Genomic DNA, 72,089 nt, shown 5'->3' with positions numbered 1-72,089 from the left:
CAAAAAGCATCCCAGAATGAAAAAACAAAAAACAACAACCAAAAATAACTAATTTTTCAAGTAGGGAAAAATCTAAACTAAATGAAAGTGGCCTTATAGTCAAATGATAGTATTTTCCTAACAGAAAAGAACACAAGATTCCAAAGGCAAATCTGCAGGGGGAAAAAAAAATGCCTTTTCTCTGAGCCTTTACCGTTCAGATCAAAGCCTTCAGCTTGTTCGGCCATGAGGGGAGCACACCATCCAAGTTTTTAGAGCAGTCAGCAAGCTGAATCACTGCAGATTAAATAAACATGCTGAGCTGAACCCAAAAGTAAATAAAAGGCCTCTTCTGACATAAGTTTGTGTTTACAGAAATCCTGTGACTAAAGGCAACTTAATTTTGGATCATTAAAAACAACACAAAACAAAACAAAGTTCCTCAAGTTTATGTTAATTATACATTGTATCCAGAAACCCAGGGCCCAACAAAAGTCTTAAGAATCAGTTGATTAAGCAAAATGTATTTTTAGCAAAAATGAAACTTTTTAAGATTTAAGTTTATTTTTCACACTACTTCTAACTATTGAAAAAAATTACCCTTATCATCATTATGGCACAAGTGATTATCACAAAAGTTAGTGAAAATATTACAGATGCTATTTTTTTAAGAAATTCAGCATTGCCTAAATGAAACATTTCTGACTACTTTGCAATCAAACACTGTAGTGGAACTAAATAATCTACACCTCTGAATAAAATTGATTTGTGGAATATTCCAATATTTAGGGAACAATTTGATCTGAATCCTCAATCTTCGACTACATTTTTTTTTTTAGGCTCACAAAAAAAGAAATAGAAAACAAAGCCAACCCTTGAACAGAACCTTCTGAGAAGTCTGTTGAGAGTCTCAGATCAGGACTACTGCCCTCGGATGGGTCTGCCCTCAGGTGCTGGGGGCAACTTGCTGCCCCCTAGAGACACAAATATGATAAATACGACATAATCAACTGGACTCTATAGGATTTAGAAAGCGAGAGAATAGAAAACCCTGGTCCCCACTGTGACGGAACACACAGATTCTGAAGTTATAAACACCTCTTTGAGTGTAGCTGAGCTCTACATCATTGAGGAGTTGTACCGAGGAAGGGACATTGTCAGACGGTCAGGTTAAATGACTGGGGATAGCAAGGGAGACAAAACAGGGGGTTCAAAACGAGTGCGAGAGGGTAAAGATCTGATCTAGACATTGGCAGTTAGTACGGAAAGGAAGGGATACGTTCAGGAGAAACATGGACATGCCCAAGTTGGTGGTTTTGGTGCCATATCAGTCGCAGGCACATATAGAGCCAGCCCCAGATACTGTCAACTGGCCTTCTTGTTTTCTTCAGGACAAATAGATTGTGTTGCTCCACATAGCCAGCCTTTAGAAGCATCAATCGCAGAGACGTTAATGGGTCAATCTCCAGACCTGAGAGCTGTCCCAGGAGCATAGGAAGCACTGGGCAAACATTTACGAGCATATTTGGGTGCCAACACTCAGAGGAACGGTAACCTTAAAGCAATCTTGAAAGTGTTCAGATGTAATTGTACATATTTACCAATCTGTATCCTCACACAAGTTCCTGCACCCTTTGGAAAGCTTTGAGGATTTCAAGACCCAATCCCTCGAGCTGTTTGAACACCATTTCCAAGCCAACAACAACCCAAGTGACGTTTTAAATAGTTCCCAACTATTAGCACAGCACCGCCATCTTCTAATTACACAATTTAGATAATAGCAATGAGAAAACTTATACATTCTTGCATGAAGGTAAGGAGAATCTTATGCCCACAGAATAATCTAATACAACTTTCAACTCAAAGTATCCCGGAGCGGTCCTTTGAGTTTTCTTTTCCTTTGTTTGGCATAATCTAAATCAAGCATTTTTTGGAAAATGCAGTTTCCTTTTTGTCTGTGGGCATTTTGCAAATGTAATGCTTACCATTCCTATGAAATGAGGAGTGTGATGATATTGACAGTGCCAGGGACGCCTTTTCAAGCTACAGGTAACCTGCAGGGGAAGGGACAGACTTCCCTGGTCCTCACTTGGAGGAGGGATAAGATAGACCTCTCTGGCTTCCACCTCTGCTCCTGGGGTTTGCTCCTTCAGAAGAGAGGACCAGTAACTAATCTGATCACCCAGAGCTTGACTTTCACGGCCCCGTTTTACTGGTGGAGGCTTGCAGCAGCTCAAGAGCTGGAATCAGTGCAGGCCTGCCCCTTACTCTTCTCACCCTGAGGCACAGCGTGGCCTGTTTCTCCTACTATTGTTTCCAGTCTCAAGCAGTTGAGCAAACCTGAACTGAGCTTTCTCCACAGTCTGGGAAGAGGGTGCCATTCACCCCCCTTCCAGTCTCCAAAAGCAGCTATAAGACTGGTCTCTGGGCTTGTTCCAGCTGGACCTGAACTCTGCTCTGCCCACAGAGCTTAACCCACTCTCCAGCAGGCATCCCTGGGCATCTTTTGTTCTGATTTAGATTCAGTGCGGGAGGAAAAACACTCACCTTATCCTCAAGCCTAGGCCACAGTTTCTTTAACCAAAAAGCCAGTCATTGGACAGTTTTCAGTCCTTGCCACGATATTTTGTTGAAGAAAGTCAGTCATCATTCATTTGTGTGTGTTCTCCATATGAAAAACCTCACAGGAGGGAATGTGCATGGCAAGCCAAGCCTACTCAGAATATATATGTTCTCAAAAATAATTATTTATGAGAATGTTTGATGATTAAACAGAAAAGTGATTTGTAAAATGAAACTAAAGGACAAGTTTATTTATGGTGTTCAATTTCTACTCCGTATTATAATCTGAGTTAACTAGACTCCAGGTAACTTAGAAGCAGAAAACTTAAATGTTTAACTTTAAAAATATTGTGTGTATGGGTGAACAAAAAAACAGGGCTTCTATGGAAAGTAACCTCACAGGTCTACTTGATCATAAATTCCTAACTGGGAACGTCATGGTGGGTAGTCACGCCCCAGGCATGTAACTTTTTAGTAAAAGGTTTATCTTTGCGGTAAGCGAGCCCGGTCCATTGTTCTTGTGCAACTAGGTTAACACGCCTTTGAAATAAACCATAACCACCTAGAAGAGAGCACATAATCTTGTTAACTCTCCTGTAACCCAATCCTTGCCTTGCCTTGCCTTGTTTTCTCCCACATCCACATAATCTTCCTTTCAAATGCATAAAAAAATAACTGCAAAACTATTACTTCCTGAAGCATTTGAGATGTTGCTCCCCATATATGTTGATGGTCTGGCTCAAATAAACTTTTATAAAAATTCTCTACAGCTTGGGCATTTCTTATGTTAACAGATGTCATATATTTTTCGATAAATACAGAAATAAGGGATTTATATACCGAGGGAGGTTTTTAATGTAGTATTTTTTCTCCATAGTTCTTTCTTTCCTCCCTCTTATACCCATCTAGTCTCTTCCTCCAACTAGCTATCCCATTTTAACAACCTAGTAAGTATCCTTTATTTTTCTCTGTGATAATATCATTATATGCAATTCAAAGTATACACATTACAGATTTTACAAAAACAGGATGTCCTACCTACTTCAAAAACCCACATTTGCACATTTCCCTATTGCTGGGCATCCACTTTTCTTTCAGTTCTTTGCCATTTCAAGCAACTTTGCAACAAATATTCTATTCCCATATTAAATGTACTGATCTTTTTGTTGTTGTTTTTTGTTTGTTTGTTTTTCATTTCTATGGATTACATGCACAGTAGAATTGAGGAAATGAAGAGTGTGTGTGTTTATCATTTTAAGAATTCTGCCAGATATATTGCCCAATATGCTCTAACAATTCAAACATCTACCAGCATTTCAGGAGAGTACCCATTTCTCTACATTCCAGGTAACAGAGTTTATTTTTCTTTTCCATATTTGTCAGTCTGTTGGATGTGAAGTGATATCTCACTGTTAGTTTGCACTTCTCTTACTAGCAAACAGGTTATTTTGAATATGTATCTTGATGCCTGAACTTACACACCTAAAAAATTTTAAATCTTTGCCCTTTTTTCTATTGGATAGTATTTTTCTAATTGTCAGTTTGTTTTGCTTGTGATATTGTCTTTTCACCCAAGAATATGGTATATGTTTCCATTTATTCAGATCTTTTATGTCCTTCATAAATCAATAAGACTTAATTGTCATCTATATCCTGTACTTTTCTTGTTAAATTTATTATACATAGTTTAGTATTTGTCAATGTTTTAATGGAATATTTTTACGTTGCACTTCTAGGTGCATACTGCTAAAAGAGAAAATCTATGGATTTCTGTATGTTTATATTGCACCCATACACCTTCTCACATTTTTGTATTCTTAAGTTTTAAATATAAAACCTTAGGGTTTTATCATCAGCAAAAAAATCTTTTAAAAATATGTGCTTATTGATTTCAGAGAGAGGAAGGGAGAGGGAGAGAGAGAAAGAAACATCAATGATGAGAGAGTCATTGATCGGCTGCCTCCTGCACACCCCCCACTGGGGATGGAGCCCGCAACCCGGGCATGTGTCCTGACGGGAATCAAACCATGATCTCCTGAATCATAGGTGGATGCTCAACCACTGAGCCATGCCAGCTGGGCAGCAAAATTTTTTATCACTTTCTTTTCTATGTTTATATCCTATATTTCTAGTATTTGTCATAAATGACTTGATATTATCAACACCGGATCTTTGGCAAATCACCTAACTTACATTTCCAAGTCAATTCCTGATGATTAAAAAAATAAAATCATGTTCGAATGCGAGATGTGATTAAATCTGTATAAACCAATATAGTCATCCCAGGCTCAGACCCATTTGAGGACAAAAGCATCTCCACCATTCCCTAGGGTTCAGAAATTCAACCTGCACCCCTGCCATGTTGACCAGCCCCAGTTGCTCCCTTCTCCCCCTAATCTCTTTCCTGCCATCAGGCCTATTATTGGTTGAATTGTCTCCCCCAAGATACATTGAAGTCCTAACTTCTAGAACCTCATAACTTGACCTTATTCATAAATAGGGTCATTGCAGATCAGCGAAGATGAGGTTATACTGGAGGAAGGTGGGCCTTAATCCAACACGGCTGGTGTCCCTACAAGAAGGTGGCTGTGTGAAGACACAGACACACGGGAGAATGCCATGTGGACATGGAGGCCGAGACTGCAGTGATGTGTCCCTGTGTCCAAGGGATGCCTAGGAATGCCAGATGCTACGAAAGAGGCATGGAACAGATTCTCCCACACAGTCCCCAGAAGGAACCAACATGCTGATTTTGGACTCTAGCCTCCAGAACTGGAAGAGTGTAAACTTTTAATGTCTTAAGCCACAGAGCTTGTAGTACTTGGTTATGGCAGCCCTATAAAAGTAATATAGTAGCTACACCCCCTTATCCCCAGGGGATAAGACCCCAGTGCATGCCTGAAACCTCAGGTAGTACTAAGCCTTACATAGACTATGTTTTTTCCTATACATACATACCTATGATAAGGTTTAATTTATCAATTAGGCACAGTAAGAGACCAAAACAATGACTAACATAGAGCAATTATAACAATATACTGTAGTAGAAGTTATGTAAGTGTGGAAAAAAGAAATAAATGTCTTGACATTAAATTTATTAGGGAAATTTCCAACTTTTTTCTATGACCTGGAGGAGTTTAAATAATGATGAAAATATATGGTGTTTTAAATTGTTTAACTTTATAGATAACAGTAAGTGGTAAAACCATCCAATGGTGGTGAAGATTTTCATGATAAATATTTAGTCATCTTTCTTATGTTTTCTATGCAATTGCCTTGTTTGATTTTTCTATTATTTTATTGGGTCAATGTTGGATAGTTTATATTTTGATAGAAAGCAGGTGTTAAATCCAGATTTTTTAATTGTGGCCATGGAGTTGCATGTATCCTCTTATGCTTTTACATTTTCTCCTTTATTTCGTTATCAAATTATTTACAGGTAAAATAATATGATGTCTGGGATTAGCTATAAAATAATCCAAAAAAGTGGGTAAGGTATAGATAAAACAAGGTTGGCTTTGTGTTCATAATTGTTGAAGCTAAGTGATAGATTAATGGAGGCTGATTATTCTATTTTTATATTTTTCTGAAAAAATTTTCCATCATAAAAACTTTTTTAAAATCTGGGAGTGAGTTCTAATGTTTGTGTGTGGTAATAAAGTTACTGTCTGGACTTATGCACATCACTTAATCTTTTCATATGTTACTGTCAGGATGGGCCCACCATCAAATGCTTTGGCGGGCACCTTCTTCTATTAAGAAGATGAAGACCATCAACTGTGAATTTCTCATGCCTCTCCCTCTCCCTCATGTACTTTAAATACTTCGTCCAAGTGAATCCCCTTTGCTGTTTTGGATAAAGAAGAATCTCTCCTCCTCTCCAAAACTAACTCCCCTGACATCTTCCAAGAACCTACCTAATTATTCTTTCAGCACTTTATATGCATCCCACGCTTCACACATTCAAGTAGGCACAGGCTCACCTAACCTTGAACAGAATTGCACAACACAGCTGCCTCGCAAGCTCAGAAGGGTAAATTACAAAAGGTAATCTGTGTTTCTCTCTTCTCTACCAAAAGAGGTATCAGAACATCCACTGGAGATGACTGAAGGTGGTGTCTCCTCCTGGGAATGTGTGCATCTTAGATTCACTTAGGGAACCACCCTCAGAAGGGGAAGGAGAGGCATGTGAGGTCACTGAGGGTGACTTCCTTCAGAAAGTGGAGCAAGCAGTCGCCCTGTCTATGGAGAGTGTGGGATTCTGTACCCGCTGGCCTGCACCATACTTTATTCCAGGACCAGATGTCTTAGGGGATCTTTCCATGTGCTCAGCTTAATCATCTATTTTCTTTTTCTTTGCAGATGCAAACAATTCCTTTGGATGACTGAACTGTAGTTTCTTTAACCATATATCTTGAGTCAGAAGCTTTAAAATAGAAACCCGTTGTATCTTTGGGGGAGAAAAAAACAGGGAAACAGAAATGGACCAGCAAAGCAGCATCCCACCACCGAGCCAGTTCTGAGAGGGACACTGGTCGGGACTTAGCTTCCACCCTTGACCCGTGCGTGGGTCAGCAGTTAGTGTTGATCCTGCTTGGCATGGGAGTAGACTGACACCCTGCATTTGATAGTGTAATCCTTTGATATTTCTGTACAATTAAAGAGGATGGCAAAGCCCAGAAAGGAGATGCCAAAGTGTCTGCTGAAAAGGCAAATGGATGCTTAAATTACTTAGGGGAAAGGCCAAAATATGTGCTCATATAAAACCTAAAGCTTGAAGAGAGTATTCAAGGGACTACTCTCTCCACAGCTAAATTTAATAAATAATACACCTAATTTATTAGTGATAATAAAATACCTGCTGTTGCTATTTTATCACTAATGATATTTTTAAGCGTGCTTTGCTTTATCTACTACAAAATAACTCCAACAAACCATTAGTGAGCATATAACTACCAAATCTAATGATCTTTCATAATCTCTCCTTGCCTTTGTGTCTCCACGTACAGGTGCTTCTGTGACAGCAACAGAGCAACTGAATTTCCCATCCTGCTTGAGAGTCTTTTTCCATGTCCCTAATTCCTTGCCGGCCTTATCTTCCTCCTCTGATTACTCCTCTCATCAACCTTAATTGTCCCTCATCTTTAAACTTTGGTTTCCATAATATGACCAACTATGATCTAATATATGCATTAAATATATATCTAACATATACCAATACACATCCTTATGTATGAAGAGACAGAAAGATTAAAAGTAAAAGGAGAGAAAAATCTGAATCACAAAAATGCCAAGCTAAAGAAATTTTGTAGCTATCATGATATTAAACAAAATAGGCTTTGCGATAAGAAATAGTACTAGGCCAAATTGGTAGTTACAGAGTAGTGGCAGGGATGTAAAGCACAGCATAGGAAATACAGTCAATAATATTGTAATAACTGTGTATGGCGCCAGGTGGGTACAGAAAATATCAGGGGAAATAGTCTGTAAAGTGTATGACTATCTAACCACTATGCTGTATATCTGAAAGTAATTCAAAATAATACTGAAAGTAAACTGTAGTTGAAAAATTTTTTAAATAAATTTAAAATGGTAAAAAAAGAAACAGTACCAGACACAAGTAGATACATTTCAGAGTGATAAAATATTATTTTAACAGAAGGCTATAACAAGCCTAAATCCATCTGTACCTTAGAAGAAGGCTTAAATCTATAAAGAGAGACAGAACTAAATAAATTCATGATGATGGTGGGAAAATGTGACATACTTCTCTCAGTAATTAATAGGACAGGCAAACAAGAAAGCATTAAAATGTAGAAGGTTCAAACACTGTGATTAACAAACTTGACCCAATTGACATTTATAGACCACTGCACTCAACATTTCAGAGTACACGTTCTTACACATATATTCTTTTCCAATGCAATGGAACATTTACCAAAACAGAAAATTTGCTAGACCATAAAGCAAGCCTTAACAAATTTCAAAGGATTGAAATACTACCAAGAATGTTTTCTGACTTCAGTGGAATTAAGCTAAAATCAATAACAGAAAGAAAACTAAAAGACTTCCAAATTTGTTAAAATTAAGCAATACATTTCTGAGTAACCCCTGGGTCAAATTAGAGAAGATACATCTCAAAGCCATTATGTTGATCAAAAGAAGCCAGACACAAAAGAGTATATACCATACTGTATGGTTTCAATTATACAATGTTCCCAAACCTCTCGAGTGATAGAGATCGAAACAATAGCTATCTATTGGAGGGGGAGAATTATGAGAGAGGCTTCTAGGATGGAGATAATATTCTAGATTGTGATCTTCACATGTTACATAGGTGTATCCCATTGTAAAATTTCACTGAGCTGTACACTTTAAATGTCCACATCTTATTATTTATAGTTCAACACCAATGTTTACCAAAAAGAAGTAATCAATCTTTGTTTTTACTCATCAACGACCATGGCTCCAGTTATTTCCTCTATGTCTGTGCTCTATAACTCTATTCTGTTCCTGACTTCTAGCTTGAGGACCAGTCCTGAATATTTAAATTCCTTCTAATTGAATGTGTAGTTCAGAATCTCAATTTAAAACTGAATTCTGCGAAAAAAGAAAAGAAAGAGCCCAGCTGGGCTTGGCTCAGCGGTTGAGCTTCAACCTAGGATACAGGCAATTAGGGTTCGATTCCCGGTCAGGGCACACGCCCGGGTTGTGGGCTCGATCAATGACTCTCTTATCGTTGATGTTTCTATCTCTCTCTCTCCCTCTCCTTTCCTCTCTCGGAAATCAATAAAGATATATTTTTTTAAAAAAAGGAAGGAAAGAAAAGAAAAGAAAAGAAAAGAAAAGAAAAGAAAAGAAAAGAAAAGAAAAGAAAAGAAAAGAAAAGAAAAGAAAAGAAAAGAAAAGAAAAGAAAAGAAAAGAAAAGAAAAGAAAAGAAAAGAAAAGATTATTCTGCCTTCCCAAGGGTACAGTCATTTGCCCAGTTGCCCAGGCTCGCCATATAGTTGTCTTTAAACGTTTCCTCTTTTTAAGTGCCCTTCCCTTATTATGAATACCTGATGATAGCTCCTTTAGGTTATCTCTTGAGTACCCCACGATTTCCGCTTCCACGGGGCTGATACAGGACCTGTATGTATATGGAGAACTCCAGCTACCCTGCTAAGGCCGTTGGAACAGTCTCCTCAGTGGCCTCAGCTTGCAGCCTCTCCTTCCAAAACTTCCTTTGCACAGCTGCTGCATGGATTTTCTTAAAGCACTGTTTTGATCGTTGCTTCTCTTATTAAAAATACCTTTTATTATTTTCCACTAACTCAAAGAAAAATGAGAAATTTTCAGCCTGATATTATATAGTTTTCCAGAATCTGACCCCAACCTGTTTTTCCAGTTTGCCTTTTACTACCCCAGGTAAATTGGCCCATTAGTTATGCCTCTAGGGTCTTTCTCCTGTTCATGCTCTCCCCCTGGTATGTCCGTCTCATTTTTCTCCAACTCTTTAAACCATGTTCATCACTGAAGAACATTACACCACAATGGACCTTAGGCTTTGCAATCCATAGACTAATGCAAATCCCAGCTTTGCCACTTACTGGCGTCGTGAGTGTGAGCAAATTACTTACCCTTGGATTCTGCTTCCTCATCTGTAGTCCACCCATAGTTATTGGGTACTTTGCATCTGCCTGAAACTGAAGGGACCTAAAGATACAAAGATTCCCTCATTCTAGCCCTGGCTGGCGTGGCTCCGTTGGTTGAGCACCACCCCATGCACCAGGAGCTTGCAAGTTCAATTCCTGGTAAGGGCACGTGTCGGGGTTGTTCACTCGATCCCTGGTAGGAGGCACGCAGGTGGCAGCTGATCAATGTTTCGCTCTCACATCAATATTTCTCTCTTTCTCTTCCTCTCCCCTCCTCTCTTTCTAAAAATGAATTTTAAAAAATAACAAAAAGTTCCCCTCATTTTCTGAACTCCTCTTTTTCTATCCCTACCATGCATTTGGAAACTGGGCTCTTTCAAGCTATCTTTATCTGTCATATTGCCATTAAATGTTGCAAACATTTCATCTCCATATATCTGAGCACTTTAAGAATATGCAGTAAGATTTTTTTTTTTAAGTTCTGTGTTGACTAAGGCTCCTCGCACATGCTAAATATTTGTTGATACAATGAGTCCAGCCCTCTGAGTCTGGATCTCAGTGGAGCACTTGAAATGCTTCCAGAGTTTTCTCCTCCCACACAGAAAACCGACCTGGCCAAGAATATTAGGAAGTGGAAACATCATTTCTCACCCTCTCTGTGAGTTTCTCCCACCCATTTTCCTCTTTCGCCGGCCAAAATGTTTCAAATCCCTAGGAGCCCAGGGAAAGGCTGGTTTTGGCAGCTGACAAGAGAGGGATGAGATGTGGATGAAGAGGAGAAGAAATTTAAAAGACTCAGAGCCAGAATTGCTGGAGAGAAAAAAAAATCTTTTTAATTGAATTTCTAAAAGGATCCTTGATTCTTGAAGAATGTTTATTTCCCCCTCCAGCCTGGGAGATTTTCCAGAACCAAAATGCTCCCCACTAGGAATAGTAGAAGTTGGCTTGCCAAGTGTAGAATCTGCTAACTCACTGGGTCCTAGATTTTGAAAAGTAGTCACCAAGAATACCATTTCACTTTTATTTATTTATTTTTTTTTTATTGAATTTATTGGGGTGATGTTGGTTAATAAAATTGTATAGGTTTCAGGGGTATGATTCTATAATATATCACTTGTATTTTGTATCATGTGTTCACTACCCCAAGTCATATCTCCTTCCATTTCACTTTTCCCCTGGGAAATAATTTTCAGTTTCAAAGCCTTAAAGTGTCCTAAGATATTGTTATACTCAAGTAATATTTTATGAATGTTATTTTAAATAATTAAAAACCCAAAGATTTTGTTTCCTGTCAATATATTTATGTTTGAAAACTGATGAGAAGGCTATTTTTAAGAATTTGAATCTTTTCATATCTATAATACTAAGAGAAAAAGAGAGGAGGTGATATTAAATCTTAAAACTATATGGTTATAAGCATCAATATTTATAGTATTCTCTTTCACTGTACTCCCCTCGAAACATCTGAAACCAACATTCTAAAATATTGTTAAAAAATAGCCCCCATACCTATCCATGCGCCCAGTGCTCACCAACTGTCTGTTAATATCAACCATCAAATCTGATGGATCAGCCATATTTTGTTCCCTGTTTCTATTAAATTTCACTGATATTTTCTGAATGACAGTGGCCTACAAGGCACTATGTTAGGCTCTGTGGAGATACAAAAATAAATGACAGCCTCAGCCCTTCAGAATCCTAACTTGGTCAGGGGAACGGACATCTATAGCCATAAAACAAACAGAGAACATACAATGCAGTGTTTCAATTACAGATATACATACACTGTGCCATAGGAGAAAGAAATCACAGATGGGTGGATGATGAATACAAAGTCTTAATTCATCTGGGAAAGCGTCATAGAAAGGTAGCATTCGGTTAGCTAATAAATATCAGTGCTTTGGGGATAGGGGTGGGGAGGAAGCTTTTCAGATAGAAGGAGCAGTGCGTGAAAAAGTTTACAAAAAGAATATTTTTTTAAATGGATGTGGGTGTATTGGTTGCTGGCGACCGTGCACAAGGAAGAGTGTAGGGGACGCTGAGATGAGGAAGGTCAGTGAATGGCTGATATGAATGTGAAACACTCAGAAATTCTAACAGCAGGAATATATTGATGCTTACCAGACTTAGGGGCTCCGCTGAACCCAGCACAACAACAGAATCTAAAGGGGCAAGTACAGATTCTGACTCAGAAAAGAAAATGAGATGCAGTCCTAGAAGAGTATTGGCAGTTGTCACAGTCAAGGGGCAAGCGTAAGAAAACAGCAGAAGAACTCAGGACCACAGACCCAGAGTATGTTCACTGGAATGGGTGATGGATTAAAATGTAGACCCTGGAAAGGCCTGGCCATGTCCTTGTGTAGGAGGTGACCATAGAGGTGATGTAGCCAATTTTGTGATCCAGGGCCAAGATGCAAGGACTCTAATGTCACCTACAGGACCACTTGGAGAAGCAGATGGCCCTCTTGTCTACATAATGCAAAACAACTGGTCACATAAATTTTCTGAGTTTGACTTGGCTGAATTTTTCAGAATTTATAAAGCCGGCCTTCCTTTTATATGAACTCAGAGATGACTTAGCAGATGTGATAGCGCACACATTTTGGTTTTAACAACATACTTTTTTAGGGATGGATCACTAGCACATATTTTAGATTCTACAGATTATATCTTAAGCCTTTTTCATATTAGGATTTTGGAAACTGACCATATTTCTCATAAATCCTATAATTAATGAGCCATTTAATAATCATTTTCATACACTTGGGGAAAAACAGGGGATGTTATAGCTCTTAAATATAGTAAGAGGCCGAAGGTAGTGTAACAAGTTAGAAAATCAACACTTGTATTTTTTTTTACCCAATTCTATTTTGTATCTATATTTTAAAAGAATTTAGTAACTCATTTTAAACAGTGTTGACGTAAAATTTCTGCTAATGCGCAACTCCTCGTACCCTTTTAACACATCCCAACTTTCTTTCATCTTGCTTCCAAACTCCTAATTCATTTCTACCATTTCTTTTTCCTCCAAAAACTAAAATATATTTTCGTGCATGATTTTATGACGCAATCAGCAATGTACACAAACCAGTCTACACCCTTGTGAACATACGAGGAAAGGGGCTGGGATTGTCGTATGGAGGGTGGTCTCCTTTTCTCGTAATTCTTTCCCTGCAAGAATTCCCTGATGAAGAGGGAAAAAATACAAATAAAAGAGTGGAGATGAGAAAGCAAGAGAAGGCTCAGAAAGACCGACGATGCTTCAGAAAGCATCAAGGTAAGTCCAAGAAACGGCAAGAGACATAAATAACTGAACTTAAGACAATAAATATGAAGAGCAGTGGCAATAGGCTGTGATTGCTAGAATAAGGCCCTGTCCAAAGACTGCTAGTTCCTACTAAAAGATTTTAACCATTTTCCCTAGTTTTATTGAAATATAATTGAATATAACACTGTGTAAGTTTTAAAGTGTATGACATGATCATCTGATACACATATATTGTAAAATGATCACCACAATAAGGTTAGAAAATGGATAATAAATGATGTTATTGGTGTATACCAACAATACATTATCAATCCTTAAAAGTAAATTTTACAAACAGATGTTCACACTTCAATGTGTTCATCGTAACAAAATAATTGAATAAAGCAGTACTCAGAACGAAAAGAAAGATTTTAAGCCAGGAGGCAAAAAATGCAGTATGTCTAAGGTGATCCTTACGTTCCTGACCTAAACAACCACTGAGATAAGAAACTCTGGGAGAGATCAAGGCTTGGGGAGCAGAAGTGGGTGTGGAGAGGAAAACATCTGAAGAGGAATCAGTTAGAGTATGTGCAGAGATCATGAGTTTTAATTCTCTGCTCCAAATCTGGGTACAATGCCTCTGCTCTGTGAGTCATAATTCTCTACCATGGCAGATATCACACCACATCAGAATTGTTTTCATTTATTCGTTTGCTTGCTTCCTTTATTTTATTTTGTTTTGTTTACGGGGTTATTTACTTAAGAACATTATAACCACTAGCATTTTTGAGCCTTGAAAATGTGTCTGTTATACTGGGCCTGATACTATACTTGTACCAACTCATCTAATGATCAACAAATGGGACAGGTGCCTTGATTACCCAGGAATAAAAGATTAAGAAAGTTGCCAAAGGCCGCCAAGCTTGGAAGTCACAGAACCAAGACTTCAACCCCAGGAGGTACAGTTCCAAAGTCCATGCCCTTAACCTCTCCACACTGTTTCCACACATCAATGATTATACAATACCCAGTGATAAATATTTATTAGAGTATATTCACTAACTCTAGGAAATTGGCAATGAAGCCATAACAAATCCTTGTTTCCACGTTGATACGTAATAATAGAGGTGTTTCATATCTCTCTGGTCATCTTTTCCTCTTTTTACAAAAACAACCATGTAGTTCAACAGAGATCATTCGAGTCTTAGCCCCAGCTGTGCCATTTGCAGAATGATCTTGCTATTTCAGGCTTCGCTTGGACCGAGGCATTTGGACTAGAATCTCTGACGTCCTCTAGCTCTATAATTCTGGTATTTTACCCTGCTCACATTACTTTCATCCTCATAAAATGTCTCTATGATGTAGGAAACATTAAATCCAAATTTCTTGCATGAACATACTTACGAATCCACACATTAAAATCTCACTGTTTCAAAAAGGAGTAATAAGACAGCTTGCCCATTAAATTCTTACTGTTCTGGGGGGGGGGGGGGGGGGCTGTGGGGGAAGACCCAGGTATCCACCAGGCCTTGCTAATTCCAATTCTGTGATTTAATTGCCTTTATTGGCCATCCAAAAGCCTGTGATTCACTACAGAGCTTAGCATTTGCTTTGTAGGCTCCAAAGAGAGCACTGCCAGGCCCCTCTCTGCAGCTTTCATGTGCCCTAAATCCAGCCCATCCCTGGGATAGCTGTTAGCACGGCCATCTGTTTTTAAGTGCTGATGCCCACCCCTCCCCAAGCCGTATCTCTGGAGAGAAACAAATGTTTGTAAAAAGGCAGAAGCAACTGCTTACATTTCACTTCTTCAAAGCCCTGCCTGCAAAACTTTTTCTCCCACATAGTTATGCTTCCTCAAAATACCTTCTCTGTGCTACAGTTGTGGGCTTTTTAAGAAGCAATACTTTTCCAAGTCTTTTCACTTCCTGTAAGAATACATCCCTTACATTCAGATTTAGGACCTTCCCAACCCCTCATGCCAAATGGGGCTCATGGTTGAAACCTAGTTTCTTACTATTTAAAACAAGAAGCATGCAGTTTTATAAAAATGTTATGGCGAGTATCCTCCATTCACGGTGACTATTCAGTCTCCAAGACCCCAAATACATTTTATTCTTGTATGAAAGTGCATATGTTTACAACTTAAAAGCACCCAGTTATTAAAATTTTATAACTGAGCTAAGAGTTTCTGGCCAATTTAATCCCATCATTTTAATTTAGAAACAAGAGAAATGAGAAGCTAGTGGCAAGTTCAAAGAATAAACAGAATTTTCAGGCTGTAAAAGAAGTTCAAGGTGATTCAGTACATCATTTTCTTTCTCTACATGGGGATTTTAGATGCCCAGAAGAAATATTAAATAAGTATATGTGATATATAAGTAAATAATGTATAAATACAAAAATATAAGCATAATACAAATTTAAATGTGTGAATTATTTAAAAATTGAGAAGGAGTTGCTAATGAGATTGGTCAGAAATAGAGTTCTACTTTGCAATATGGACTTGTCTGCGGCTATTAATAAAGGAATCACTTTATAGCCCTTTTAGCCTACATGGAAGAAAAGAGATTGATAGGCAAGATTTATTTATGTGCATCAAATGTGTCAACATCTTCTGCCCTCAACTCTCATGATGCCATAATAATTTTGTTAATTCTGAAGAATGTAAAAATCTCCATGAGAATAATTTAAATAAGTACCCTGGGACTACATGATCACAGCAGAACATTTTTATATCACAAACCTGTATCAAATTCTTTACCCCCTTCTCTCCCAATACAATATTGTGAATAGTAAAGTGACCTCTTGATGTCCTCTGCCAAGAGAAATTCTCCAGTGTGAATTTATAATATTCATGCCTCTGCCGGAAGGAATCCATTAACATGATTTCCTCAGATGGCTTAGGAGCCAGGCTCCCACCTGTCACTGCATATCCACTACACATCTCAAATATACCTGTATTATGTAAATCTTTCCAGTGTGTGTGTGTGTGTGTGTGTGTGTGTTGATCATGCAATGTTAAAACAGTCATCCATCTCGTTTGCTGTTTGCACGTATCCAAAATATGTCTATGCTTCTGTATTTTCTTAAAAAAAATCGACAGTTAAGCAATATTTAATGAAATACTTCAATGTATCCATTGCTGCTCTAATTTCCTAGTGTTGCCCATTGAATTAGGCATTCAGGTACTGAAGAGCTACTATGCAACTATTGTTAAATATCATGGAGATACAAATGTGATGCCTACAAAGTTTTTTAAGATAATTTTCAAGAGTTGCTTAGGAAACATGGTGATTGCACCACACTGAGTCACAGGAAACCCTGCTGTGATTGTTTGGCAGATTGATATATATGAGGACACAGAGCTTGTGATCTATCTCCACTTGGATTTTCAGTGTGGTTTCTGGAGGTTATTCTTCAACCATTCCAGATATTGGAAGGGGCATGTGTGGCAGATCCAAGACCAGGTGCCACTTGGTTTAAGATGGAGAGAGATGCCTGGAGTCCCCGAGCCTACTACTGGCTACCTGTCATTGCTGACCTATCCCCAAAATGGATCTCTCATGCCTTATAATTGTGTGTGTTTTTGTGCTCACGTGCACACACATGGGCATGCACACGTGTGCACACAAAGGACATCCAAAAGCTAAAGTAGAGGCTTTGACCCAAACACATATGAAACTCCTGGCCATGGAAGTTTGTTGGGCTGCAAAAGCCAAGTGCTCCTTTCAGCTGAAGACAGTCCTCAGGCCACCTGCCTCCCTCCCACTCCAGGTGGAGGCGGAGCAGCTCTCTCAGCCCCGTTCTCCTCAGCTCCCATCCTAACCTGGGCCTAAGAGTCCAACAGGGAAAAGAACCCAGAAAAGATGGATTTAAGCAAAAGCCTGTTGAGGAAAAGAGGTCGTTTTTCTCTCAGGCCATGAATAGCACTCAAAACAGCTCAATCCAGTCTCCTTTCTGCTGGGCTTTCCATGAGCTCACTGGGCCGTCTGTGAGGGGGGTGGTTATAATATTGGGGGGCAAGAAGGTTGTCTCTTCCCGGACAGGAGCAAGCCCCCTGGTCCTCTTCAGCTCAATGGCAGAGAAATAGAAAATGAATCCCAAATCAGAGCTAATCAAAAGAGAAAGGCATAACTCCAAAAAGACAAAATCTAATTAACAAGTTATGTATAAACACGTGCACTTTTAACCTTCTCGATCTTTACATTAAGATGCCTGTGCCTGGCCCAGCCCATGTGGCTCAGTGGTTGAGCGTTGACCTATAACCAGGAGGTCACGGTTCAATTCCCGGTCAGGGCACGTGCCCAGATTGCGGGCTCAATCCCCAGCGGGGGGCGTGTAGGAGACAATCAATGGCTCTCTCATCATTGATGTGTCTATCTCTCCCTTCCTCTCTCTGAAATCAATAAAAATGTATTTAAAATAAAATAAAATGCTGGTGCCTCGCGCTGTTGCTCCGTAAGGACTCTGAGGAATCCACTCTGTCCCTGACCCAGGTCACTATCACTCCCCTCCTCTTCCTGACTCAGAAATGAGAGAAAGAACAGATGAAAAGAGTCTTGATTTCCCATTAGAGGAACACACAGAGCATTGAATGAGATACTTAACCCCTGTTGGAATCCCTCACGTCTTACAATTGTTTCCTTTGTGCATTTTTTTTCTCCCTCTTACAGGACATTAAAAAGAAAAGTCTTCAGGGCGATCACTCTTTCTGACCTAACTCAGAATCTGCACTGCAATTCAGCTCTATGCACTTTTCAGTTTAACACACACATTATTTTCTCTATGTGCGAGAGTGAGCCAGTGTCAACACTCAGTGATCCACGACTGCCTCTGAAAGGCGCAGAGCCGTCCCAGTGCACTTACTGTGCAGGCTCGCTGCAGTAGCATCAGTGTATGAAGTGAAGTCATCTATTTTCAATTACTCCATTCATGGAAATGCCTTTTCAAGCACAGCTTCTTATTGTGAGCCCAGCTGTTTGTTTCAAATTACAGTTCAAGAGCCAAGTTTTAAGGGCAATAAAATGTGGCTATACATCACTGTCTACAAGACAATGACTTACCAGATAAGCAAAAGAACTGGGGTTTTACAGCTTTCCATAGTATAAAATCTCCCACAGGTCAAGGGCCACAGTTTTCAACATGGATTAGGATTACCAAAAAAGTACCACACCAAAGAAAATTCCTGAATGTAGGCTGAAGGTGGGTTTTTGTTGTTTGGTTGGTTGGCTTTTGTTGTTTGGCTATAAAATCATGCCGTTGGGAAGCTATACCTACCCAAAAAACACAATGAAGTATAATAGATTACGCTGCAGGTGTTGGTCAGCCCAGACAATGAGATTCAATTGTCTAGTTTAGCCAAAAATTTGAAACAGAATAATTCACATTCCTGTTGAGGGAATATACAAGGATGAGGAATCCATTTCTGTCTTAAGCTTACCGCACACAATCTGCCTGCCACTGGTACTTTGGAACAGAGACAATGAGCGTGAGTGGCAACCTATTTAATCTTTGGGCTGCTACAATTACAGAGGCTGTTTCTACTCCCACTAGAGAAAATCACCTAAAGTTGCATTTACTTAGCTAGAACTTGGTATTCATGAGACAAGAATAGATGGAGAAAGCAGGAGATAAGTAGAACTTCCATAACCTAAATTTAACAGCTTACACTGAGCTAGAGCATCACACTGTCCATAGGAACCCTCATCTTCTCCCCAACACATGTATTCAAGTTTGTTTTAATTCCCACCTGAAGATATGGTTTTTTATTGATTTTAGAGAGAGGAAGGGGGAGTGGGGAAAAAGAGAGAGAGAAACATCGATGAGAGGAAAACATCTATTGGTTGCCTCCCATACGTGCCCTGATTGGGGATCCAACCCCCAACCTTCTGGTGTACAGGATGACACCCCAACCAACTGAGCCACCCAGCCAGGGCCATGTATTGAATTTAATGAAATAAAGAATATGTTGAGTGCCTTTAGGGAAAGTATTAGAAAGGCTCCCCAGGATGAAAGAGTAACCTAATTCCTATATAACTTCATAAAAACCACATACACAGCTACATGAGTAGGTTAAAATAATATGCATTGGCATCCAAGGTCACAGGTAACCATCGAACGCTTTATTGATAAAATATTTGTTATATAGCCACAGTCAGTATCTCTGATTTTATCCAATAACATTAACATTGAATACCAGATTCTGTTGGTTGCATCAAAGTACATAACACCTAGAACAATCGTCACTCATAGGACGATGAACAATGAGCAAGCCACCTCCAGTCAGTAACAACATTTTTTGTAATTACACACACAAGCAATTCAGCAATTAACAACAGCCATGGTTGGACAGTTTACTATCACTGATGGCCTGAGACTTAAACCTTGCTGACTGGTCACAAGTACACATGTGTTCCCGTGTCCAAACATTGCAGACCAGTCACGGGATAACTTGTGTCTACACTTACTTTAAGTAATTTTAAACACCTTGATGACTGGTCACCATGGAAAAGTAGTCGGCCACATGGTCAAGTTCTGGCTCGAAATAGCTGGTCAGCAAGGTGTTTTAACATCTTATCCAAGTACAAGAACTCTAAAAAGTAAAGTGACTATGCTCACCCTAACAAAACAGCCTTGTGAATTTTGCCTTCTTGACCCTGACCCTGCAGGAAATCTATGCTGTTTGCTTTAGTCAAGTAAATGTGTGGTTTTATCTCCTTGACTCTTACTTGTCTCCAGAGACAAGCATTCAATTCCATTCTACACCTGTAGCCTAAAAGGATGTTTTTTGATGATGTATGTTGTTCAGTTTTTATCTTCTTGCGTGGTCATCAGGGAAAAACTGAGGAAAATAAAACTAAAGGTCTTTCTGGCAAATACACACACACTCTAATGTTTTCTTTTACAATCTAAGACTGTAACTGTCTAGTAGGTCTAACCCTTAGTCTGGCTAACCTCCTTTGATTCTTCCTGTTTATATACAAGTTAGTATGTTTAGAATGCTAAGGATTTCACTTTACCTAATCTTAGCTAAGGAACTAAAACTACATAAACAGGAAGACGGAAAAAAATTAATTTATTAAATAGGCCCAGGTTAGAGCTGAGGTTAGCCTCAGATTTGAAAAAGAAAGTGACTAACTTTTGTACAAATATGTCTGTTCTTTTTTCTCTTTAGGCTACTTTAATAAAACAATACATGTGTCATTGAACTATTTTTATATAGAATAAGTGCAGTGATTTCTCATACGAATATTATTATACACATAAGAAAGTCTAAACATCATTCATCAGTTAAAAAAAAAAACACAAAACATTACTATAAATATAAAATATAAAATTAAAATGTTGACATACGTCAAGTGCTTTCTAAAAATGATGAGAGCTTTTGAAAAGAGAATCTCCTTTAGACACGCCCATGACTTAGTTGCTGTTGTCACAGTTACTAATTTCCTGCAATGCCTGATACAGTCCATGATGACTACAAATTCAAAGAATACTTGATCTATTCTTGACAGTTACAATCTATCAGATCATTCCAAATAACATCTTCCAGGAATGGCAGTGCATGGGCAGACCTTTGGAGGATGTGAAAGATAATATCTTTATAATGTTATTTCATATTTTGATAAGATTATTTAAAATTCACTATGTAATAAAACCCATGGTTACTGGAGTGGATAAAGATATACATGTTTAAATTCTTCTAAGCAACAGTTTTGCAAGAGTGATAGTATCTCAAAGAGTAGGTTTTTTTTCATAAAAAATTTTTTCATCCAAATTATTTTGTTTTTTAATGCTTGAATAATGATGCCATACCTTCACATAAATTTTTGGTAGATTTGAGAAATTGAGAAAAATAGTGACATATAAATAAAAAGGCAAACTAATAAATGTATTCCTAGTAGTAATGTGTTAATTTCATATTCAGTTATAACACAGAAATTTAACTCATCCAAGTGAAATTTATAATTATTCATTTATTTCTAAAAATCATTCTGTCAGTGAAGGTCTATAGTTTAAACTTCTTGTCATTCTTAGTCATTTTATGTTTTTGGATGGTGTTTTCCACCCCACAATATTTCCCATGGATTGCTTATAAATTGAGGGGCTTTCCATTTCCGCTAATTGTCTTGTTAAGCAGTCTTTTCACATGTTTGTTTGTTTGAGTTCAGTTTTTCAAAGAAGGAAAACATAGTTGCAACTGTTGATATTTTTTTCTTCTGGATCTATTTTGTTTTATTTCACAGTTCTTACTGCACTGATTAGAATTTCTCAAATGACATCACATAACAGGGGTGATGAAAACAGCACCTTTGATGTTACACTACGAGGTATGTCGTTGGCTCTTCTTTTACACTAAATACTCCACATTATGTTGAAAACCTCTCTCCTTAGTCCTAATTTACTAACTTTTCACCCACAGTTATGTTGAATTTAATTCAATGCTTTTTTATTATTTATTGAGATAACTGTTTTTCTCGTGTGAATTTTTAATGCGATCAATTTCACATATTCTCTTAATATTGACTTATCCTTGAGTTAATGGGCTTTGCACTACTTTGTTCACCTTCTTATGTTTGGGGGAGTTTATCCATTATCCAATCTGAGTCCCCAAGTTAGAAGCCAGAAACTCATTTCTTCAGTCTCCCTGACAAAGAGAAGTCCCCAACACATAACCTAGATCTACGCCTAGTAGCTTTATTTCTACTAAAAGCCAGAGTGGAGTATGTCTTACAACTGATTGAATTAATAATCTCTGATTAAATTAATTTACTGAGGAATACAGTTTGCTAGTATTTTTTTAAATTTATTGTTGATACTATTACAGATGTCCCCTATTTCCCCTCCTTTACCCACCTCTACCAAGCCCTCTACCTATTTTATTAAGAATATTTTTACAAAGTATAAACAAGAAAAGTTGCTCTACAATTTCCTTTGCTGAGGGGAAACAGAGTGAATGTTCTTTTTGTTAAACATCTATATTGAACATTGGTAAAATGAAGTGATATGTGACTTTGGTAAAATTTGAGACACTATTTTTTTCTACCCTGGTGGATTTTGTTCCTTAAATATTTGAAAGTCTTATATATTTCTTTAATTCTTACACCATAGGTATACATCTATTTAGGTTTTTTAAATTTCTTCTTGAAACAGCTTAGACAATTTTTTTCCAAAAGCATTAATTTCATTATTTTATGTTAGCAAAAAAAATCTCAATTTTTAATCTTCTCTATATCTGATTATATCTACTACAGAGCACTTATCAATTTACCTCCTTTTCAACAAATTTTTCATGAACTTTTTATACTTTATTGTCCTTTCCCATTTTTAAATTGAGGTTCCAATAAGCAGTGAAATGGTAGAGAATGGCAATGGCAACAAAGTCCTCCCCTTGCAAAATTGCTTCTCACATATATAATCTTATTTCATTATTATTCCAAAAGAACAGCCTCAGCAATGGGAGGGATATTATATATATATATATATATAATATATGTGGTATAATATATATATGGTATAATTTTATAAATATATATAATATATATGTGGCATAATTTTATAAATAAATAAATTTTTAAAACTAAGCTTCAGAAAGGTTGGAACTGCCCAAAGTGACCTAGAGAAACATGTTTTCATTTCTGACCCAGATTCTTCTTACTTCTTCTTTTTGCACAAAGATTAAAATAATATAAGAACTACTACCATTGGTTGATATTTCTATATAACAGGCACTGTTCTAAAATCATTTGAGTCTCATTTAATGAAAAAACACACACTATAAAAGTACAATTATTTTCCCTATAATTGAAACACTAAAAATAGTTCATTCACCTCAGGCAAGGGAAGCCTGGAACAGAGGCCCCATTATTCCTCCAGATGTAAGGAATGGGATAATGTTCCATGTCTCCTTCAGCAAAAACAATCTCAGAGTTAATGTCTCAGTAAATTATCCAGAAGGAGGGAGAGGGAGGGAGGGAGGGAGGGAGGGAGGGAGGGAAGGAAGGAAGGAAGGAAGGAAGGAAGGAAGGAAGGAAGGAAGGAAGGAAGGAAGGAAGGAAGGAAGGAAGGAAGGAAGGAGGGAGGAAGAGAAAGATTGTATTCTATATAATATGCTGCTTCAAATAATGTTGCATTTTTTTGTTAAAGAGAAAAACTGCACCTGATACTTGCTAAAAATAGCATGAAAGACTTTATTCAAAACTATTAGAACAGTGGTCAATAGGGAAGACTAAACTCAACCCCACTGAAACAAAATGGAACTGGACGCTGTAACTAGGTGACTCTACTTGCTAATTGGTGCTGATGGAAGCTAGATTCCGACCCTCACACAGAGATTGAGAGATAGGGGCCTTGTTTCTTCATGATTAAATTCCCAGGTCCTTGAGAAAGACATCCCTGGATTGCAGAAAATTTACATGTCAAAGAGACAGAGAAGAATTTACACTGGCAAATCAGGGGCCTCCCATCTGGACAAAACCTGTCTAAAGCTTTGCCAAGGTGAGAGAGACATTAAGGCTGTGTCAGCTTGATGAGGTATGTCATTGTCTAACCACTACGTACATCTGAAAGTAATGCAAAATAACTTTGAATATCAACTGCAACTGAAAAATAAAAATTAAAAAAGTAAAAATGAGGCTGTGTTGGTCATCTTTGACTCTCTAAATCAGATAAATCTGCCCCAAACCTCATCTCCTAGCTGTCAAGATCTTCTAAATCATATGTGGTTAAGGAGAGGACATCTCTCTCTTCAGTGTTTTGGACAAATTTCAAATGCTTAACAAAACTTAGAACATTTGTGGGGCAGGGCTCTATCTTCAGTCCACGCTAGACACCACTGACACTCTCTGCCCAAGTTCTCATGGTCACTCACCAGAAAGCCAGAGCTCTGGGCTTCCTTGCCAATCTGTCACCTAGGGATTCTTCACTGACCTCCCAAGATCACAGCTCAGGGCAATCTCCAGATAGCACAGGCCACCCCACTGTCCTTCATGATCTGCCCCATGACCCACAGTCCTCGGGGGGGGGGGGGGAATCCAAGTATCAGCAAAAACTAGAACGTTTTTTCTCTGAAGAATGGCTTGCTTTTGCCTTTCTCAGCCTAGGTTTTTTTTAAAAAACAGAAGTATAAGTGGAGATTATTTTCTGAGTACCTGGCAACTTTTGCCTTTGGTCAGCCAACACAAAACTCATAAATAAGCATCTTGGAGCACAACATATGGCTACCTTCATAAGACGAAAAAAGGTACTTCTTTACACTTCCAGATTCCTACAGCAGCAAATAAAATAGAAAATAGTAACAAAGTGTCCTGCCATATACATATATGTACTGTATATATGAGTTTATTTAGAAATAAAGAAAATTTGAGAATGAAGATACCAAAGATTAACAATGTTGCCTTATTCTAACTAGATACTAAATTAATGAGTAATACTTTAATTTTTATGTTTCTTTGTCATTTGTTGTGATTTTTCTGCATTTTCTAAGATAGCCAACAAAATATCATGGATTTCTTTTGAAATGAAGAAATAACAGAAGTTAAGAAAATAGTTAAATATTTAATGTTGGTGAAACTCATAAAGAAAAATAGAAAGAAAATCATTAAAGGAAAAAAATAGAGCTTTATATCAACAATTTTATCACTCACAGAAAATGTATTTTTTAGGCGAAAACTTGAAATGAAGGGCTAATATGTGATTTAGCAATCCAATTTTTTTTCCTTAATAGTCTCCTCTACAATTGTCTTAAAAGAAATTAAATGGTGAAAAGTCATATATTGATAGAAACTGGGACATTCTAAGTCTACTAATAACCTTGTGTGTGTTTTACAACAGAGTATCTGTTACAAACAGGTTTCCATCTTCTATTCCCCACACAATACCAAGCCACCACGATAGCCTCAACCACTGAAATGGTTCAGTAAACATTAGTCTAGTAGGCTATTCTCTTCAAAATTGTGCTTCAAATAGTAAAGAAAGCTCTGCATTCTATGGGGAATTAGTTACATAAAAAAGCTGCTACTGAAAATAGAACAAAGGTACAGTATCGCAAAGAGGTTGCTTACTTTCATATTTTCATTGTATATCTTTTTTTTCCCAGGGTTTTCCCCTGAGTTCCTCAAACAAAGCTTCCAATTAACTAAAAGGAAGTCCTGTCTAGACTAGATAACATCGAGTTTTTCTTATCTAACGGATAACATTTCTTTTATTTCTTGTTAGTGTTATGGATATATTTGCCTACTTCAGCTAGAATTTTACGCTTCTTACAATCTTGTATCTGAAATCAGTGACCAAGGAAAGCAGCTTTAGAATAACTAGTGATACTACAAATGGCTACTTTTTATTTTTAAAAATCAGGAGTTATTTTTAACAAATGGCTTAAGGAAAACTGGACAGATACCTGCAAAAAAATTTGAAACTGAACCACTTTCTTACACCATATACAAAAAAGAAACTCAAAATACATTAAGGATTTAAATGTGAGACCTGAAACTAGGTCTCACATTTAATTACATTATATTAATTTTTATAAATTCATACATGTTCACTGTAAAACAATTCAGGCACAGATATTTCATTAACCTAATGATTAACGAATCATTAATCATTCCTGATTAAACTTCCTCTGCAGATACCTTCAGAAATCTGATCTAGCTTGGTTGGGTACATTCGCACCCTGGTCCTACAGCCCTTTGCTTGAAACGGGGGTTTGTGAATGAGGCAGGCAATGTGCATTTCTAAAAACAAATGGCAGGGGAGGTGGAGCTCAGCAACGGTGCATCACTGTCAGTAACACACCTGTAGCAGGCGAGGGGCCAAATACAGTACAACAAAAGGTAATAGAGTAACCAACTGGAATCATGTGTAATACTAAAAAAATGAAAAGAAATCTGGTCACTTTGATACGACTAATGCAAAGTAGTTTCACTAATCCAGCAAAGCAGGAATATCATCACAGGGGTAAGTTTCCTTAAACATATTTTTTTCAAGCATTACCTTTATCTGACGATGCTAAGAAGAAGAAGAGCCTTTCATATTTTACTTTTTATTAAAGCAACAGGTGTCTATGTTTTTAAATAAACTATTAAAAAGCACTATAAAAGGATCTTAAAATGAAAAGCAAAAGTCTCCAGCCCCACCCCTACCCACCCAACCCCATATACCACTTCCTACTTCTGTTTCTGTTTTTAATTCTTGTCATGGTTCCCTTCCCACTCAAAATAATATGCATATTGCACAATTTTTTAAATTTAAGACATTATCTATTTACTTCAGCTCTCAGAATGAGACTTTATTTTGTTATGTTTATTTTAGTTCTATTAGTTACACTTTAATCTGTTAAGGGTATATATCTTTTGTTATTCTGTTTACCTTAAACATTGATAGTATTTACGTTCTGTGCTACAGCTATTTTTTTTTTTTACCTCTTCCATATTTTGTCTATAGATTGAATCTAAAATTTGGAAACATATGAACTCGTATTACCCTTAATTGGGGATTTTGCTTATTGGTAACCCACATGCATTCCCGATCTGCTCTAAACGCTCTCTTTTTCTGCAGGGGTGGGACACATTTCCCTCACACTCCCTCATAAGAGGCTTCTAGGTTCAATTTAGAGTGTCCAGTGCAGTGCATCTGGAGAAATGTTGGTTGACAGAAAGGAGGGAGAAGCCATTCTCTCCCCGGCAGAGGTCATGGCTGGCACATCCAGACCTGCAGTGATGTGAATGTTTGCAGCAGCTGGCTAGATTCCCTGTGACCTGCCAGTCCCCTGCTCTGGGGCCAGCAGAGTGCCCGTAACTTCTGAGACGATTCCCTGTAGCATTCACTCCTCTGGGGCAGACCCAGCTTCCAGACCTCTAGATCCAACTTGTACAGGCGGGACCCAAACGTCTACTCGTGGTGGCTTACTTTTCACACCTCCAGGCCTTTCAATGATCATGCGAGCACCTGATTCCCTGCCTTAAACCCCAATCTCTTCGTAAGACTTTTCGGTGTTTTTGTGCAACATGCCGATGATGTGTTATAGAACTGAAATCTTATTAACCAGCGTCAGCCCAATGAAGTTAATTTTAAAAGCTGTATTTTCTAGGTCCCTGTGCTTTGAGACATTTTAGTCTGCTTTCCCACTTGATTAATAGTTTGCTGAGGGTAAAATTCTAGGTCGAGACCATTTTTTTCTCAGACCTCTTATGGCATCGATGCTGTTCTCTGCGACCCAGGGTTCCTCTGCTGTTCTGATTCTTCCTGATACGTGTGAGCGTTTCCCCCCCACCCGCCCAGAAGCCTCTTTATCGTTCTCTTTAGCGTCAGGTGGGAACCCAGGTGCGTCTTCATTTCCCCTGCAGGCTCCGTTCTCTTTAGCTGTGGGAGGTTCCTTTCTCACATTTCTTTGAAAATCCCCCCCACACACACACTTTTCTTTGTTCCCCATTTCTGGGCCTCCTCTAACACTTAGGTTGATTTTTTCTCTGTTTTTTTCTTTCGAGTTTCCTAGATTTTTTTTGCCCTTTTTTAGGCAATTTCTTTAGGGTTCGAACACTTGTAAGGGAGGATCTTTACTTTAGTAAAGACAAGTTTAATTTCTAAGACGTCTTTCTTATTCTCTAATTTTTCATAGATTCTAGGACTTTTTGTTACATTACCTTCTGTTCACTGAATTGTCTGCTTCTGTCGGAACCTGATCCATTTCTGCGTGTTGGCTTTTCTCTCTCGTGCTGTTGGTTCTCTGCACGTACCTGGATGTTTCCCGAGCGTGAGCATGAGGGCCTGGATTGTATTTTCCAAGTAGTTGGTAGGTTTCCTCTGCCCGGTGTGTGTTGACTTCCTTCACTTGGATATATAAACATACGCATTTATGTTTTAATTCTAGCTCTTTTCAGCGTGTAGGGATGTGTGTACGTGAGCAGGGCCTGGGCTCGCTGCCTTTGCCCGGGCCCCCCGATATAAAGCCAGCTTCAGGCGAGGAAGCCGCCAGGCGCCAGGATGGGGCAGAGGCGCCCGCCCCGGGAGCCTCACATTTTAGAGCAGAAACTCCATATTTTTTGCCTGCTCTGAACACAAAGACGGGAATAGGGGGGTTGGGGAGGAGGTGGGGAACCTAAGAAGGAGTCGGTGGTAGAAATAAATGGAGCTCTACTCGGCGAGGATGTTTGGAGGAAAGTTGGCGTAGAGGCAAGACCACAGCAAGAGCGCCTCCCGAGGAAGCGTCAGACATCCTCGGTATTGTAAATGAGAAGAAGTGTAAAGAGCAAAGCACTGCCCCCGTGGAATAAAATATACTAAAGTGCTCAACCATTTAAAGATTCAATAAATTATAACCGAGCACTCGCTCTGTGCTTAGCTTTGTCCAGCTCTCATCTACTTTTTTTTTAACTTGGTTGTGTCACTGCCTGTAGGTCAGTGATTCTTCTTACCCCTGACTTCACCTATCTGAATAGAGTTTTTGTCCTGCTCCCCGCCTCTCAGAAGACTGCGGCTCAGGCAAGCACAGCCGACGCATGTCCTTACCTGCGGGCACGACCCTGGCACCTGGGAGAGGCAGAATCTTGGCTCGGTTACCATGTGTAACCGAGGCCTTAGGAAGCTGAACTCCAGAGATGTTGCAAAAATCAGAGTCAGGCTGGGAGCTGCTCCTAATCCTGGCCTTGTTATCCGTGCCTCCAATTACATACGCTAGGCACACGGTATTGTTTGGAGTTATTGTAACAGTACGTAAATTTGTCACTTGATTTTTACAAGCTCTTACATATATAGGATGGCTCATGTTGTATATGTATTATAAACATGTGTCTTCATCATTTGCCTACTCTTTAGTCCCTGGAAAATCTGATGGGTTTTGTGGGGTTTTTCACTTTTTGAATATTTTTCCTAAGTCAAGATTTCACAAAGTGTGGTCTGTGACTCAAACAGCCAGACGTGCTTGATAACAAAGGAGTCTTCTGGAAAGTTACTCTAAATGCAGGCTATTAAAATGGGCCTCCCAGGGATCTAGATTTTTATCTTGTGCCCCGCCCCGGTCCCCACCCCTGTACACTGACTCCTGAATCTTTATGTGCATAATTAAGTACTGTGGTGGATGCAAAAGAAATGCCTCAAGCAACCCTCGTGTTGCCAAGACTGGACGCTGGCAGGAGAAGGGCACAACTTTTCATTGTCAAGTGCAAAGGGAGTGACTATGGCAGCTGTACCCCAATGGCTCCAAAGCCCTGAGGCCTCGTGAGTCGAGTTGCCAGCGTGGGAGTGTAAACTCGGAAAAGCCCATGGGATTGAGTGTTGTGTCCAGGCTTTGTCAAGGATAAGCCTGGACAGAAATAAGAAAAGGTATTTGTTCGGCATTAGCAGTGGCAGTTTCTTAATTAGTAATCCACTGTTTCCCTTTATAATTTTACCTTAGTATAAACTTCATACACAAAAAGGCAACACCCATTCCCCCTGCTTCCCAGGTGAGTTAGCATCTCACTAACATTTTCTAGAAGGGCCAGGACTGCAAGTGTACATAATAAAGAGAATTAATTAGTGAGGCACAGGGTGGGAAAATACTCCAAGGGAGAGTGAACACTGGCATTTTTTGTTTATACAAAAATGTTGATTTTCTTCCTTAAAGAGGAGAAAAGAGGTTTGTTTTGGTTGAGACCTTACGGCTGCTGAGACGTAAATATGCATAAACAGTGCGCAAACAGCCCCACCCTCACAGCCAGATGTGCAATCATATTACCTCCCATGTTCCAAAAAGTATCCACAAAAGTGCCGGGTGATTTTAAGGTGGAAGCTCATGGACCCGAGAGGGCCCTTTAATATCCTGACAACAGCCTTATAATAACTTCAGTGCTCTTTTGAAAGCAATGGATTCCGATGAAACAAAACACAAATTTTTTTCAAGTTAACTGAAGGATGAGTCAGTATACTGTCACAAGCGTTATGGATCACATACACTCAGGCGAAGCCAGAGGGAAAGGGGAAGCTGGGTATCGAAAAGAGAAACAGCTCGGAAGGACTAGAAAGATGCAGGAAGAGGGAGTCCAGCGGAGGAAGTAGCTGGGCCTGCGCCCAACCCACAGCCACGGGCCCAGAGACAGACATGCCCTCAGCCCACGGATCCGTGTTTTAAGACACAGATGCTGAGAAGGGCCCCCCCTTTTCCACGGCTCAGCTCACAACATCTGAAACAGCTGTTCTCTGCGCTTTGGTTTAAAATCTAAAAAAAAAAAAAAAGGCACCCTAAAAACGCCTACTATTTTGACAATGTTTTCTAACGCAGATGAAAACGTTGCTCTTTATAAGGGGCTGGGTGTAAAAGATTTTAGGCCTTCTTTGCGTTGTGGGTCCCTTTTACTGTTGGCAGGACCCAAGCAAACACACTGGAGGCATCGCTTACTCCGGTCTCCGTCTTGGTCTCATCACAATGGTCCTCAAAGTTGAGAAGCAAGAGAAAAGCAACACGGGGACAGGAAATTGGATATAAAAAGCCCCCTGGCTCCTAGTACTGAAGAGTCATTTTTTTATTTGATCTCGCCATCCTAAGTTTTCGTTAATTCTTTTAAGAGAGGACTTCATTAGCATGACTCTACCGCATTCTCATCCACTGAGGGGTTTGTACAGCTGTTTTTGTTGTTCTTCTAAGGTAGAAGCCATATGTCTTTTTCTTTCTCACATTTGCTTAGAGAAAAACCAATTCATTCTGTCCTATTTGAGATATACCAGCCACATTCCTCCTGAGACAAGTAACAAAGAAATGCTTCTTTATTTTTAGTTCCCATCTTGAAAAGAAATCAGAGTAAGGCAGGACTGTTGGGAGAAAGAGACAATAAGTTGTATCAAGCAAAAAGGAGCTCACAACCGATCCCAGGCTGCTACCTTGTCCCCCCATTTGAGACACCTGTCTCCGGGGACAGTCTTCATAAACCCACAGCGACAGCAGTGCCCTTGCCCCCAGGAGTTCACCCAGCTCCGCCTGGTAACAGTGCAGGGAAATACCCTCTCCTGGGGAAGAGTGAGGCAGTGGCAAAAAATACCCGGAGGCGTGCAGAGCTCTGCCTGAGAGCAAGTCCGCCCGAAGTGCCCCAAGCACTCTGCACTGAGTGTTCCTACTGAAATAAGACAAGAAATGAGTCTTCATTTCCTTTCAAGCTTTTTTTTTAAAAAAAAAAAATATATCTTTATTGATTTCAGAGAGAGGAAAGGAGAGGGAGAGAGAGAGATGGAAACATCAATGATGAGAGAGTCATTGATCGAGCCCACAACCCGGGCATGTGCCCTGACCGCGAATCGAACCCTGATCACCTGGGTCCTAGGTCGATGCTCAACCGCTGAGCCACGCCCGGCCGGGCTCCTTTCAAGCTTTATACGCACTTATAAACTCAGAAATGCCTATCATCTCTGAGGTTAAAAAAGTAAACTCAACGAAAGAAGAAGACGAATGCATTTGCCATCTCAACCTATACCTGAAAAAATGTTGACACTATTATTGAAATGTTAGATATACATGCTTATTGTAGGAAATTTTAGAAAACATTTTAATTTTATGTAAAAGATTTTTTTGCTTCTGTCATATCGCCGGATAGTTCCGTTTTTAAATTCAAAAAATCCTGCACGTGGCAAATACCAAGCATTCTGAAGGTAATGTTAAAATATGAAAACAATAATCACTACATGCTGAAATTTCTAAATGAACTGAAAGTTTTGGGGGAGAGGAAAAATAAACCCCTAAAACCTTTCTCTTACCTCTTCATGCACCCGCCTTCATAAGAGCGTCAAGATGATTTCTCTTAACCGTTAGAATTTTATAGGAAAATGGCTAAATTTTTTATGTTTCTTTCTAGTAAGAGGAAAATGAGTTATGTCAGGTAGACCAAGATGTTTAGGAAAAAAGGAAAGATGGGATTTGTAATAAAACACTTCAAGTAAGGAAATTAGAAGTAAACGATAGTGACCCCCCATGGGCCCCCCTTTACCTTCTATCTTACACAGCTGAAGGGAGTCGGGGAGGAAGACTTCTGAACTTCTGACATAGTAGCCACACTGTTTCATTCCTCTTTTTGTCACTTGACTTTTAAAATCAAAGTTTGGGGATGGGTGGGAATAGCTAATGGTTGAATATCTACTTTGCCAAACATCTGAAGGGAAATAAAATTATTCAAAAATGAAGCAACATTTAATATTGGCCAGACCAAAAAAAAATTTAAAAAGTGAACTCATATTTTAGGACTATAAAAGAGGGCTTGGAATGAAGATGAAAGGGAACTGGGAAATAAAGCACAGGAACGTTTCTGTGACATTGTCAGCTGTATGACATAGTGGGAACCAAAGAGGAAAACCACATGGGGAAAGAATATTAAAAAGAGTGGGTAGGGAATTCATAAATAAGACCTCAATTAGCCTGGACAATCGAGATGCTATCCACAGCAAAGTTAGGAAAAGCGTTAATTTGTTTAAGGCATTTAAATAGTGGATTAGGAAAGCAGTACCACCTCATTTATGAAAAAGTGGCCTTGTAACTTGTAGACTCAGACAGGAAAACAGAAACACAGATGCTGGCATACTGTGGTTGGCACCCTGTGGTCCATAGAACTGGTTGGCCTTTTCTGGACCGTACAGCTCCTACTTTCTCTGCCAACTTTTAGCCCCTAAGTGTTCTGCTTAATTTATTTAACTCTCTTTGGACAGGTATCTGAACTTCCACCAACAGACCTGGAGACTCTAGGGTTGCAGAGAATGTCTTCCATTTCTGAACGACCAGCCTTTGCAACAGGGAAACAGGGTTTGTTTGGTGTTAGTGGAATCCCTTAAAATATTAATGGATAATATTATATTTACCTGTAAAGACATCTCTAAGAGGAAAAATGCTTGATGTTTAATAGATATACAATGACTGGATTTAAAATGGAATCTAGTTGTGAGATTTGAAGAAACTAAGGAAAAAAATAAGGTGATAGGCATGTGCCTTATACCTAATTCTTGGTGAGCCTGATGTGATTGGGACATGACAGGGTTTAAGTACCATATTTATAGTATCATCCTCTCTTCCCAAGTGTGGAAGAAAGAAAACAGACAGGGAATGCCTCTCTATGTATACAAATTGGACTGAGAGGGAATGTGAGAACGTGGAATTCAGGTGATAGGATTTTAAAAACTGATATAGTTCTTTATAAAACAGAATTCACCAGAAAACATCCCAGTTACCACCAATAAATGAAAAGGTGATAATCACTGATGTATTTATTGCTAAGATTTCCTGGGACTACAATCTTGGCAATGTCTCAAAATACTGTTTTCACATTTTTAAATTTAGTCTTTTAATAAACATTTACAGAACACCTTTTCTAGGTATATACACGTAAGCAAAGCAGACATAACCCCTGCTAACTTTTCAGAGAGGGAGACAAATGATGACCATGAGGATTTCTCAGTTACTCACTCATGCAACAGATAGTCATTAAGTGACTCCTACCTGCCTCTACTGGACCCACAAAATATACCAGTGAACAGAACACACAAACTCTTTGTTTTCGTGGAATTTAAATTACAGTGATGAAGAGATGTCATCCATAAGAAGTTAAATATATGAAAAGTTTTAAAATGCAACGGAGATCAATAAAACTGGGCCATGGGACAGGACACACAACCCTGGGGGGGAAAGGAGATCTGGGGTAAGTTTATATTGATGGTCAGGGTTGCCTTCCCTGAAGGAAGGGAAAGAGGGAAAGGTGGGTCAGCAGGGGAAGAAGGTTCCATCACCCAGAGACGGTGTTAACAGCACTAATAATGGTGGACAGGCACTGAGGCCTTGTTCTATGCCAGGTCGAGTTCCACACACTTTGCATGTATTAACATGTTTCATGACAACCCGAAGTGGTAAATATTATGCTCCCTTTACAGATGAGGAAACTAAGTATGGAGAAGTCACATGATTTGTCAAGGTGCACAATTCAAAATATGTACAGCCACAGTTTGAACCCAGGTAAACCCAGAAAAATTTTGTTTTGAAAATAAGTAAACAACAAAAACAATGGAAAGCTTTGGTAAGTGGATGAATGCTGTGAATAAAGCACGAGTCTGCTTAAGATAAGGTCAAAAGGGAAGGACCACATTTCACCTGAAGACTGCAGAATGGAAAGGAGTCATCTAAAGGGGGGTTCCAGGGAGAGGGAAGGGCACGTGCCTATGTCCTGTGGTCAGAGGATCTGGGCTGGTTGGAGGAGCTTGGGGAAAACCAGTAAAGCTGGAGCCCAAGAATAAAGGGAAACGTCTTGAGAGATGAGGTAGGAGAAATAGGCAGAGGCTGTGTTATGTTGGCCTGATAGGGAGTTTGGATTTTATTGAAAGTTGCTGGGAAGCCATCAGAGTTTTATTTGGTTTTGCTTTTAATGAATGTCACTTCGTTTCTATGTGAGAAAGAAATCAGGTTTAATGGACAGTTGATAGAAATTGTATTGGGGTAGGAGGTGGTGACGGCTCATATGGTCTTTAACTATATAATATAAAGAGTACAGGCAAACAGCCACTATGGGCGTGTATAGATGCGCACATAATACATGAATCCTTGTGTCCAATATTTACTTACAAACCAATCAAAACTGTTTTAAGACAACAGCATGGTGATTACCAGAGGGAAAGGGGGTGGGGAGGTAGAACAGGGTAAAGGTAACATAAATGGTGATGGAGGGAGACTTGACTTGAGGTGGTGAACACACGATTCAATACACAGATGATGCATATAGAATTGTACACCTGAAACCTATAGAATTTTATTAACCGATGCCACCCCAATAAGTTCAATAAAAAAGGTAAAAGAAAATGTTTTTAGAGAAACTGTCCAGGCTGTGCTCACTTTGTTTTTCTAAAACTGACCTCACGCAAGAGGGATATTCTGCCTGGGATTTCTGAACCCTGGCCGTCACTGGATTTACTGAGTGAGGAAGGGGATATGTTCCCTGTTGCTCACGAACTTCATTCTTTAACTTCTTGACCATGTCTCTACCTACAGAAAGTCGTCGGAATGCTAGTTATGGTTTGCTCAGACGTGAGGTGTTCAAGTACCTCTAGCCGCACATTAACTTTATAATTCTCTCTGTGGGAAGAGGCTGTTGACAGAAGACTGCTGGAGCCCCACAAGCTTCACCTTCCTCTGCTCTCACAGCAATGTCCAGTGTTTTGTAGAGCACTGTGGTTTTGAATTGAGGATCAGATCTGGAACTGAACCGCTTTCTGTTCAGTGAAGCAGAACTAAAATGTCACAGCTGTGAAGAGATTTTTTTTTTTTTTTAAGAGAGTTGTCCTGTCATGAGCACCACCATGTGGCCCATGTAGATGCTACAAGTCTCCCAAGATGTCACTTGACTGCAGGCTCCCACCCGTAGACCTGACTGGCTGTTCACATGGAAAGCATCAAATGTTAAGTATACATTTTGGCAAATGAAGTCAATGACTCAGAGAACCCATTTGTGAAGCTTCTTCAAAATTTAGCCAAAGGATAAAAGTCACAGCTGAAGTTTGAAGTCCCAGATGTGTCACTAAAATAGACTGTGTGATGTCTTCATTATATTATCATAAGTAGGTACAATGACGGAAGGGGGCTAACGTTGAGCCCAAAACTTGGGAATCTCTCTCTGCCTACTAGTGTGGGCTGGCCCCCTTTCACTCAGCCCTGGAAACACATTCCCGTCTGGTCCTGACATGTAACCCTCCTTCACTGAGGAACAGGAAGGAGACCAATTGCCATATTTCCAGTTTCATGTTGTAACGCTTCTCATCCCATATATGCATTAAAGATGTTCACATTGACACCTTGTCTCATTTTTTTTTTTTAACTATTAAAAATCTTGGTTTAGAAGCACTAGAAAATGTGGCGTCTGTCCCAATATTGTCATCCCCTTGTCTGGTTACAAATGCAAATTGTACCCTGTGGGAAAGAGGAGGGGCATGCTGGGTGGCCTTAGGTAAGGAGAGTTGACTCGAATGCAGTACCTCAAAGAATGCCTCCTAGAACCTCAATCCTCAGCCCTGCCCATTCAATTTATGCCTCACTTTCTTTTCGACAAACAAAATTAAAACAAATTTTAATTGATCAGAATTTTTCAATATTTTAGGAATTTTCATTTCTTTTGGGGTCCAAGAATGTTGTCTGGAAATCATTTCTGTAAGTAACAAAAGATGAAGATTTCATGAAGCAATTAAAACAAATGTCATTATTGTTGAAGAAAAGCTTGTCATACGCACAGGCACAGTATTTAAGAGTCTGAAGTATTGCTATTATTAAGAAAAATACACATCAAGGTTACAGGTATGGCCCTCAGTCAGGGTACTATCAAGAATCCACCAATGAATGCCTAAAAAAAATGGAACAAAAAATCGATGTTTCTCTCTCTCTCTCCCTTCCTCTCTCTCTAAAATCAATCAATCAACCAATCAATAAAAAAGAGAGATGTATCATCTAATTTAGAGTTAAGAAGACTGGTCCTTTCAGAGAAAATAAACGATTAGTTGGTGGCTGAAAGCTTCCAGCTAGAACAGGCCAGGCTTGCTTTGCTCAGCAACAATCTGCACGGACTTGATAATTTTCAAAGCACTACAGTGTTTCATTTATTTCTCCCAGGAATCCTGCAAGATGAGTAAAGAAGACACTGTTGCTAATTAACAAGTAAAAAACTGGCATTAAAGGGGGAAATGATTTACCTAAGGTGAGGCAGAGCTGGAGCTGGGAGTAAAACTCTAACCCAGTTTCCTTCCCCACTATTCTTTTCTGCTGCAGTCTATATTTTAAGTCATCTACTGTAAGAATGAAAGCTGAAGTGACTAAGAGACCCAGAGAAACAGGGAGATATAATTAGATAGACTTTTTCCAGAGAAAAAGTGGGCCCAGAAATGGAGATTGTTTACATTTTAAGATTTGCATACAATCATCAGGAGTGAAAAAGGCACCAAATGCACAAAAGCCATACTTTAAAGTCCTACGTTAAAGAAAAATGAAGTGAATTGGGGGAGGTCTGTAACTATGTCAGTGAAGTTAGACTTCGATCACCACACATCATCTATCTGCAGTTACTAACCTGAGAAAAATATCCTGGTCTGTGAAAAGGCCACTTGCCTGGAGATTTTGTATTTAGTAGCAAAAGGATTCAAGAGAGATGAAAATTCCAGAGCTGCCGACTCCCAGTCTGGCGACTAATCAGGTGTGAAAGTTAGATTTGCACTTCCATCTTCCATGTGAGGTGGGATCATGACAGGCGGCTCTGGACAGTGAGTGGAAAGAGCCTCAGTGTGAAGCTCCCTGCTGAGACCCAGGTCTATGTAGCTCTTTCGGAAACAGCGTTGGAAATCCTGGCTCCAGCTCTGCTCTGCCACTCGGGAGTTAGTCAAGTGCCCTCAAACTGTTTCCTCAGTTGTAAAATGAGGTAATGAGGTGACCCCATTGTGCCAACTGAACATTTTGCCTGCATTCTCTCAATCATTCTGCACACAACCCCATGATGTATGCATAGTAGTCCCTCGATATTCAAGGGGAATTGGTTCTGGGACACCCCCCCCCCCGCCCCCGATACCAAAATCTAAGGATGCTGAAGTCTCCTATACTGTATAAAATTGCATAGCTTTTGCATATAACCCATATTTGCCTATAGGCTACAGCAGGGTATGTCTATATCGCTTCAGTCACATAGATTCGGCTTTGTGCTCAGCACATGGGAAATCTGAGTTTTGCTTTTGGGAACTTTCTGGAATTTTTTTTTCAAAATTTTTTCAATCTGCAGTTCATTGACTCCGTGGATACAAAACCCAAGGATACGGAGAGCTGACTGTACTCACATATTCCCATTTGACTCAACTAAGGTCTAGAGAAGCTGTTAATGTGCTGCTCAGAGGCACCACTGGTCTCCTAACCTGCTTTATTGGATACTAATTATTTTTTCACGGTCAGGTAGTAAACTGGCGTTCTGGTTTTACATGTGAGTCTCTCATGAGCTCTGTTTAGGAATTAGTCCCTGCAAGTCCAGCTCTCAGAGTGATGTCAAATGTTTGACCTTTCAAAGCTGAAGACTGGATCTCAAACTGTGGTAACAGGGAAGCTTTTGTGCTAATTGGCCAGGGAGCCAGTCACTGGATACAACCCTCTAGGTCTAGGTCCAGTAGAAATTCTGGCAACTTCCACCATGTTGCCTTCACCTCTTATAAACTGTAATGGGAGATGAAAAAACGGCAGGATCCCAGCTGAGGTCTCATTCCCAGGCTGAGTGTGTTAGAACCACGTTTATCCTACAAAAACAGCAGGAGGGAAGAAAGCCAGCACCTTGACCTTATGCTCTGACTAAACAAAGACCACAAAAGAGAGAGCATGAAGAATAGAAGCTGGAAGAGGTATTTACCAGGAATGGGGATTTGAACTCGGCCTTGGGACGGACCTGTACTTCCATACCAGTGTCTGCATAAACCGAGACTCCAGTGTCGGGGGAAAGCTAAGAGGCGGGTTGAGGGTTCTCGGAGGGGGAGTTGTGTTGCTTGGGGAAATGGACCTTAGCTGAGGAAAACAGCAAAATATTGATTTTACAATAAAATATGCTCAGGCGATTGGCAGGCTGACACCACCGGTTCCCATTTGCTTGCAACAGAGACCAAACCAAGCTTTCAACAATGAGAGCAGAGAGAAAGGAAAGTTTTGCTTGTACAGGTTTGGGGTTAGGTAGGTGGAGGTGTGGAGAGGACAAATGTGACCGACCTGAAATGAAAAGTTGTATAGGTGTGTATGTCTGTGTTGAAAAAGCATGCACATTCGGGCTAGAAGCCCTCCAGTTCGGGGAGTGGAGGTGGGGTGATACATAAGCAGAATCAAAAATCAGTCTTTCACTAGAGAAACACTTTGAACTTATAAGATATTTCAATAAAATACATTTCCTGCCTACTCCCTGGGCAAATATTTAAAACAAACAGAAAGAAAGAAATCTCCCCTGTGTAGATAACACTCCACCCCATTTCTCTAAGACAGGTTGGCTCTAGAAAACGTCTAACTGGTCAAATGCCTGTAAGACTGCTGCACAATTTGTATAATTTGACACCATCTCTTCATGGTTTGGGGACTTGGACTATTAGCTGAAAAGAGGTAAATCACGTGGGAAACGATTTGGTTGAGAAACCAACCTCAGCGCAACAGTAACTTCTGAGAACAGGGACTCCTGAGCCCTTTCAGAGAGAGGCAGGTGCTCCATTTGTATGCTGGCCCGGGGTAAGCCGCTGGGCCTCCTGCAGGGTCTGTTAAATATTAATGAACCCACAAGCTACAAAGAACCCCTGAGACGGCGTAATTGCTTTTAGAACTGCTTCATTCCTGCCAGTAATCCACTTCATTAATTTTGCCAAGCAACACTTAGTCTGTGTTAGACCTTCCATGGCTCATTTCCAAAATGTTAACATTAAGGCAACAACCCTGTTTGCAAACCGCAGTACGGCAAATAAAACATTAAAAGAAACACCAGAAACTCTGAATTGCATTCGCTTTCCTGAATTGGTCCACGGAATGCTTTAAAGAGTAAAAGCCCTTGATCTCAGCTGCAAAAGACACGACTCTGTGGTAGATTAAACAATAAGTCTCCAAAGACATTGACCACCTAATTCCATGGATGTTACCTTAAATGGATTAGGGATTTTGTGGATATAATTAAGTCAAGGGTTTTGTGTCAGGGAGATTGTGCTGGATTATCCAGGTGGACCAATATGATCACAAGGGGTCCTCAGAAGAGGAACACAGGAAGGCCAGGGACTGGAGAAGGCAAGAGACGATGGAAGCAGAGGCTGGAGTGATGCAGCCTCAAGCCAACTATATAGCAGCCTCTAGAAGCTGGAAGAACAAAGAACAGATTCTCCCGTGGAGTTTCCCAAAGGAACCAGCCCTGCTAACAGCTCGGTTTTAACTCTGCAAGGCTCATTGCAGACCTCTAGCCTCCATACCTGTATGACAAGACATTGGTGTTGTTTTAAACCACTGAGAGTATGACAATTTGTTATACAACAAGAAAACCTAAGCCAGACCCACCTGTAAATGTATGAAAAGTTTGAAACATGGTAAAGAGCCCCTAAAACAGCCTCCATGGCGGCCTCACCCTCCGCCACTTTTTGAGAGCACAGTGTTCAGACAGTTCCTCAGGTATAAGCTGTCCACTGGCTGGGATACACCTGATTGGACCACATATAGTTACACCAACAGAGGCCTAAGAGTATAAGGAAGCCTGGTGCAAAAAGTCTGCCAGGTGAGATGCTCCAGGACAGACAGTGACCAACCAAAGGAATCAGATCCTCCCCCAGGGCGTTTTGAGTGCAAGACACCAACAAGGGAGTAAGAGTACCGGAAAAAAAAGAGGAATGTAAAAAAAAGCCTGAAGAGGTAGAGAGAAAAGCTAAGGGACAAAGAGGACAGGGCGAGTAGAAGAGGGAGCAGAAGACACTGGATTCTAGGGACCAGGTAGCCACCCTTCTTCGTGGTTCCCAGTGCTACTGTGGCCCCGCACAAGAAGCTGTGCAAATAACTGTTGAATGGATGAACAGGTACAAGCTGCATTCAGTTTTGCCTGAGACCTGGATTGCTGCTGAGCTTGGCTCTTGTCCTTCCTTATTTCTTACGCAGCTGTGAGTGACTGTACCCTACCTGAGACGACCTGAGTAGGTTCTGTCCTTCATGATCATAAAGAGCTTAATCATGATTTTCTCTGCCTTAGTCTCATACTCTTAAAACATTATTGAGGGCAAAGGAATTGATATGTCTTCAAAGAAGCTATACAAATAGCCAACAAAGCACTTGAAAAGATGCTCAAAGCCTTTGGGGAAAACCACAATGATACTATGTCACATGCATTAGAAAGGTTATACTCAGAAAAGTATTGGTGAAGATGTGGTGAAACTGGAACCCTCATGCATGTCTGGTGGAATGTGGGTGAACCACCACAGAAAGCAGTTTGGTGGTTCCTCAGTAAATCAAACAGAATTACAATATGACCTAGCAATGCCACTCCTAGGTATATATACAAAATAATCTAAAAAATAGCTATTCAAACAAAAACTTGTACACAAATATTCACAGTGGCACTATTGACATTAACCAAAAAGTAGAAACAGTAAAAATGTCCACCAGCCGATGAATGGATAAATAAATTTTGGTATATACATACAACGGAATATTATTCATCCATAAAAAAGGAATGAAGAACTGATGCATGCCACAGTGTGGATGAACCTAGAAAACATGCTAATTGAAAGAAGCCAGACACAAAAGGCCACCTATTGTCATTCCATTTGTATAAAATACTCATAGTAGGCAAATCCATGGAGATAGAAAACAGATTTGTGTTTGCCAGGGACTGTGGAAAAGTGGAAGTAACTGCTCATTGGGTACAGAGTTTCCTTTTGGGAATGATGAACATAGTCTGGAACTAGATGGTGGAGATGGTTGTACAACATGGTGAATGTACTAAGTGCTATGTAACTGTACATTTTTAAATTATTAAAATGGTGGACTTCATGTCATGTGAATTTTACCACAATAAAAAAGATTATTGGAAATGTTCATTTATTTGCCACATTATAGACTTCACGTCAACTTATTATGCTGGCAGACACCCCAAATTCTGCTCTTGTTCCAAGTGGCTTTGGGAGAACGATTATTTCTTTGCTATCAAGGGTCCAGTCTAGGATGCATAACACAGATGTCCCTCCATGATTTATCAGAATCAGAACCAGGACTCTCTTCACATGGGCCTCTGCTGTCAGCCTATACGCTGTTGTCAACAGATAGCTCATCTTGTAAAAAGGAGTAGAAAATTATTCAGTGACATTTGTCCAGATTCTTCTTATTCATAACTAGCCTCTGAGTGAGCAAGAAAAACTATATAAAATTTAGGTCCACACAGACCTTTTATTTCACAATTTTAATATGAGATCATGATAGCTTTTAAAAAAATGTTTTTAATTGATCCTGTAGGGGAGTAAAATTAATTTTCCCTCTACCCTTCCAGGTTCTTGGCTGAGATTCCCCAGTAATAAAAGATGGAGTAACAGGGGGAAAAAACAGAAGTTTAATAACACATACTCCGTCTTGTCTTTTGTTAATGGTTCCCTATAAAAACTTTCCATTTTATACAACCTAGGAGGGCCCTTCTACTTGCTAGATGGGATGTTGCTCAATTCATGAATCATTTAATAAAGCCAATTAGACCTTTAAATTTACTTAGTTGAATGCTTTTTAATCCTTACCCAAGGATATGTTTTTATTGATGAGAGAGAAAGAGAGAGAGAGAAACATCTATAGCTTGCCTCCTGTGTGGGCGCCACCCAAGATGGAACTTGCAACTTAGGTATGTGCTCTGACTGGGAGTTGAACCCACAACCTTTTGGTGTACAGGGCGACGGTCCAACCAACTAAGCCACCAGGCCAGGGTGAACTTTTTTTAACATTAAGTCACATGGATTGGGTATTTTCTGTGGTGTAGGCACCTTACTGGGTCTTCACATAAGCTTCTTACCTAATCCTAACAGAGGGTATTATTTCCATTGACAAAGGAGAAAACTGAGGCTTAGGTAAGTTATATTCTTTGCCCAAGCCCTACATGTCTGTAAGAGACAGAATCAGGGTTCAAAATGAGCGTGGCTCCCTCCAACACCATGTCCTCAACCACAATTACCCACATGTCACACATAGTGCCATAGTACTACAGTATTTCCAGCATTTTTGAAAAGATGGGCTTTCTAAATAAATATCAAGATAGGTCATCTTAAACCACCAAACATGCAGATGACCCTAATTCACACCACTTAAAAAGCTAATTTAATTTTACTCCCAAATGCTGCTTGTATTCAGAATTTATTCAAAGCCTAAACCAAGTTTGACCTTATTTCTGTTTTGAGAAAATTAAGAAAAGCGATAACCCAATGGATAGGTCAAAGACCTGGAACAACATTCAGGACAAAAGGCATCGTGAAACACAGAAAGGACGTAAACTGCACTTAGTGTGTAAACAGAAAGGAGCTAAATTAATTAGACAAAGAAGAAGAAGGATGTTTGCATACTTTAAGTTTGACCTTTTCATGATCAGATATTTTTCTGAACAGTTCAGGGGGAAAACCAGTAGTCTGTTGTGACACTGTTCTGAGTAAAAAATTAGATACATGATGCAAAAGTTGAAGGAAAAGCAGGAAAGGCACAGGAGTAAGTTCTAAATTTTTCTCATAGACAAAGCCCATGTGTTGATTTATAAAGGATGCCCAATAAAAAAATGAGGTCAACAGAGGAAGAGTTTTTCCCTCAACTGAAAATGACAAATACTAGTCATTTCTGAAGATAAATTGGAGACATGTCATAACCCAGCACTCTGTATTCCCATTAAATCCTTTGATGAAAAACCTTTCTGGCGAAGAAGGGACACTCCAGGGTTGTGAACTCTATTTTATTTATTTATTTTTTAAAAATATCTTTATTGATTTCAGGGAGAGAGGGAGAGAGAGAGAGAGAGAGAGAAACATCAATGATGAGAGAGTCATTGATCGGCTGCCTCCTGCATGCACCCCAACTGGGGATCAAGCCCACAACCCGGGCATGTACCCCAACCAGGAACCAAACTGCAATCTCCTGGTTCCTAGGTCAATGTTCAACCACTGAGCCACGCCCGGCAGGTCAGTGAGCCCTATTTTAATAAACTGAATAAAGTTTTCTCCCCAAGGATCTAGGATAGACCCTAGTGAGCTAGACTGGACCATGCTGTTTCTCTTTTTTCACTGGTGTTAACACAAAAACCAAATGATTCCCTTTACCAGAAAGTGCACCTGAATGTTGGCCCGCGGCATTTTACCTTTCAGAAGAAATTAGGGCAGACCTGAGATGAGAGAAAGCTCTTTCTGGCTTTCTCAGGACAATGAGGCCCTTCTATGCATGACCTATGACACAAATTTCCTGGATGGACTTGAGGACAACAGCAACCCCGAGGTCCCTGCGCACAAAAACATAGCTTCTAATTTATTCATTCCTCACACTGCCCTCCCCACCTCTAGCACCACAACCCATCAGTTTTCTTCTTTTAGGTATTATTTCTGATGTGTTGCCTAAGCATAACTCAAATTGTATTTAAATACAATGAGACCAATCAACAGATAATAAAAGTATCAATCAACTATCAAATAAGAGTTCGACACCCACTATGGGCTCATAATCGAAGCACTGCAATGAGGCAGAAACACCTTGAACATAACTGCCTGCCCTACAGGCCCCTACCATCTAGTCTTTCCTCTCCATCCAATATAAATGCAACAGTTCGTGTATAATACAAGCTAGTGTGTTAGCTATCAAGTGCAACAAAGGAGAGAAGCCAGTTTTCAAGACATCTTTAAACAAACTGTATTCGTCATCCAGTACTGAGAACGCCACTCCTATCCCCAACATCAGCACACTCCCCGGGATGACCAAGGTCAAGTCATTATGTCAGATACTCATCTGGCCCCCAAATCTTCAGCAATGCCCATCAGCGCCGGGAGAGGAGATGAATCAAGGCCTCCACCACAGCTTGAAGAAGGATGTTATAGAGCCGTACAGGCCAAGCTTCTCCCTCAGTCTTTCCATTTTTTCCCCAGGTGCAACCCTCCCATCACTAAAGCCATTTTTCTGCAAAATTGGCAGTAGGGACCATTATCAAGAGGGAAACAAGCCACACCTTTGATATCTGTTATGTAGAGTCTAAACCAGAGCTCTTGTGAGCCCTTGGTGAGCCAGGTTATACACACACAAAGCTGATATTCAATACCATCATTCCCGTTGTTAATATGTTGAAATGCTTCCTCCTTGAGTTAATAAATAGGTGCTGCCACAAGTCCCCTCCCACATACATAGAGTCCCCTTCTTTGCCCCTAGGAAGCCCAGCCACCACTAGAGTTAGCATCCATTGATTCATCAGTACCTACGGCATATTGATTGTTAGACACTCTGAATCTGTGCCAACAGGCATGTGTGCCAACACACACACATGGGAAAATAAACTTAACGCAACATCTCTTGAGAGGATGGATTTGCAGTTTACCGCTTTGCCTAATAATGAAAGGAAACATTAGATGGACTCCATTCTCTCCAATTGTTTGTAGATGTTTTGCTTAAGCAAATGCGGATCACCTGGTAACTGAATTGTACTTAACACAGAAATGTCAGAACTTCCTTCCAAGTATGAAACAGATTTGCAATTTAAAGTCATTGAACCTCTTGTACTTTACACCTTTATCAAGCAAAGGAACCTTTGGAAGACCTGATAAGTTATATAATTTAAAAATATTTAAAGGAAGATTTGAAGTTCAAGCTTTAAGCTCATTAGAAGAACTAGGCTCCCGGTGAGCTAGTCCCTGAAATTCTCATTTGGAACATATTAAGAATATTCTGCTTTTGAAAATCCTTGGGGGCCCCTATCAGTTTTACCATTGATTAGGGGAAGAAATAGCAAGATATGCAAAGTGGTTAGTAGTTGTTTCTAATCAATACTTTAGGAAAATGGACGTTACTGCCATGCCTATATGAAGATGTTCTTTTTTGCACCATGGCAATGTGGATATGTAAATCCTGACGTCACAGGTTCTACTCCAAGTACTTTGTACCACAATATAAACATATCTTTTCCCCTTCACGTTCAAGTTCCACTTCACTGATCATGTGCTTGCTTGTCTTTCCCTTGATTATAGTGACACCTAATGTCAGAATCAGAGAATATCTTCAGTGCAGCCCCTGTCAAGCTTCCTAACTGACTGGGCTCTTTAGGTTATGAGCTCATTAGAACAACTTGTTGGGCCATGAAAAACATGACCAAAACTGAGTTACATTTGTTTGAAATGAAAATGGAATTATTGCTTGAAACTATTTGAATCATAGTTTTTAAAAACTGGCTGTTTCTTAAGAGACATCACCTCTTTACATAAAAAATACTTTTATACTTAATACCTAGTTAGTCCATCTTATTGCTAAAGAGTTTTCTTACTTAGTTTCTGGGCTCAGTGGTCTCATTTGAATAATAGTTATAACAATAAATAAGAAAACTAATATTTATTGGGAATTCATCAAATATCATTTTTTAAATATTCATTTATTATCTCTTTCAAAAAAAAAAAAAAAAAAAAGGAAGCAACTTGTTCTTGGCACTCCCTGTGTTATCTCCAGTAACTACAAGAAGGCTGGTCCAGGGTAGGATATGTCTGGGAAGGTACTTTCTGTCACTTTTGATGTTTGCTCTCACCTAATCTTCACAAGAACTCTGTAAAATGAGCATCATTATCATTTCTATTTACATGAATAACTTGTTTGGAGTCACAGTGGTTACTAATCAGGTATTGGAACCCAGACATCATGGTCCCAGAGCAGGACAACTGGAGGCTGGGTGCAGAGGGTGAATGGCCCCATGATCATTGTTCCTCAAGAGACTCCTATAAGTAATAAGTTGTCATGACAATTGTTAAGGCATTGATGAGAATGTTAGAGGAAGCATTGTGAAATATGGGATTAAAATCAGTGGCCCCACTGTGTAATGTGCAATAAAAAATTTCGCCAAACAGCCTGGGGGAATGAGTTCCCATCCTGGCCCCCATAGGACCACTCTTCCAGATGTTAGAATCTGTGTACTCCTCTTCTCTAGGTCCTATACCCTTATGTATAATGTATAATGCCTCCCTTAGTAGAAAAAAAATCACCAAATTCGGGTTACAAAGATCTAAGTTAGAAACCACTCTCTGTCACTCTGAGCTTGAGAAAAATCACTGAGCCCATTTTAGGCTCAACTTAAAGGGGAGTAAAAGGTAACTTTCAGTTCAAGATGACAACCCGAACCCACATTCTTCTAAACTCTCCTTTGAATGTCGTAGGGGAAAAGTGTTTACCTCCTTGTAAACTACCGAAAGGTATACTTAGCCAAATGGAAAGTTCAAGGAATCTAAGACAGCACAGGCAAGATGAGAGTGAAAGAAGGGAAGAAATGCCCAGAATCTAAAACAGATAAAGGAAAGCCGTTAGGGCCATAAATGAATGGGGCCTCGCTAGCAAGTTTGCAGTGATGCCTGAAAATAAGGCTAAGCCATGGGCTGGTGGGTGGGAGTAAATTTCAATTCTTCTGCAGTTTCCAGAAAGTACAATAGAACTTGGAGCCTTCATACAGTGGGGGAGCCACAAAGATCCCCAAGGTGTGAGTATGGCAAGGTGACAGTGGCTTAGGAAACTGAGGTCACTCACGAGGTTTAATATCTGGCTGGACACACCTCTACAGAGGCATCTTAGGTTAAATGTATAAAAACAATATCTGAAATAATAAACAGAGAACCATTTAAAAAGAGAAAAGGTTTATAATTGAAAAGTGTGCTAACTTTTATACTGTAAATGAAAGCAATTAATAATAAATTGAATACTACCTATATCAAACCAGTTAGTTAGAAAACAAAGTTGAAGAATTCTGCCTCTGAGGAAGAGCCTAAGGAGATGAAAATTATTAAAGACACATAGATAGTAGTGCCAGAAATCCAATATACCCAAAAGTTTTCCAGAAAGAAAGAGGCCTATATGAAAGAAAAATAGTCTTAAATAAGCAATCAACAGTATTTAATACAATAATTCTTCAAAAGAGATATATAGCAAGTGTAAAATATGAAATTAAAATCCTGTATTACCTGAAACAAAACAGAGGGGAAATAAATAGAGAGCTCTAGCAGGACTGAGGATTGTTAGTTTTTGGTTCACTCATCAAGCGCACAAAATCTAAGTCTGTTCTTAGAAAATATAATAAGCAATTCAGTTGATTTGTAGACTGTCTCTAAGTATTAACTTTCATTGTGAATTTGTATGTATAATACTTAGACCCTAAGAACCCTGACCAAGTGTTGCATTTGGCTTTGTGAAGTGAAAGACTGGCTGGAGGAGCTGTATCTTCTTTCAGGGAACATTCTTCTATTAATCTTTTTTGAAGTTATGAAACTAAAGCAATTCCCTACACAAAGATGTATAATTCCCCTAGAAACATAATTTATTCTGTGGCTTGGTGTTTTCACATCTGCAGCTTATGAATATAATTTCGTTTTTACAGATTAAATCATAAGCTTTTAAACTCAAATTTATCTTATTATAAGCATTCTACTTGCCCTCTTAAGATTCTTTTTTCTCTAATCTCATGTCAAGGCCATATCCACACTCCCCCCAGCTCTTTAAATGGAGCCAGCTGTCCCTCCCACACACCGTGCTAGGGCCCTGCACCCCCGTTTACTCCTCAGACCCATTGCTTACTGCTCTCCTTCCCCTGGTCCTGTGAGACTGGCTCTGCTTTCTTCTTCCCATTGTCTGAACTGCTCTTCACCCACTAGAAACCATTTCTTGGATCCCTCTGCAGACTTGCCACGGCTGCCTCTCAACTCTGCACTCTCCATTTTTTCCCCAAATATATTTTTTTAATTTACTGATTTTAGAGAGGGGAAGGGCTAGTGCCTGTGTGTGTGTGTGTGTGTGTGTGTGTGAGAGAGAGAGAGAGAGAGAGAGAGAGAGAGAGAGAGAGAGAGAGAGAGAGAGAGAGAGAGAGAGAGAGAGGGAGAGGGAGAGGGAGAGGGAGAGGGAGAGGGAGAGGGAGAGGGAGAGGGAGAGGGAGAGGGAGAGAGAGAAACTTGATTTGTTATGATTTGTTGTTCCACTTATTTACTCATTCATTGGTTGATTGTTGTATGTGCCCTGATGGGGGATCGAACCTGCAACCCTAGTGTATTTGGATGACACTCTAATCAACTGAGCTACCCAGTCAAGGTGCATTCTCCGTTTTAATTTCACCCATAATTTCCAAAACAGGCTCTCCCAGACTGGATCTGGGGAAACTGAGTGGCCAGTCTAGGTCCCTGATCTTCCCTCCATGGGAGGAAAAATGTTCTGCCTAGTCAAGGCACAGAGACATTTTTATGGATGAAAGTAAAATGTTACCCCCACAGGCTATAGGTAAGTGTTTACAGAGCAGAAATCTATAGGTTGCAGACAGTGAACTTGAAAGGCTTATAAAAACATTAAGATTTTAAATGTTTGGCATAAAATAACAAATCCTGGAGATATCTATTCCTTTAATCCAAAAATCTGGGTTGTGTTTTTTCCAGAAACCAACATTTTTAAAATTAGTATTTGCATCTACAAGACTTAGAAAATAAAGACAGATAAATGTTCTCTACAGAATATTCTTTCTCTGTGATTTACTAAATAGTTTCATAAATACCTGTTCTGATATGGTACAATATTTAGTATTATTAAGTAAAAAATAGAGGGTCAGAAGTACTGATAGAATGGTACCATTTGTGTTAATAAAATTAAAAAAATACATAGGTAGATATATACAACAGAGATGATAGCTAGGTAGCTAGCTAGGTACATACATACATAACTGGATAAGAACATGCTTGAATATAGAGAAAACATTTCTCGGAGAAGGCTCAAGATGTTGATAATTATTGTCTCTAGTTAGGAGACCCATAGACTGGAAGATGGGTGAGAGAAAGATCTATTTTCTACTGTTGATCTTTTTGTACTGTTTATTTTTTTATGTATTCTGAAAGACTGACAAACTGAAACATAGACAGATGGACAATCACACATACACACATACACAAAGTGGGTAGGTAATCTCAACCCTAAATTCAATTTATGAACGTGAAAGGCTGCCTTCCTAACTTGGTCAATGAAACCAGCACCGTGTCTGACATTAAAAGACTAGGGGCACACTCACTTCAATGTCAGAAGCAAGACAATCACCGCCCCTCTTTAGCAGCGATTTTGTTAATACGTTGAGTAATTAGACAAAAGGAGAGAAAGATGACAGAGGTGGGGAGAAAGAAAGGGGAGGGAGAGACTGGGAGGAGGGAAGAAGGAAGGAAATTTTATGGAACAACATCCTAGGTTAGGGATCAGCAAACACTTTCTGTACAAGGCCAGACATCTTTTAGGGCTTGCAGGCCACACGGGCCCTGTCACAGCACTCAGCGTCCAGTTACAGTGCAGAAGTAGCCGAACACAACACCTCAGGAAACGAGTGCGGCTGGGTTCCACCCAGTAGTCTTTATTTACCAACATTGGAATTTGAATTTCATGTCGCTTTCACATGTCACAAAATACGATTCTTCCTTTGATTCCACCCACCCTCCACCCCCTACCCCACAACCATTTAAAAATGTAAAAATAATTCTTATCTCCTGGGTTGTCCAAAAACAGGTGAGGCAGATTTGGTAACCGTGCCCTAGATGATTTTAACAGGGATTTACTTCTGGAAGTGGAACTTGACGGGGGGGGGGGGGGGTACAAGAATACACAGTATGGAAGGGAGAAGAGAATTTTACTTTTTGTTTTGACATAACTATATATTTGAGAAGCGTTTTACCATAACCATGGATTAATGACAAAAATGTTAAAAATCTAACTATTAAATATTAAACAAACTTATCCAATTGCCTGTTTTTCTATTTTTTGCATAGTAAGGGAAATGGTTTTATAGAAAGACTGTAAAAAGTAATCAAATTATAAAAATGTTGAATTTTAAAACAGCATGTATTTTTTCTCCCTCTCCAGATCAAAAGCACCTGATCTCTTTAGCTGTTCATTGCAATCCTGTAAACAGAGTAACCCGAAGGAATTCCTGTTTGCTTTATATCTAATCTGCAAGCCTTGCTGAACTTTAATTGAGAACAGTGGTGTACACACAGTTCCTACATTCAAACTAGTTCCTTTCTTCCCCCCTTATTTTTTTCTGGTGTTGAACTCCAGCCAAACATTAAATTACCTTGGGAAGGAAAAGGTAGAAGGGAAAAAAAGCCCAAAGACTGTATTTGGCCTCATTTTACAAGGGCACTCAATCTTAATTTAGGGAACCAGAGACGAATTTTTTAGCGTGAGAAGCATGAGAACTGGAAAGAAGTCAGGGTTTTTCAGACAAGCCTATTTTTTGTAAGTTTGCAGGTGAATGTGCTCTTGTTTCCATGCAGGTGGGGCTGAAGGTCAGGGGTGTGTGTTTGTCTGTGTCTATAAATCCACGCCCATTTTAAACCAGAAACATCCAGAATACACTTCCAGCAACAGCACTGGCTAGTTCAGGTAAGCAAGCAAAATTTCCCGATTATTTAATTAGTGGTCAAGCTCTGCTATATTTAAATAATCCATGTATTGCTATTTCAAAGTGAGGTCTTCAGTAATGGGGAGGGGACATTCAATGAAATTGTATATTTTTCTTTTAATGAGTTGGATTTCTTTTGCTGGCTTCATACTTTTATTCTCTACTTATATTACTGATATTATAATAAACTAGCATTGACCAAAAATGACCCTTCAAAAATTAGAGTTCAAGTAACAATTGTTCGTGTCTGTTTTCTTTTAAATTTTGTCTTATTTTAAAATAGAAAATATTTTTATAGAACATCTAAGTAAGTGATTTATGTTGACTTGCTCTTGAAAAGTAAAAGACCGGTGTCATAAAATGTGCTGGCCAATGTTTATAACACCTGATTGTAGATTTGGTAATGTGCGTCCTGGGTGCGCTATTGTAGGCTGCTTGCTCTAAGGCCATAACTATGTCATTCTCATCTGTGCCCCCAAGCAGCTTAACTGTGCCTCTGGTGTTAGGGAACCCTCAGTAGTCTGAGTAGTTCTATTTTCCCAAGGTAATCATGTTTGTCCAAAAACAAAAATATATAAATTGATCAGCATTATCATGGAATATATTTAATATCTATTTTATAATTTATCAAATAATGTAAGACAGAATTTCAATATTTTGATTTTTTAAGAATAGTCTTTGACATAATACATAATAACTTGAAATATTTTTTTAAAAAAGTTTAGTTCCCACTCAACTCTAAACTTTGCAGCTCTACATCAGGAAAACGATGAAGTTATACTTTGTCTTTTTCAATACAGATTTCACCTACTGATCTCTGTCTCTACCATGGAGAACCTTTTCTGATGCTTCCTTCAGATTAACTTTTCCTAACTCTGCTTTCTATCCAAGACCCCTGGAAGAATCTTAATGCAGCTTTTAAGGCAGCTTTCCCAGGAAAATAAACAGGCCCATAAAATTTTACATAGAATTTCAGGTTTTGAGCCTCCTGTAACTCAATCATAGACTTTCTAGAAGTCACTGAATCAAGGGTAATACTCTGCCCTAGATGGTTGCTTCAGTTTCTCTGCTGTAATTTTCAGCCTGACAGAGACTACCCTCCCCACATTGGACTCTGTGGTCCAGATTCAGCTCTCTCTCTCCCCTACTAAAATCTACCCTTTCTTTGCTTCAATCCTTACGGCACAAGACAGCCAGTCCTTAAGATACAAGATGGCATTCTGAATGCTTTTCGGTATTGATAACTTACAGGAATCTGACTTAAGGTTGTTATCAGGCACCATGGTAATTTTTAAACATGGTTTTTCAATTATTAAACATAAAGAAATTTAAAAATGGGTTCATTGAAGATTAGCAAGGGAAATCATTTAAATAGGGCTGACCCGGTGTGGCAAACCTTCCAATCCAGAGGGGAACTGAAGGTTTATATCACTGCCAAGGAAAAGATACCAGAACGAGAGGATGAGGGAGTGCCTGGAAAAACCTAGAATCTATAAACTTGCCACCACCACAGTGTTCCCCCCATGGCTACGATTGCTATAATACAAAATAAGCCTATTACCACTGCCAAGCAATCAGTTATTTTAAGGTGCATTTGTCTTATAAATCTTTCAGTTTTCCACAATGCCTAATGCAGTCACATATAGCAACATTCATGTTTGAACAGAATTGCAAAACAGTCATTCGCTATTTTGTTGGGGAACTGACTACTAAATCATGTAAGCAAACAGGAAAAGGTGCTCTGAAGGAATTGTAAATAAACATGAAAGATTTCTGTACATTTATTTCATATTTTGCCGTGATTTCAAAACTGCACATGTTAACTATTTTTCACATGGGTTTTATATGCTACTCATGTTGTAAGGGAACATCTCACAAGCATTAAACACTCCATGTAAGATATTTATCAAGTGGCTGAAGTCTAGCTCAGATCCAATGCAGACTTTTGTTTATATCTTAAGCTGCAGAGTATAAGCAACAGGACATTGACTTAAAAATCCATCTGAATTCTAGCTAACCAAGGGAAAACTATAGATGCAGCAAGTCTGTTCTTTTTAATTTTATATTGAATTTACAGCAATGTGACAATAAGCTCCATTGTTAAAAGAGCTGGGTTGCAAACTGAAGGCCAGGTGGCTGAGTCACTGAAGGAAGAATGAAAGAGATGAATGACTAGAGGGCCTGAAAAACAGGAATCTCCATATTCCATTTTTTTCTCTAAACTCAATTGTAAGCAATATGTGTGCATGCCTAATCTTAGTATCTTGGCACAGAGATCAAGAAGAATCCAAAGAATACGTATGCATGCCAAAAGTCACCTTCGCATCACACCTTAGAGTCGAAAGGCCTGATCTTACTTGAACTTCACTGTAGTGCTGTGAGCAGTAAAATGCAGTCCGATGTGGGCACTGAGTGCCCGGGTCAAGTTTTCTTTCAACTTCACTGTACCACTCCCGGGATGCCCAGAATGTGGTTTTCCACCAAGTGGACATTCATTGAGTTGATTGCATTTTTAAAATATTTTAAAAATAACATGTGAAGGAAAGTTCTAGAAGGTTGTACCATATCAGCATACACAAGCAGAGCAAACTGTCGGATTAGGTGTGGTCTGAATCTTAGAGGACAGTTGAAGTAATCTACTAGATTCTGAAAATTATTTTCTATCATCTAGCTTCTTCTGAGGGATTCTCCAGGACACATGATGTTACACTCAGCTTTGGCCCTCTGCCTCTTACTGGTCGCAGTTTCTTCCAACCTTGCCATTGCAATCAAAAAAGAAAAGAGGCCGCCTCAGACACTCTCAAGAGGTACTAGAATCTCATTTCATTTTCTAAACTCAGCCATTTGGATTGTTTTCAAATTCCTAGTATCTTGCCCAGAGACCACTTATAAAGCAAATTCAATTAACTGGAATATTCTGTCATTTACCACTTTAAGATAGGAAAAAACAAAACCCAGAAAAGATCAGTTGATTTTATTTTATTTATTTATTTACTTATTTATTTATTTATTTATTTATTTAAATCCTCACTGGAGAATATTTTTTCCATTGCTTTTTCAGAAGGGGGTGGGGGGAGGGAGGGAGAAACATTGATGTGAGAGAGACACATCAATTGGTTGCCTCCAGTACACATCCCGACCGGAGCCAGAGATGGAGCCTGCAACCAAGGTATGGGCCCTTGGCTGGAATCGAACCTAGGACCCTTCAGTCCACAGGCCGACAATGCTCTAACCTCTGAGCCAAACTGGCTAGGGTAAGATCAGTTGATTTTAAAGAGTGAAACAGCCCTGGTAGGTGTGGCTCAGTTGGTTCAGCGTCAACCCATGCACCAAGATGTCTCTGATTAAGTAGGGCACATGCCCAGGTTTCAGGCTCAATCCCCAGTAGGGGGAATGCAGGAGGCAGCAGATAGATGTTTCTCTCTCTCTCCATCTCCTTTCCTCTCTCTAAAATCACTAAAAACATATTTTTAAAAAAGGAAAGGCTATTGGGGAAAAAAAGTGAACCAAAGCAACTGGAAAACAGTAACAATTTGCTACAGCTTTTATAGAAATAGTGGTGAATTGGTTTGTTGCCTGTAACTTTGGTTACCAGAGTCCTGGAAAATAATAATTGATGTGTCATAATGATATCCTAAAGGGAATTAATATCCCTCAAAATCTGCTCCAATTCCCTGTCCTCTATTCAGGCAAAGAAATAATTTGGAATGGTTTTATGTAAGGATCACCAGAAAATTATATTTTATCCGGCCCTCTGAGAATTTTGGTTAACCAAGTGTTTGCTATATTGACTCCAGAAAACAGCTACAGTGGTTTTTGACATCATAATCTAGATCTATCTTTGGCTACATGTTTAGAAAACATTTCTGTTTTATACTTACTGACTTCCTTTGGCCTAAGAAACAATATATCTTCATCTGTAAAGAAACCATTTAGAGAGAAAATTCTCAAAATCAGTTCCTACATCTCCAGGTAATGGAAATGGGAACAAAATCATTTGTCTTCACATAAATAATTTAAAATTAGTAGTACAAACCTCAAAACACTTTACCACTACTTGGAATAGTATATGAATGGGGCAAACAAAAGGAGATCAATTATAGCATATTTTCAAATTTTAAAATATTGACTTTCCAAGTTTGTTCATTTCTTAACAAAGTATTGAGCACCAGCCAATTGTCCATCAAAGTTCAGCCAAGTTAATTCATTCTACTTTAGTTTAAAACCACAAAAACTATAAATCAAAAAGTCCAGTGAGTTTATAAAAAGAAATAAAAGAAGGAAATATTTTCCTAAGTATAATTTATCATGTATCTCTCCATATAAGCACAATAGTTATAAAACAATGAGCTCAGTAGTCTTAGTAAAGTGTAGAATACTAACCTCATCATTGCCTCTAAAGACCCTCCAGGACTGAGTTAAATAGCACGCTACAACTGTATCATTAAGTACCAACATTCTGTGTATTCATTTTCAAGTGTCTATTAAAAATATATGGTGGCCCCGGCCAGGTGGCTGGTTGGAGTGTTGTCCCATACACCAAAATGTTGTGGGTTCAATCCTCAGTCAGGATGCATATGGAGGCAGTTGATTGATGTTTCTCTCTTTCTCTCCCTGCCTCTTTCTCTCTAAAAAGAAAAAAAAAAGCAATAAAAATATATCCTCAGATAAAGATTTTAAAAAATGGTGAATTTCATGAGAAATATACTCAACATGCATGGTAAATTTTAAACAACTTGATGAGTCTGCTATTTCAGTTATTTAGAAACTATTTTAATTGGGAAGATGACAGACATCAGCTGGGAGACCCATTATTAAGAACTGATTTACATTTGGTTAAGCCTTTTACCATCTATTAGCATGTAGGAAACAACTGAGAATGAGGCTCAGAATAAATGAGTCTTAAAGGTAGGGGTAAGAGGGAAGAGTTTGGGTATAGTGTACAGAGCCGTATATGGAGCCCCTTAGAGCAGGGGGCAACACCAAACAGTTAAGTAAAGAATGTGTTAGGAAGAAAAAAGACTGTTGGGAAAAGGTAATATAAGTTTTAAGAAAAAGAACAGTGACCTCAAAATTCTAACTTCCTTTTGAGTCAAAAGAACCGCCCAGCACCCAACACTCAGCCCAGTGCCTGGTACATAGTAGGTACTCAATAAGTACATATTGTATGAATAAATAATATCTCAGAGGACAAATAGACATAGCTGGAAATAGAATTATGGTATTGAACAGAGACCTTGAAGAGAGTTTAAACTCTGTATCACCTTTGGCTTGCTGTAATTATGAGATAAAGTGTATAACAAGTAATTCTAATACAATATGGCTCCCCTACAATGAATTGTTGGAGAGCAGGAATTATATTATCTTCCTTTTCATACCCAGTTCTAGAGGAGCAAGGCATACAGAGATGTTCCTCCAATGTTCATGGGACTGAGTTGAGCAGGAACAGAGAATAGTAATTCCTTCCACTGCTGAAGTTCCAGCATTGAGTGATAGTTATAACAGAACAGAAAAATCAAGTAGTATCCCAGTCTCACTGGCTGTTCCTAGAATAACTCTTATTTAATGCAAAATACTGTGTGAGGTTACTACATGGATTCAAGCAAAGTTGTAAAGAAAATCTTTCAGGATTATTACAGCTAGAAGGGGTATTAAACTAACATAGTATGTCTCCCAATGTTAAGACACTAAAATCAGGCAAAACCAAACCAACAACATTACTGGTAAGAGTACAAAAGAATGCAACCACTTTGATAAAAGTCTGGCAGTTCCTCAATTGATTAAATGTAGATACCATGTGACCCAACAATTCTACTCCTGAGTAGCTAACCCAAGATATATTTAAAATATATCCACACAAAAGCTTGTATACTAACATTCATAGCAACACTTTTTATAAAAGGCACAAAGTAGAAACCCCAATCTCCGTCAACTGATGAATGGATTAAAAAATATGGTATATCCATGCAATGGAATATTATTTGGCCATATAGAGGAATGAAGTGCTAATACATGCTACAAAATGGATGGACCTTGAAAACATTATATTAAGTAAAAGCATCCAGTCACAAAAGACCACATATGAAATATATTCATTTTATATGAAATATCCAGAATAAGAAATTTATAGAGACAGAAAGTAGATTAGGTGTTTTGTAGGGCTGAGGAGGAGGGATTAACGGGTGATAGTGAAAGGGTACAGGATTTTGTTTCAAAGCAATGAAAATAGAATTGATTATGGTGATGGCTGCACAACTCTGCATATATATAAAAAATGTACACTTTCAATGGATGAATTGTATTTATATGCGAATTATATTTTCATACAGTTGTTACCAAAAAGCAAACAAACCAACAAGCAAACATCATGGGAATGTGTTTATCTTGTTGTATAATTCTGCTCCATAATTTCTGGCCATCTTGTAGCCATGGTATCAAAACCAGAAACTGCAGTCTGACATGTGAAACAGAAGAAAATCTGGGTCCAAGCTAGCCTAGAAATATTTCTCTTTTTCAAATTAACTCGATCTTTCTCATCCGTAGGCTGGGACATTTCCTGAAACTACTCTGCAGTATTCCTGAATGTTTGTGTGCATTCTTCTTCTCATTCTTAAATCTATAATACTCTTTCCCAACTACCCATAACACTTTTTTAAAAGCTAGTGGGTCTCTCTCTACTCATTGCTTTCTGTTTCCATCTCCTTCGCTCTTCTGGATGCTTCCAGAACACCCATGTTTTATTGTGTTTCTCAACCACGAAATGCCAGAATTTTTTCTGAATCAAAATTTAAAGCAAAAACTTTGGAAATCCTTTTTTCGTAATGTATAATGACTTACGAGGGGTCAGCATATCTTGGCACTCAAGATCCAAGGACACTGTGTAGTATGGTCCAAAGTATTCTTCACAGACTTACAAAGTTTGCAAAGAATAACTGTTATTTTCTGCCATTCATTCTGAAACCAGAAATTTGCATGATCCAGAGATGCCCTTTCAATCATCACTAATAAGAGCATTTACTGAGCACTTACCAGGTTCAAGAACATAGACCTTAAGGGTTAAAACAGTCACAAAACCTCAGCACTATAATCTGAAAGGATACCACCTCTTCACATTTAATTATAATGATATAGCCTCTATACCATATGTCAGGCAACTGTTTGGTAGCTTAAATATCTGGATAGATATCTGTCTGGCACATGAATATTTCAGAGCTCCTCTGTGGTCCTGAGTTAATTCATTGATTTTTCTTCTATTTTAGGATGGGGAGATGACATCACTTGGGTACAGACTTATGAAGAGGGTCTCTTCCATATTCAAAAAAGGTGAAACACCTCTCAGTTAATTTTGACAGATCATATAGATACTTCCTCAAAGAACCAAAAACTAGTAAGTTAGCTTTTGAAAGGATATCACACATATTTGCTCTATTATTGTATGCTCTTTCAACTAAGAGTTGCCATTAGAATGTTTTTCTTACAATCAAGAGCTCTAAATACCTTTGTATTAATTTCTTTTTTATATATTTATTTTTTTAAATACATCTTTATTGATTTCAGAGAGAGGAAGGGAGAGAGAGGGAGAGGGAGAGGGAGAGGGAGAGAGAAACATCAATGATGAGAGAGTCATCATTGATTGGCTGCCTCCTACACGCCCCCTACTGGGGATCAAGCCTGCAACAAGGGCATGTGCCCTGACTGGGAATCAAACCATGATCTCCTGGATCATAGGTTGATGCTCAACCACTGAGCCACACCTCTATTGCTTTTAAAAAGATTTAATATGCATACATTAGAGTCTATCTCTTTTTGGACCCAGCATCCTCTCAAAATTAAAGAAACATTTTTAAAATATCCTATATATCCACATTGTAATTCCTTTCTCCTAAGTTACAGTTAATATTCTAATTTTTTCTTACTCTAACGAGCAGGAAAGTCAATTAGTTACCACAGAAAACTTTTTTCAGAGGGTTAAAATCAAAATGAAACTGAAAAATGTATGGAGAGGGAACTCTCACTGAGATTGTTGGCATATTGAGAGTTGTTAAAAGAATGAATGGATGTGAAAACAGTCAAATGTTAACAGCATTTTTGTGAAAACTAAAAACAAAACAAAACAAAAAACTAAATAAAAACTTTGACTCTCCTGAACTCTTATACCAAATGTTCATTGGAAATTAATATCTTATTTATAATATCCTTTCATATCTGGAGACAGAATTGAGTTTTATTTTTATAACTGTAATACAGTGTACACAGGAATGATCTGGTGAGCTTGTTAATCTACAGATTCCTGGACACCACCCCAGAGATCCTGAATGGGCCTGGGATGCATCCTGAGAATTTCCATTTCTATTGAGCTACCCGGTGATGCTCAAAGTCCTGGGGCCATGTTTTGAGTAACACTATTGCAGACTACATTGCTTTGATTTGTCAATCAGATTTTTACTGCAAGTCTTGTTGAAAGTATGAAAACTTTTTATCTAATTTCACTTACATTTAGACTCGGAGTTAATCACGTAACTTAACTCCACACTTTCTGTCTCTGTTTAGTAACAAGCCATTGATGGTTATTCATCACTTGGAAGATTGTCAATACTGCCAAGGTAATCTTAGCTCCTGAGATCTTATTGTATTTCCAAAAGACCTAGAAAAAGTGGCCTGGTAAAAATTGTTAAGGCAGCACTCAGCAAATTCCATTAAAAAAAAAAAAAAGACAACTGCCATGCCACCATTTTACTCAGGTGCCTGAAGACTACAGTGATTGTTAGCAATCTACTGAATATATTTATATGCTCTTTCAAATTTTATTGCCCTTTCCCCCCCACCAAAATAAAAGGGAGGGGTGGGAAACTTGCTCTTTTAACCAATTAGTTACATGAAATTTCAAAATTGGTGGCTTCATTAATGGGATTACCCCCCATGTGTCCATGGACAGGCTCTGTCCATCATTGCTTCCCAATGAGAGACAAAGCGAACATAGGCCAATGAACTGTCTACATCCTAGATACAAATGCAAGCCAACGGAAAATACTAGGTTTACTTTGCTATATTATTTATATTGAAAGTGTCTTTATTCTTAAAACTGACTGGCATTCATTGTTTTCCTCCATAGCACTCAAAAAAGTGTTCACCCAAAATGAAGAAATACAAGAAATGGCCAAGAATAATTTCATTATGCTGAATCTCATGGTACATGACCTCTACAATGTTTTCTTAATATCACAACTCAATAGATAATTTGAATCCCTTTTTTCTCTATTTTTAAGACAAAAAGAGCTATCAAGTATTGGTGGGTATAGAATGTTATATGAAATTGTAAAAAGCCAAAATATACAATTTACTGAAAACCTTGTTCACATAAAATATTTTCAAAATCACCTGTCAAAAACAATCCAATACAATAACATTTATTTTTTCTTCTCTTCCTAGCATGAGACCACAGATAAAAATTTATCACCAGATGGACAATATGTGCCTAGAATCATGTTTGTGGGTATGTGTGTAATCTCATGCCATCAGATTTACAGAATCTGTAGCATTTTTGCTTTTATTTATTTTTAAGTGCTAGTTCAAGAGAAGTCATTTCTAACCCAGTCAATAACAGTTCTTGTTAGTTCTACAATGAAATTCAATATATCTGCAATATGTAAATTTAAATATTTTTTAAACTAGCTGATGCTATTAAATCAATATCCCAATGTACTTTCAGTAAAGTTCTCCAAACTGTGATGACAGAGAACTATGACACACTAAAATGAAAAAATTCAGGTTAACTCATCATAAATTTGTTTAACATTTATTTGTTTTAGATCAAGAGGCAAGAATGGTTTTAAGACTATTTTAGATAATTCCTTAGTAAATTATTCTTTCTTGGCAGATCCTTCTTTAACAGTCAGAGCTGACATAACTGGAAGATACTCTAACAGAATGTATACATATGAGCCTCAGGATTTACCAATATGTAAGTATTCACAAATTATCTTGAACAGTGATACTAGCTGACACTTCGCTGTTAGAAGGGCCAGTGATGCCCTGCATCTGTGCTTCCCACAAACAGTGCTGCCGACAAACCAGAATCACTGAGTTAGGTGGTGGCGGTGATAACTGTTTGAAGTGCAAACACTTAGCTCCCATCAAAATCAGAATTTCTGGGCACCTCAGAATCTCTTTTTCAACAAGGATAATTCTTACAATCACTAATTTGGAGACCACTAAAAAGAATATACATTACAATTAAACTTTAAGAAAGCCAGTCCATTCTGTGAGTATCAAAGATCATGTGTGATTTCCTCAAAGTGATAATAATTAAAACTTTTTCTCTCCCTTTAATGCCTGTAAGCAAGGAGGTTCAGTCTGTCTTGGGATTTTAATCTAATTTTTACAACATTCACTGTCAACTGTATTTAATAAGATAACTATGCATGTCAGATCCAGTGATATAGATACAAAATGATCAGTTTGAAAAAAATAGACACTCCCTCAAAACTCCTTTTATAAAATTGTTCATTTTAACATAAAGTTGATTAACACGTATATAATTACTATATATAAGTATACAGCTTTAGCATAATATTCTTGTGTGTGTGTGTGTGCGTGCGTGCGTGTGTGTCAAAAGGAACTTTATTGGGTGTTAGGAGTTCAGATGAGGTCCATGAAGGCATAATATTCTTTTTTTTTAATATATCTTTATTAATTTCAGAGAGAGGGAGAGAGAGAAAGAAACATCAATGATGAGAGAGTCACTGATCGGCTGCCTCCTGCACTCCCCCTGCTGGGGATCGAGCCTGCAACCCGGGCATGTGCCCTGACTGGGAATCGAACTGCATTCTCCTGGATCTAGGTCGATGCTCAACCTCTGAGCCATGCCCGACTGGGCATAATATTCTTTAATGTAGATAAATTCTTATGTTTTCATAGCTATCCATTTAAATGGGCCAATTTTCGATTCAGGGGTTAAAAGATTGTTTGATAATTTTATTTACTAATAAAGTAATATATTTTTATTTTTATTTCAGTGATAGAAAACATGAAGAAAGCATTAAAACTTATTCAATCAGAGTTATAAAGGATTATCTCGAAGAAGTCAGATGTCATGAAGACAACTTTCTGGTTACTGATCACTACTAAATGTACAAACACATGAATTTTGTTACAGTACCATTTAGATTTTTAATATGTTTGCAATATGCTTATGAAGGTAAAATTATATTTCAATAAATGTCAAAATCAGCATGACAATGTATAGTAGTTTGACTTCTATCGACATCAGTAGCAAAGAAAGCTTGTCATGAGCTGAGAGTTAGGTTAGGGTAGAGACAAGAGGACCTAAATAAGAGATATCTACATCCAACCACCAGTTCAGTTCTTCACAGGGAGCTCTGGAGGAGCTGGGAATAATTCTTAGAAGTGAGAGAATGTTTGAGATGGATAGAAATTTCCCAACCCATAGGATTTGATTGCATTTAAGTAGAATTATTTTGAAATATAGAAGTACACTTTAATAATGATATATATGTATATATACAATGTCTATGATACAGATTTTTTATTAATTCCAATGTTTCATGAGTTAGAGAAAATTAAGCTTTATCCAGGTTTTATTTGACCACTATTCTGTTCATTTTAAGCAAACATAATAACTAAACTATTTGGATATGAGCAGGTTACCTAACCAATAACTAGAAATCAGTGCTAGATATCCATGTGCAAAAGAATATTAAATATCTTATATTTAATATTTAAATTTTAGATCATAGTCTGAGAGTTGATTTTTTAGTGAATACTAAGACATCAGAGTACACTGGCATTCTCAGATTTAATGATTTAAAGTATAAAGACTAAAGTAATATAGCTGATTCCACTGTTGCACTACTGAGTGCAGAGGCAGAAAATGTCAGTGATCATTTGCTATGAACTAAGAAAAGGTTAGTTGCGAATTTAGTTGCTGTTTTAAGAGCTAACAAGTAAAATAACATATTCTCTATTTTTAATTATTGTAAAAATGTTACTAAATGATAAATTGGTTCTTCTTTATCATAAAAAGTATGTGTCTTTGTATTTTAATATACATATGATTACTTTTTATTATATGTAATTTAATTATGGATATAATTATATATGCTAATATTTAATATATATAACATGCATAATTATTTGATAAGTTAGATTAGTCAGTATAATCTTGTAATCAATTTAGTTTTGTTTTCTACCCTACTTTAACAATTAAATTCTATATCCTAGTTGGTATTTCTAATTTCTTCACTTTATGAAATTAGTGATTTAGATTTGATCACTTCTGAGGTTACCCCTAACTTTGAAATGTAGATCTATGCTTAGAATATATATACAGGGTGAAGCAAAAGTAGATTTACAGTTGTTCATATGGAAAATAATACACTAATAAATAGTAATACAAGAATTAACTCTGTTTCCCATACTCACAAATGTAAACCTACTTTAGCCCCATCCTGTATGTATATACACCTATACGACTTTATTTCTATTTCTCTTAGCCTTGTAACTTCCAAAAATATTGGCTCCTTTTCTAACACATCCAATAGTAAGAATTGAATTACTAACATCAACTCCCTGAAACAGGATGCACAATCCCGTGTGTATAGGGATATTTACAGAGGAGCAGTCAGAGCTCTCATTTGCATTTTAAAGAGATATATGAGTCAAAAAACTACACATTCACAAAGAGATTAAAATAGAGTTGTCAGTAAAGGATATCAGTTCCATTTAAATTAGAGATAGACAATTTTTAATATAAGTATGTACTATGAAATATTTGGGACTTATACTAAAAATGTATTTGCTTATGTGAAATTCAAATTTAACTGGGAGACCTGCACTTTCATTTGCTAAAAACGGCAACCCCAGCTTAGAAATACTGTACTGGATGCTCCTCCGTCCCCTCATTCTCTTTCCCTTCATTTTTTTGCCTAAAATAGCAACATTTCTTCTATATTTCAAATCAATCTCTCAATTTCCGAGTTTGGAAAAAAACTCAATAATTTTATAGCATTTAATATTTCCCAATTATTGAAACATTTGATGTCTACTCTTTGCCAGACATTGTGTTTGGTATTGTGGACCGAAAGATGAACTAGATAAAAACAAGGCAATTCTGTTCCCCTGCAGTATTCACAGCCTAGTGGTGAGATCTATAACTGATGGAAATAACTCCTTATTAAATCCTGTAATAGGATGGTGTGGGAACAGTGGAGGGACGGCCCAGCCTTCTAGTATGGCTGTGAGGCTTCACACAGATGCAGCACCTGTGAATCTTGAGATCCAAGAATGTATCCCACCATTTAAAACTTAATACAGCCTGGCTGGCGTGGCTCAGCGGTTGAGCGTCGACCTAGGATCCAGGAGATCGCGGTTCGATTCTGGTCAGGGCACATGCCCGGGTTGCGGGCTCGATCCCCAGTTGGAGGCGTGCAGGAGGCAGCCGATCAATGACTCTCTCATCATTGATATTTCTCTCTCTCTCTTTCCCTCTCCCTTCCTCTCTCTGAAATCAATAAAGATATATTTTTTTAAAAACTTAATACAATGAAGTAGAGAATAAAACATACTGCAGGGACTCAAGAAGTTCTTGTTCACTGGGTTAACTCTAAAATACAAGTGGGCAGGGTGTTCTTGGTAGAGTCTTTCAAACCTTTAGGTTTAAAAAGATATTGCGTCAAGCTCAGACAAACTTACCTTTTTAACATACTGATTTACACCCTATAGAGATTTAGATTTATAGAGATTTGCTTGAGAGTTTACAGTAGTACTCTTTAAAACACATTGCACTTAAAATAATGCATAATACACATTCTGTGTATTCACAAACATCTTTACTGAGTAAAGAAAGATAAGCTTTTCTTCCCATTCTTAAAAAAAATTGTTTTTCATACAACATTTGTCTTTTTTGCTAAATGGAAAGCCCTTAAAAGCATTCTCTCCACCACCACCACCCTCTCTCCCTCTCTCTCTCTCACACACACACACACAAACACACAAACCGTGAATGTTGAGCAAACATCCACAGTAGGATGCCATTAGATGTGTAACTCCCCTGGCGTTTTCAGTGATTAACTTTACAAATTCTAGTTTATAAACATCATTTCATAACAGATGAAACAAATTCACTGCCTACAACTTTGTAATCATGCAACTGGATGTTTTGCTGAGTATTGATTACTGCAAATTCTGGAAGCATATTAGAGTTATTTTCAGGATAAGATGCTGTTAGAGCTTAAATTGTACCCCACCCCCAATTCATAGACTGACATCCTAAACCCCTAGCAAGTCAGAATATGATCTTATTTGAAAATAGAGTCATTGAAGATAGAATTCATTCAGTTAAGATGAGGTCATATTAGAGTAGGGTGGGCCCCTTATCCAGTATGCGTGGTGTCCTCATAAAAAGGGGGAACTGAGGCACAGAGACATGCAACAGAACATCATGGGAAGATAAAGGTAGAGGTCTGGGCCATGCAACAGAAGCTAAGGAACAATGCCAAAGGCTACCAGAGAACCACCAGAAGGCCAGTGAGAGACATGGAACAGATTCTCCCTCACAGCCCGAGAAGGAACCAGTCTTGGCAACACCTTGATCTCAGAACTTCCAGCCTCTGGAACTATGAGGCAATAAATTTCTGTTGTTAAGTCACCCCATGTGTGGTATTTCATTATGACAGCTCCAGCAAACCAATGTAGATGCTCTACTTTCCCTTCCCCAATTTGCATGGTTTCCATGAGCAAGGAACCAACACTTCCCATCACATACTTGAAAAGAAGCCCTGCTAGACCAGAAGAATCATTTCTCACAATAAGTTTGTCAGGTTCTAGTTCTACGCTCCAAACACATTTTTTCCCAATTAAATGTTATATCAGTACTCAAAGAGTTTTATAAAATAAATAAATTTAGTTGGGTTTATGAAATACCTAAAGTTAATGCTATGGTTTTTAATCGAAAAACAAAAGTCATTTCCAGAGAAAAAGCTGATTATTACATTTGGTGCCTTTAGTTATTATTTTTAAAGCAAACATATGTTGAACCCTTTCTATGTTCTAGTCACTGTGCTGAGGTCCTTGCATGGATTATCTTATTAATACCCCACCACAAATGTGAAAGATTGTTATTATCATTTCAATGACCTCTTAAAACTACCTGTTTACTTAAAAACCTGCATCTAGTACCACACTGAAGTCACTCTCTTCTAATTGTATTAATCCTATGGGGCACTGAAGAATTTTATATACACTAATCATATAACTCTTTGGTATCCTGAGAAAAATTGCAGAGTAAAGCAATGTGCCCCCAAAAAGCAGGTGTAGTTTGATTGTTTTCATGATTAGATTTGGCACAAAACCTGTATGAATCGCCCCGGGGGTCTTAGACAATCACATTTCTTGGTTCAGACATGTTAAGACTAGTCTAAAACCTTCATAAATGTTCCTAGGTCATTTGTTTCAAAACTTTCAAACTCTAAAATATAATAACATCTTTCTGTCTTCATTTTGCATTAGAGTTTTCCCAAAGAAGAACAATCTTGGAGGCGAGCCCTGCAGGGGGACACCTCGTATGATGTGATGACCACCCTGAAATGCTTGTCCTCTAGGGGGCTTCTTTAAGGAGCAATGAAAGGTGCTTCCAGGAACAACGCTCAGATTCATTCCCCAGATTCTACACGCTTATTGTTAAGCAGAGAGAGCAAGCATTTCAGGGAGAACTCTAGGGTTGAGTGTCAGCCAAAGGCCTTTGTCAGCTAAAATGAGGACTTTGGTTATTTAAAAAGACAAACCCCTGAGAGCAGAGTATCCTTTTTTGCCATCACCCTTTCCACGAATGAAGATCTCTTTCTCTCAGCCAAACCTGCAGTCATAATTACAAAACATGAGTGGCTTCATTTATTTCTTCATTTCATTCCTTGCACTAGATCATTAGCATAAAAATGCACCCACGTACCAAAGCTGATGGTATTTTTTAGCTTCCTTTTGACCCCATTACCGTAACAAGATTACACTAAGAGAGCCTGAAAGTAATCTTTATGGGTTGCGCGAATGTACACACCCTTTCATAATTTTATCAGGAAATCTTAGCATGGGGCAGCGCAAACAAACCAGGGCCGCAGAGCGTCAGCTGCCGTCGCCGGAGCTGGAGGAACAGGATGCCAACCTGTATCCGTCTCCTCGCAGGTGGGTGTTGGCTCCTTTTAAGCAGATGGTGGGTCTACGATTCTAATGTATTACATATTTCTCAATGGACAAATATTTGCACTGGACCAGAATAAATAAGAAAAAAAATTCTTCGGCTTAGTTTCCAAAGACTATCCAAAGTTTTAGGACACCTCAGCATTTAAACAATTGTAGCAAGTGGGTGAAGGAACCATGAGTCCTGTCTGCAGTTTTCTTCTGCTTAAAACCTGCCCTGACCAACAAAGCAAAAAGGCTGGAAGGCAGAGTGTAATGAGGCGCATTTGGAAATTGCAGGATCTTTCCCATTTGGAGAGCTCTTTGAAGGGTACGCTAGAAGCATACTTTAGCTCTAATAAAAGGATGCTAGTTAAGTTCCCAATTTGAGCAAAAAAAGGTGGCCTCTCTTGTAATTTACAGTTTCTTTCCACAGTATGCTGTGGTTATGTTTTATGCTAAATGTGAATATGTTGATCAAGGTTTTCCAGCGAGTGTTCAGCAGGTTTAACAGAATATTAGTTTCACATTATACTTTTACAGCACAAGTATGCAGAGGCGTCTCTTCTGCGTGGGCCTCTTTGTTGTTGTTGTTTTTGTTTATTTGTTTTTTGCTTCTGTGTTTCACATGCTTATTGAAAAGGCAGGGGTTAGTGTTTGATTTAGCTGCCCTGCTGACCTTGAAAGAGCTGCCCCACTGCAGAAGGAAAGAGACAGATTGATTTCAAGGGGATGATGACATTACGGAAAACACATAACCTCCTCCAAAGCAGCAACAAGAGAAAATCAAGAGTCAACCATCAGAATTACAAATTTCACAAATGCAGTACATGTTTTGAGTCCTCTAAAATGCGGCATTTTGACTTTTGAAAATTAGTAAGTGGGAAAACTTATTTAAATGACTACTCCTCCAAAGAGCCAAATAGTTTGACCTATAAACCCCATCTACCATGACTGGAAAATTAAATTTGAGAAGGAAGATAATTTGGTTCATTTGAATGTCTCCAAAAGCAATCAGGGTCACTAAAATGTCCAAGGGGCTTCCTGCATTTCCCTCGAGAAGGAAGGTCCAGGGAAATCCAATTATTGGGCCTTGCAATCATTCAAGAATTCCCAAAGATGGCTAGTACTAGGACCAAAAATCTCAGCAACTACTAGGAGTAGGCACTGTAGTAAGCATGGAGGAAGGTGGAATAAAAGAGAAAGTTAAGGCTGGGTATCTAGGAAAGATTTGGTGAAAATATTAGGGGAGATGCAATAACATACACATGTTCTGTGTGTATGTGTGTGTGTGTGTGTGTGTGTGTCTCCCCAGAGACCCTCACCTCCCAGATGTAAGTTTGAGACAATTAGAAAACAAAGGAAAAGGAACTTAGAAGTGAGGCTATGAGTTATGACATAGAACTTCATTCATGTTCTTTGAGAAGTTCAAGTAAGATGGAAACTATGTTTAATTATTTTTGCTAGATGGAGTTTTATAAGGCCTAAGAGTTATGTGAATTAGAATTATTACTTTCATCAAACATTCTGCTTAACTATGATTCAAAATCCATGAAATTTATCTTAAAACCATAGATATTAGAACATACTTGTTTTAAGGTTAAAAAAAATTATTCTTTGGTTACTGAGAGCCTTTGAGTATCTGGGATTCCATCACGCCCAAACAAATGAACAGTTGTCTCTCCCCACCTACTCAGACACTCAGGAGAATTCCACAGAGTTGATGCCTCTCTTGAAATAGTTTCTCTTTTGGTTACTTAAATTCTCTGTACTGCAGATTTCCCATCAGCCTTTCTGACAAATCTTCCCAACGATCTTTTGATGCTTTCTAATAAACCTCCAAACTTCTACAGCACTAAGGATCCATACTCTGTCTAGGCCCTTCATTTATCACCTACAATCTCTCCGTAAGTTACCTCCTCTAATTCCATTTCTTTAAAATCCGATGAGCCGATAACTCACACATTTTATGTTCAGCCCTGATTTAAATACAGGTTTCATTTAATTTAAAAATAATTCGTTATTTGCTATCTTCCCTTTGAAATAAAAGAAAATCCTCAGAGGAACATAAAAGGAATCAATCTTGAAACCATGCTCCCTCAGCAGACAAGAAATTCTGCTATTCAAGCAACAACCCACTAAAATAAGGAATATAAACTAACAAATCTGGAGCCATTGAGTCAAGGCCATGCCCATGATGGCCACAGACACAACAGTCCTCATGACACACAGCCGTTTCACCACCTGGTCAGTGTGATATCTTACTTTCAGAAGCGCTGTCTAAAGGAATCCCAATTCTTTCTCTTCTGAGATCATTCTTTTCATGAATATCAAGAACTCAGAAAAAAAAATCCAGAAAATAAGATGGCAGCGCAGGTAACAGCTGCTCCCGCCACCGCCCGCAACCACATCAAAATCACAACTAAAACACAGAACCACCGTCACCAGGGCCTCCTGAGATCCGGCTGCACAGAAGCCCCACAGCCAGGGGCTGAAGCAGCACGGAGCCCGGGAGGAGGGGCGGAGACGCGGGTGGATCAGGGCTGAATTGCGGACACAGGCCCACACCCGGTGCCGCGGGGTAAACCCGAGAGGGAATCTGGGCGGCGGGGGTTTCCCAGAGGAGCGAGGGGTCCCAGCCCCACAGCAGGCCCCCAGCCCAGGGCTTCAGGGCCGGGAAGAGACGGCTGTGAAACCAGCGGGGACTGTCCCTGAGGGTCTCGGAGGCTGCGGGAGCCCCAGCAGCTCCTCTAAAGGGCCCGGCACGGACTCGCTCGGACGCTCCCTCCGAGCCCAGCGCTGGGGAGCAGACTGAAGGGACCTGGGACACTCGGGGGGAACTAACCTGCCTGAGATCCGGGCGAGAGGTGGAGGGCGGCTTCCTCCCAGGCAGAAGGGCCGGCGGAGGCCATGGCTCCTGTGGCGAGTCCTCCCGCACACAGCCGGCAGGCAGGCGCCATGTTTGAATCGCCAGCACCTGACTCGCGCCTTTGGCCCCGCCCCGTGATTCCCGGGGCCCCGCCCCCCCCACCTGCAGCTCATCCAGGCCATTTCCAGGGGCTTTTCTCTGCAAGTGGCCTCTCGAGCCTCATGCTTAGGACTTTCCTAAAATCTCTCAAACAAGCAGCAGCTGGCCCCATACAGCTTGATAAGTGGCCCCAGGCCTGGCACTAGCGGCAGCTGCACTGGCTCATAGCTGGGCCTCTCCTGGACACCTCCAAGCCCAGCACAAGGAGCAGCCAACTACGGTTTGCTGTGTAGCTCAGGCTGGGTGGCCCTGGGCAAGTCATTGGCAGAGGCTGACTTTGCACCTCCCGGGAGGCCCCAGAGACAGTGCACCTGGTGGTCAGACTCGACCACGCTGGATTACAACCCTACCACATCCACAAGTGACACTCAAGGGGTGCACTTGGTGAACACCAAAGCCCCACTGAAGTAAATCCTGCTTCATAGGGGTGTCTCCAGCACAGCAGCTCTTTGGCTGTAGTTGCAGCTGGTCCTCACAGCCTATTGGCCTGGGGGTCAGTTCCTCCCAGTGACGCCAACAGCAACCAAGGCTCAACCACAGCAGGTCAGAGCACACAGCCCACACAGGGGAGCACCTAGAAGGCCCAGCTCAGGGGACTGGGGAGGCTGAGCCACTGGACCCTACAGGACACCTACTACACAAAGCCACTCTATGAATTCCAGGAGACATAGCAGCTCTACCTAATACATAGAAACAAACACCTGGAAGCGGCCAAAATGCGGAGGCAAAGAAACATGTCACACAAAAAAGAACAGTAGAAATCTCTAGAGGAGGAACTAAATGAAATAGATCCAAGCAAGCTAACAGATACAGAGTTCAGAATAATGGTTATAAGGATGCTCAATCATTTTAGTAAGAGTATGACAAAAATAATTGAGAAAATCAATGACATAATAAAGTACCAATTCGAAATGAAGGCTACATGAACTGAAATGAAGAATCAAATCAGCAATTTGGAACATGAAGAAACAATAAACACTCAACCAGAAGAGCAAAAAGAAAAAAGAATCCAGAAATATGAAGATAGTAAAAGGAGCCTCTGGGACAACTTTAAGAAGAGGAAAGAGAGTAAGAAATTAAAAACCTATTTGAAAAAATAACGACAGAAAACTTCCTCTACCTAGGGAAAGAAATAGACTTACAAACCCAGGAAGCACAGAGGGTCCCAAACAAGAGGAACCCAAAGAGGCCCACAGCAAGACACATCATCATTAAAATGCCAAAGGTTAAAGACAAAGAGAGAATCTTAAAAGCAGCAAGAGAAAAGCAGTTAGTTACCTACAAGGGAGCGCCAATACGACTGCCAGCTGATTTCTCAACAGAAACCTTGCAGGCCAGAAGGGAGTGG

General features: G+C 39.0%; 1 protein-coding gene across 1 annotated transcript; it reads left to right on the top strand.

Annotated features, from left to right (window-relative positions):
* The first annotated feature begins 54,223 nt into the window (after positions 1-54,223).
* AGR3 (anterior gradient 3, protein disulphide isomerase family member) lies at positions 54,224-63,152 on the top strand. The gene is made up of 7 exons (XM_016217008.2): positions 54,224-54,332; positions 58,785-58,848; positions 60,076-60,128; positions 60,638-60,714; positions 60,955-61,018; positions 61,403-61,486; positions 62,541-63,152. The coding sequence occupies exons 1-7, from the start codon at positions 54,224-54,226 to the stop codon at positions 62,588-62,590; spliced, it is 501 nt and encodes a 166-aa protein (XP_016072494.2). The 3' UTR covers positions 62,591-63,152.
* The last annotated feature ends 8,937 nt before the right edge of the window (positions 63,153-72,089 follow it).

This window comes from Miniopterus natalensis, chromosome 10, assembly GCF_054644295.1.
Source record: "Miniopterus natalensis isolate mMinNat1 chromosome 10, mMinNat1.hap1, whole genome shotgun sequence".
Taxonomy (NCBI): domain Eukaryota; kingdom Metazoa; phylum Chordata; class Mammalia; order Chiroptera; family Miniopteridae; genus Miniopterus; species Miniopterus natalensis.
Note: the sequence above shows the minus strand (reverse complement) of the source record. Positions and strands in the feature narration are given on the sequence as shown.

Coding starts and splice junctions, on each gene's coding strand:
- AGR3 (XM_016217008.2), top strand. CDS start 54,224: ATGATGTTACACTCAGCTTTGGCCCTCTGCCTCTTACTGGTCGCAGTT. Junction 60,715..60,954: donor TCATTATGCTGAATCTCATG/GTACATGACCTC, acceptor TTCTCTTCCTAG/CATGAGACCACAGATAAAAA. Junction 61,019..61,402: donor GCCTAGAATCATGTTTGTGG/GTATGTGTGTAA, acceptor CTTTCTTGGCAG/ATCCTTCTTTAACAGTCAGA.